This window comes from Scophthalmus maximus, chromosome 10 (genome assembly GCF_022379125.1).
Source record: "Scophthalmus maximus strain ysfricsl-2021 chromosome 10, ASM2237912v1, whole genome shotgun sequence".
NCBI classification, from domain to species: Eukaryota; Metazoa; Chordata; class Actinopteri; order Pleuronectiformes; family Scophthalmidae; genus Scophthalmus; species Scophthalmus maximus.
In genome coordinates this window covers 9707548-9770919 of record NC_061524.1, presented here as the reverse complement: position 1 = coordinate 9770919, position 63372 = coordinate 9707548, and the positions used below count along the sequence as shown (strand labels likewise).

Genomic DNA, 63372 nt, shown 5'->3' with positions numbered 1-63372 from the left:
GAAAGCTACCAACTCAAAAGTGAAATAGTGCATAACTAATTCTAATAACTAACTAAAAGTTTCAGTCGACGGCACAAACTTGTACTCTTCTGTTGAGAAAGAGACAAAAAGAACGTTTCACTGTTACTCAACTTTAATTTCTGAGCAATTAGCCTTCCTTTGTTCGATCACTCAACACATAGTGGTTCTCTGGAAGAGAAGAAAGTGAATTCCAAGAAAACACACACACACAGAGAGAGAGAGAGAAAGAGAGGGATTGCTCAGCTGTGAAAAGAAGCCAAACTACACTTAACTAATCTGCTTGATCTGGCAATTTATTGACGATTTAAAACTTCAAAAGCATCGAAACTTGAGCCGCATGCGTCTCTTAAACCATGGCCAATGCAATTTCCACTGGCAGGCAGGGGTGGGGGTGGGGTGGGCGTGGGGGGTTGTTGGTGGAAAGGACCGGACCAATGGACGGAGCTTTATTGGTTGCATTCGCCGCGGCATAAAACTAATTCAGCCTTGATGACAACCCACGGGGAAGGGGCGAAAGACGAGAAGCATCCCCCCCCCCAACTACCTACTTTATTAGCTGGCCTCTCTGTGACAGAGCTATTCATTCTCTGCCCTGCTCTTGCCTCTCTCTCTCTCTCTGACACACACGTTGCACATGCCCTCTTTCCTGCTCAGACTCACACACACACTCACACACACGCAACATCCAACCCAAACATGTTATATTACTGACTGGGAATTTATATCGCCATCAGAGTGAAAAAGCAACTAGGCCTCAGTGTGAGTGCAGGGCTCCATCGCTCATGTGCACAGGCTGCCCTTTATGGCTGCACAGTAGTGAGGCCCCTCATACACACCAGGCTCAGAATACTCTCAAAGATGTGACACACACGGGGGGATTACAGCAGGGCAATCCTGAGTTATCTGTACTCATGTTTAAAAAGGAAAAGAAAAGAAGAAGTCTTCTTTATCCAGCTTTCCTGTATATTAATGGTTGGACAGACCAGGCAACAGGACATTTGTCTCGGTTAAGTAAATAATTCATCCTGTCTGGAGCAAGAACAAAGTTCAAACAGCCTGTCGTCAGTTATCTGTACCTGTCCTTGTCGTCACCCGATCAGACCCCAGCTCTTTATGAATGTCTGAAAAATAAAAAATAAAGACATGGCCACTGCAAGACTTTCATCCGCTGTCTTACCACTGTAGCTCCATCTTTCCCAGGGTCACTCTGAAGGCCAGGAATGTGACCTGCCGCAGATCTCCCAGGGCTCCAATGAGATCCACATTGTGCTGAGGTTAGGTACCCACAGGTCCAGCTGGGCTTTACTAGCAGTCCTGCCTCCAGCAGCTCTGCAGGCCGATCGTGTTACCCTGATTTTGGGTCAGCGGAGGCCTCCTGGTTCCACTTAGAGCCCTGTTTCATTATTTCAGATTTATCACTGCCATGCTTTCCTTCCATGCGTCCCAAATTGTAATTCATAGTATCTAATAGTGCACAACCCAAAACATTTTAAGGGACTATACAAGTTGGGGTTGTTCCCAGGCTGGAGGGATTAGGGGCTCTGGGGGTAAAGGAGAGAGGGGCCAGTCCCACCGGAGAAAACATTAGTGCACACAGGTACCGAGTCAATGCATGGCCTAAGGGTCCGGCCTGACAGGCACCCACACCCTCCTCCCGACATCGCACTGGGCATGACAGACCAAGTCCAGCAGAAGGGTCATGGATGATTTCTAAATCTCTCCTTCTATTTCCCCCTTATTGTCTATGTTACAGAGGCAGAACGTCATTATTGTATCATAAGCTGTTGATTTACAAATAATGACCAACTGAGAGATAAACTCGCAAGACTTTGCATCTAATCTTTCAGAGGCCTCCCGGGGCCATTTAACTGTTGTGTTCTTCTGCCGGAAGCTCTGTGGTGAGGGTGTGGGGGGACAGGAGGCTTGGAACTGGGATGGAGCAAGACGGCGAAGAAAGCCGGGATTCCTCCTCCATTACCATAATGGAATTACTGTGGTGAACAAAGCAGGCATTAGTGCACCCACGGTGGCATTTGGAGAAGATCCATCTCTCTTTCCTCTGCGGGCTGCGCCTTGTTGCTTGAAGAAAAAGAAAAACTACCCTTTGTTCCCCCTTTCACGAGCCTCGCCAGATTGCAACAAGGGGCTCAACTGACACACACACGCACACAGACCTGCACAAACACACACACAAGCAGGCCTGTGTGGTGAAGGTGCACACTCGCGGCTGGCCAGTGCCTCTGCGTTCAGCAGGCAGCTTGACCTGCCCATCAGAAGGGATTACATCTACATAACTCCGACAAAACACTGTCAGCGCCCAGCCCCTCCCTCACCAACCCCCTTTCCTTCCACTTCTCCCGTCGTACTGCTTTTCTAACCCTCTGTGTCTCCTCATCACTTTAACCTTTCAGTCCTTCTTTCTCCTCTCTCTTTCTTCTCCCTGTCTGGTGTTTTTATGAGTTGTTTGATTGTGCTTTTCAAGTGCCAGTAACCCCCCCCCCCCAGCTTTGTTGCATCAAATATGACTCAAATCCCGCAGAGAGATCAGATCAAGCAGGGGTGTCTCAGTGAGCAGTGACCTTCAAATACTTATCACAAGTGTTAACTTGGCTAACCCAAGAGGAGGTTCCCCTAAACACACACACACACACACACACACACACACACACACAGTGTGAGCAGTTGCTATAAGGAATAGGTGTTGCGCCGATTCCCAGATTAGGCCGCATGCAGTAGTGCTGCTGGTGTCAGATTGTCTCGGTGATAGAGGGAACATGGCGCCATCGTGCACAAACACAGTGAGCTGTTATGAAATGGACCTGCAAATTCTGGATGTCTCTCTCTCTCTGCATGACCCACTGACACACACCTCAGCAAACGAGAAGCACGCACCAGACACAGCGGAATGTGACTCTCTTCAATAGGATTCTGACAAAGATTCTGCGGCCTAGTTACAGGCCTAGGAAAATAGAGTCATATCAGTCAGTCAAGTCAGCTGACTTGACTGACTGCACAAGTAAGATGGATCAAACAACAGTTTACCGAAACGCATGCAAGACAAGATTTTGAATGATATAGATGATGCTGTTAAATATCAAGAAATAGGTAAATATATAAGAATATGTTTGAATTGTCTTATATATTGAATACTGTTATCTTAATTTGTTGTGTCTGCAATACTACCTGTTCAAATTCATTCAATATACATGACAGGAAACTGCTCTGGGGAATCATAATGCTGCAAACTTCTACATGAGGAGTTGCAGAGAGGCTGCAGCAGGATGCTTCACCGCCAGACACTTTTTCGGAATTCCCAGACCTCTGCTGCCCCCCGGTGGAATCACAGTAAAGCTATGAACTCTACACTACATATACTATACTACATACAAAGTACAGTGAATGCCACTGTAATGATGTGACTTAAAGACATATGTTGTGCACTTCAAAAAATAGTAAATTATTAGAAGATGTGATTTTCTAATGATTTACTGATATACATGATATACATCCCTCTGTTTCCATGGTATCTTGCATTTTGGAACTCCTTCTGTCATTTCTGAATGTAGCCCACTATATACTCAAGACAAGGTTAGAATTTGTAGCGGGATCCAGTGCTTGTCTCAAATGAACACAGTCAGGAGCCATAAAACAAAGCTTTGCGCCCCATACTGTAAATATGACTATTCTATGATGAATTACTGTCTCAACTTAACAGTGCAGCGGATGTTTTCCTTTTAAAACCACTGGAGAAAAACTGAGCCTGGGCCTGGTTCGCTTTTGGCAGCGTAGCACGTGCTTATCCCCAGGAGTGTAGGCTTGCACGGGCCACAGCATAACAGCCCACCGCTCCTGATCCTCCAGTGTCCCCCCCCCCCCCCCCCCCCCCCCCCCCCACAGAGACACACACACACACACACACAGACCCACTCTCACACACAGGCTCAGTGTGTCCGGTCGGGACTACACGGAGAGGAAGCACACACACTCTGCTTGACTAGAAATGAAAACACGCAGCAACGCAAGAGACCCACACAGCGGGACAGTCTCTGTGCTCTCACAGGAAAGAGGCCGGGGCAGTTGAACTGGGATCACTCTGTACATTTATGCACCGAGCACATATTAATGGATACACAGGCGCATATACAGCTCCAGATAAACACAAACGCACGCACGCACGCACGCACGCACGTACGCACGCACACACACACACACACACACGGACATGTACACAACCAACAATACAGGAAATGGGTCAGCTGCAGAACAGGTATCCTTTACATCCTCTCCTGGCTCCCACTGTCCTCCGATGAAAGGGAACACCGTCTCTGCAGCCCTGGGCCCGGCCGGCCGAGTGTACAGCGGCTTATAAGAGGCCATTTCCTTCATAATCATCCTTGCCTTCCCCTGTTCTAATCTCCCAAAGGACAGTGGCAATTAGCCCAGGGAGGGCCTCACTGTAGCAGGGGCATCTATGGCATCTCTATTACCTCATGGCCACTCATTGAAACACAAAAAACCCCACACATTTGGGAGTCATAGTTGAGATTTCTGGGTTCCTATGGGTCTCTCTCTTGTGTCTGCATTGAACAGCTCTGGCATGTATTTTTCTCATCCCTACTATGTCTTATATTCCATGAGGTATTTGTACACTGGGCGTCTCCTGTCTTCATTTCATGCCATGTTATTGTGTAATTGCTATTAATTCTCTTCACAGCCGTGAATGGGATCTCTCCGCTGTATCTATTTGTTGTTTACACATAAAAACACACGCACACACACAAGAGGATCTGGATGTGGTTTAAGCTCTGTCAACAACAGTTTGGGAAGAGATCTTTCAACCACTTCTTTGTGGCTTGTTGACATAGCAGTGAGGATTTCCTATTAATAATAACATGAGATAAACCTCCTACTCCCAGTTTGGAAATTTCTCCCCCCGGTGCCCCCCACTGTCTGTGCGAGTCAAAACCTTGTTCGCAAATCATTTGTCTCTCTCTCATGCACATTCTCTGGGGATTAGCAGTGTAGAACCGAATAAAAACATAAAAAAAGGTGTGACAGAGGCAGCTCCAAGCTCCTGACACAATGCGCCCCCTGATTCCTCTTTGCTTTTGTAAATAACCTTGCCCGAAACGTGAACATGTGGAAGCTACAAAAGAGCTGTTTGAGAGATAGCAGGAGCTTTTTAAAAAGATGATCCTGTCCACAAGTCATTACCGGGACACGATAAGAGTTTGTCATCACGTGGTAATGTTGGAGAGATCCTGTTGTTCCCCTATGCTGCACCAGATTCGCCCCTGGTTCCCCGCTTTACTCCCTCTCGCTCATGTCATTCTTAAATGGAGTGTGATGTTGTGGTGAGGTGAGGCCACGGTCTGCTGAACACTGTGGCATTCTTCTAAATCGAATCTGATAAAGGTGGGGGTCCGAATACCTTTAACACAAACATCACCTGGAGCCGGGGGGCCCTGCTCGGCAGCCAACCAGACTCTGAAGACGTGAGGGCGAATAGCGTGTTCGACCAATAGCAGGGGCTGAAAGGAGGGAGGGAACTCGCTTCTGACCAACCGGAGGAGTTACTGGCAGCAGATATCAGATGGTATCGGGCCTGTGGGTTCCTTCCACGCCAGGCGATACCCCGACATGTGGGCGACGGGAGGTGATGTAGGGGTGATTGTGTGAGAGAAACGGATATGACCTTTACACGTGTAGATCAGGTTCCCGTGGAGGGCCCTGGGAGTAAGGAACTGTTGATAACAGGGAAGAAGGTGAGGAGAAATGTGAACCGCAATTGCACTGATGTAGAGAAAAAAGACTGCTTTAAGGACGAGAAGCATCGGACTGGATGCAGGTCAAGACAAAGAAGAGCATGTTAATTTAAGATCGACACAGGTCAAAAGGGCAAGAGTGAAACAGCAATCAGCATACCTCCACAATAATTATCCTCATAAGTGCAGCATCCACTTTGCCCAAAATAATTCCACTACCTGGGGTGTGAGCCGCCTGAAGAATGCTCAACCTTTTCTTGTGCAGGTGTTGAGAAAACAATGGGAGACGGGATGATTACAGAGAAAACGGGGGACGAACTACACGGTAACCTTCTGCAAGGAGGGGGAAAACAAACTGGGAAACAGAAAACAGTGGGTTTTCAGTTGAGTTGTGCGAGCAGGCTTGGACCTGCCCATCCTGGATAAGGCCGTCTGTCAGCAGCACCGCAGAACGTGCTCATGGGAACTGGACGACCTGCTGTGCTTGACTGTCTTTACCACACACTGTGCAGTGGCGGCTCTGCCTCTGCTTGCAACACACAGCGGCCGGGTTTGATGGCTGCTTATAGTTTTGATTGAGAATGCGTGACAGAAACTACAGACTATGATTAATCCGGGGGGCCGGCTGTTAACTCCCGCCATATGTAGCGTGAAGCGGTGAAGGCCAGTGATTTCCATCTGTTTAGTGAACACAAGCGCCCCTCATTGGTCTGGATCCAAACACACTTAATCTTGTGTTTCTGACTCTGCTATTGAGTCTTATTTCAGGAAGGGCTACCGCGAGGCGAAAGCCAAGTAGCAGATGGAAACGAAACTTCCAGGAAATTAGTGGAGGTTGGGGTGCAGCAAGAACACAGGTTGGCACGGTGTCGGCCTGTTTTCTTTAAGTGGAAGAAAGGCAAGAAGGAATAGAAAAGGGAGGGATAAAGCACATATAAGGTGGAAAAGGGAAGTGAGTAGTGAGGGTGTCTGGATGGGTGTTGTTATCAGAGCCATTTGGCGAGCTGGGTGGCAGCCTGTATATGCACTAGGACAGAAGAGAAATCTTGCAGTGACGCCCTGCATACTGATGACCCGGCTGTAACGGCTCTCCGGCAGTTATTCATTAAGCCATTAAAGGAACACAACCGAGGCCTTCTGTTTCAGACGGTTTTTCTTCTCTCTGTGCTCTCCGCTTTTCGCCAGAGAGAGCGGAGGAACAGAATACAGGTCGATGAATAAATCTCAGGCGAAGAAAAGGGTGAAAATGGTTGGACCTGGGCAGCGAGCTGCAGCCAGCTGCTGGCCCTCCCTCTGAGCAGAAAAGAAGTAATTAATTGCGGAAGCAGCTCATGCAGGAACTAATTCACTTTTAGGACAGTTTGATAAATGAATGAACATTCAAATTCAATCTACCTGCATTGAAATTAAAAGAGGATAATTGCAAAGGACTCTTGATATAACAGGTCTTTTCCTCTGTGATTGCCATTAAACAGCCAAGAGCCGCTGCCAACTCGCCTGCTACTCAGGGCTCCGAGCGCCCCCTTGTGTCAGCATCTTCAGACAGCACACTGAGAACATCCACTTAATTATATTGGTTTTATTGCCATCCATATATACATATATCTTTTTCTTCTCTCGTAATATTTATATAGATTAAAGCATCACAGTAGGATCACTGTGTAAACAATGGACAGAGAACAATGAGAAAAGGCTAATCTTCGACACCATCACAAGGATCTGTTGTCTTCTTACAAAACACCAGAGTTTAAGGAATGTCTTCTCACCTGACAGCATTACTTTGTAAAGTTCTTCTGAGTACAAAGAAAAGCAGCAAGTGTCAATAATGATAATAATAATAATAATAACAACAGTACATGTCGCTTTCACAATACTGCATCACATGGTTGGAGGAGGATACACAGCAGCAGGTTAACTTCAGACGAGGCTCTGCTGGTTGGCTCTCTTTGCGATCCAACAGTATGTTCGAGGGGCTATGTGGAATGGATCTACAGTAATAACATGTAGTCCCCCAACTATATGCCGGGGTTGCCATAGTGACATTGCCTGGGGTAAAACAGAAGAGACACAACACTGACGTGTTTATGAAACACAATAACACACTAAAAGTCCCGTGGATGGAGTAAGTGTCTCATTTGAGGACGACTTAACACGTTAAAGGGCAATTGAAAAACGAAATCATACAGATGATTTTAAAGGTCAGTAGATATAAAAATGAGGAAAAAGCGAGAGCAGAGGAGTCGTGGGGGCAAGTCCAAACTAACTCTTAAACTGTGCGTCAGGTTTAGTGATTGTGAAGTGCAACGGTGGGAGCAGCGTACGTTATTGTTTCGTGTATAAATGATCCATCAGAGGTCAAATGAGTTACAACACAATTTGACAGCTCTTCATGTAGCACACACTAAAACTCCCATTTGGATTAATGGACAACCAGCATCTATTTAACTGAGCTGAACTCAACACAAGCTAATTAAATGGAGTCACTCAGGTGGAGGCGGTCCGATTCTTCTCCCCTCTGTGTGCGGGAAGATAATATACTAATAAATGTGTAATGAGTGCATGGTGGCCCGGCTAACTCATTTTACAATCTGCAGAGGGGTGTGCGGTGGCAGGCTTTGGACATTTATACAGCACCACCTGCTGTAGAGAAAACATCCAGACTGCTGTGTGTCAACACCATGCCTCATTTAACTATAATTCAATTATGTGGTGTTTTTGGTTAAATGAAAGGTACAAAAAATATAATTTTGGAATTCAGTCATAGAATAGGCATGGAGCAGTTATGGGGCCCTATATTTATATATATATAATGGCAGGGCATTTTCAAAATGAAATAGTAAACGGATTAATTTGATTTAATTTTAATCTGCCACATTTAATCTCAGCGCAGAGGTGCAACAGTACTTTGATATTATTATTACAGGCACACAAAATAACGTTTAACAAGCAACCATTAAAAAAAATAACTAGTTGAATTCATGAACCAACTAAATTACGCACCACAATCAAGGTGAATAACAACAATGTGTATTATTTCACTTGTTGGGGGGGAAATCAGGACTCAAGTATCTTTTGGGGCTGTTGCATGCATACACATATGCACACCTACACACACTGTTCATAACAAACATTAAGAAACTCAGTACAGTCACAGACACAGACCGACTGACAACTTCACATGGAGGAAACTTATATCTTCTTCTCTTGTTCTGGAGATGATGACCATGACTCCCCTGGATGCTGACACAAAGTTAATTCACAAACGTTCTGTTAGACTGAAACCACCCGTACTTGAGGTCACTCAGCACTCTCCTTGCCCAGCTCAACATCTTCTTCGGCCAGAAGGGCATCTGGAACGCCTCCTTCTCCCTGGAACAGCTCCTCCATCAGCTGCTCCCCGGCACTGCCGGCCCGCGATGCCCACAAGGCAGCACCCTCCCGCAGGCCCAGCGAGCGTAGCAGCCGCGCATACTCCAAGAACGCAGCCTCGATAAGTTTATGTGCAAAAATGCAGGTCAAGGAGAACTTTTAACATTTAATGGGACATACAAACCATGGTGGTTAAGAAGACCGATCTCAGATCAAAAGAGTTAAATTAGTGAGGGTAGGCTAAATACTAAAAACAGTATTTTGCAGTAATATCATACAAAGTGTATTAAGTGTATTTAGCTTCTGTTTCACACTTTTCTTTAAAGTATAGGGTAAATATATTTTCGACTGAGACAGTAAACAGACACAGCCTCGGACCAGACAACACAGACTGAGCGACAGATACTGTGCCTACTAGTTTCATATAGTTTTATATCAGTGGTCAGGTGTGACACGTCGTGTGTGTAGGTTGTTAAAGGCTTGTATGAGTCTGTGGCATAACTAAGCTCATTGAGAAGAATTTTATATCAGGTGATGGCGAACATGTGAAAAGTGTCTCAATGTACTCCGTGGAGCATCTGAATTGACCTTCATTGTGATAAAAGCTCTCTCCTATTGAATTCACATCTGTAGCAGAGACAGTGGAAACAGCAGAGCCAATGCTGGTCATAAATTGCTATCAGAGTACAGTCGTACGTTTTTAAAAAGGATATTGGAAGAGTCATTGGCCTCCATGACCCCGTACTTCAGACAGGCTTCGATAAAGAGGGCAGCGCGATCAAAATGCCTCATACTGCCCAGGAGATGGAAGAGAAAGACAGGCAGGAGGAGGAGGTGAGAACTATTGTCAGAAACCAGCATCATCTCTGCCATGATGTCTATGATCCTAAGGCACACGGCAACGATCGTGATGCCTCCTTAATTCTCTTTGAGAGCTTTTTTTATTTTTGCTGCTAGAGGCAACTCAGAAACAAGCCGTCAAGGAGGGCGGCAGGCACACCAACAGCAGATCAATGCCGAGGTAAAAGATAAAGGGTGAGACTCTAGCGTACACTGTTAGGTGTCCTTCAGTGTACTCAGGAAGAAAAGAGGAGGGACAAACTGAAGTGTTCATGATTGTGCGTGAAAGACGAAGGAAGAGGAAGGTGAAGCAGATAAAGTTACGGACTAAATTCATTCCATGAAAATGGATTTTGAAAGAAAAATAGGAGATCATCTCAAAATAAGATAATAAATTGTCAATGCGTGTCTGTCTCCGAGGAGAATTAAAACAAGACAGTAAAGGACAAGGTATGTGTTTCTCATTTCCAAGACCTTAGTCACAGTCAATGCAAAACTCTGAATGCAATAGACGCATTACAGCATCAGTCCTAGTTCTTACCTGTGGAGCATCTCTCCCACTTTGTAGAAGCAGCCCAGTGAAAGTAGCACCAGGATGGCTTTGGACTTCTGGTTGACCTGCGGGGAGCAGAGATGCTCTGCCCAGCGCTTCAGCACGTCTGAGCCCTCTGCTGCACTGAGACGCACCTGGAAACAAACGCAACAAGCAGGGCACTCAAAACTCCAGCTGCTTCACTGATGCTTCTCAGTAGCAACTTTTTTATGTGTAAGTACATTGAAATGTCTGGACAGCTTTGCATGTCCGTAAATTGGCTGTGGTTCCCAGATGTATTTTTAATGCATAAATTCAATTAATCTGTGAAATTCCATTTTTAAAATCTTCTTACATTTACTAATAGAAAATAGAAAAACCCTAACATACACATACAATGTATGTGCACCATTAGCACCCACCACGTCCCCGCTCACACACCCACTAACTGTCCGGACATTACACAGTAAGTGAGGTTTCCTGCTGATGGAAGCCGTCATGCCGAGTTACCTTAGCCAGCCAGGCGGCTCGGTTCCACTCCCCGTAGGTCTGCAAGTAGCGGCAAGCGTCGGCTGCCTTGTCAATCAAACACAGCAGCTGTACTCCCTCTGACAGACAGCAGAAGGGGAGAAGATGAGACGTGGAGAAATGATGCCCTATCACAATTTGTGGTGGCTCACTCTTCCCAAGTTGTGAGAATTTCTCTATACACTATAAATTGCAGGTTGGTAATTTCCAGGTGAAAAAATTGCTGACACATTTTTAACGCGGCAGATGCCTAAGTAGCATTCATTTTGCTACTTGTCCGAAAATAAGAGCACAGAATGCCAACCGTGAACAGATGTATAGTAATAATACCTGCTAGCTTGCCGTTGGCGATCATGTTGGTGGCCACTAGTTTGATTGTGGACTGTGAGGGGCCCGAGGAGGTGATGGTGGTCACTAGGCAGGCCTTGAGCGAATCGCAGTAGTAGTTTTGGTTGTCTGCGCTCGTCTCCAGCAGTAACTGCACCGCCCTGTCCGTCTGAGAGCAACAACAAATGGTTTAGAAAGGTAATGACTGAGGAGACAAGGCATTAGCAGCGCAGGCAGGTAACCGCTGTGTCAGCTAAACAGGACAAAATTGCGAGGACAAATTATGTTTATTATCCTTCTTTTCATCTGGTGGGGATGAAGGCTTGAGCTCACGGTAGGGTCAGCACAGGCCGGACTCTGCCTGTCAGCCTAATGGAGGATTGCACCACCAACACAGAGGCTCCTGATTGCAGACTGTGATTACAGGGAGAGTGGTGACACTGAGAGGGGAGAGAGGGGAATCCAGTCCACACAGACACCAGGGAGGACGGAGGCAGCACTTACTGTCCATCTCTCGACATTAGGCTCCACAGCACTGATAGGACCTATTTACAAATGTGCACAGCTGAGGAGTGTGATGTGTATGTGTGATACATAGCCTGAAAGTTGAAAGTTAGAAAAGTTGGAGAAAATTGTCACATTATTAATATTTTTTTTAAATGATAAAAAATGTGACAGCTAAAAAGAAAAACTAAGAAAACATCCGTTCATGTGTGGGGGAATGATATGTTACAGTATGATGACCACTGTGTTTTCAGCCAGAAAATTAACTCATATCAACCGTCTTTGCTGCATTGCACGATGCATCTGTAGCATCGTTACAAACGTGTATGTGGACAGCACTGGCTAACAGTACAACACTAAATTCAACTCTGAAAAGAGTGTGGCCGTGATTTTTATACCAAGGAGAATCGGAAGCAACATTTGCCCTCCACATAATGATTTATGTGATGATGACGATGATGTGCAGCGCCAGTGCTATAAACGTGTGTACGGGCCAACATGCTGGTAAGCAAATCCCATTTGTATAGAGATGATGAGCCCTCCAAAGGGTGTCAGTTGTCATATAATATGATCCATTTAGAATCTTGCCCAGGCCTCAAAGATGACAAGTGCAAGCCACGTGTTTATGACCAGTAATGTTCCCACCTCTCACGCTGTGTTAAGGAACATTACGTATTAATGTACGTGTTGAATAACTGACTCAAACATCATAAGGGCGTAGACTGAGACCACACATGGGGACATAAGGTACTCATCTGGCTTTTGGAAACATCGGGGAGTGTTTAAATCACTGTGGATTAGTAAAGTATCTACTGATATGGACCTATAAGTCTGAAATGAAGCTTAAGGGAATGTGGAGGCACAGTGTAGTACATACCTGACCCAGCAGGAGGAGCTGGTCAGCACATTTCTTGGTGTGATCATAACTGGTGCGCTTCACCTCCTGCAGGTGAACCCGATCCAACTGGAACTTCTGTTGAGCAGATTTAAAGGTGGTGTTAGCTTACTTTGTTTGTTTTCACACTGTTCTGCTTAGAGCATAGTCAGTATGTGTTGTTGAGGGGGAGAGAGTGCGATGAACATAGTTTGTACACAGTGTTTACACACAGATTCTACATAGATTATACAGGACATTGCATAGCCCATATGAGTAATGATGAGCAAAAAAAAACGAATGGAGTACAATTAGAGAAATACCCACAGATGGAGAATATAATAATAAAGACTAAGAATATTCAGGAGTTTTCACAGTGTCTCTGGTGCCAGAGCCTCCCATACTGTCTTTCATTAGTGTCAGATTGTACCCATTATTTCACTACAAAGTCCCTGATTAGAGATCAGGCACTTTTTTCAGTGAACATAAAACATTACATCAGAAATAGATCCTTTAAAATATAAGAGCTTATCAGTTTTATAAGGAGACTAGAGAGGGAAACTGATATAATGAGGGCAAAGATAACAGCACAGTGGAGAATTAGTTGCATTCACTATATGTGTGATTGCATGTGTGAACACTTATGTATATATATCAACCACAGAAGCTTTCCTTATTTTTGTACTTTTTATAATGATGAATTTTTCTGTGTGTAACAGCCGTGGGCATAAATCCTTGGAGAGATACCAAATTAGTTTAGTAAGTTCAGAGACGCATGCTCTGTATTGGAATCTTGGATATTAGTAATTACAGTCATGCTCCTGCCACTGAAGCTGTTTTATGACAACAGGAGACAAATGCAGTTGCGTACTGTTTGAGTTAGAGTAACTCTCTGAAACTCCCAACTTTGCGATCACTGTGTGGTCCCTCATTAACAGGGAGAAGAATTTACACAAAAACAGAATGGTGCATAATTAAAAAATCCTGAAAAGCAATCAAAGAAGAAAAACAAAACACAGATGAGCTTATTAGAAACTATTTAAACCTGACCACAACTGACTAAAATTAGACAATCCACTTACATTTGGCAGTTTCAAATGTAAACAAGAGCTAAAAACGACTTGGTACTTTTTTTTCTTAACTGGCTAATTGTGTTTCACCGAAAAACAAACATGCTACAGTACACTGCTATAGCCTTGTGGTCAAAACCCTAAACCTACCATAAACCATGGGGTTTCCATTTTTTCACTTGCACAGTGTGCCATCTTTTTAATTACTGTCCATGTTTTATTTATTTATTTTTCCAAACTACTACAAAGTATTCTGTAGCCTGGATTCAAAAACATGGTGGGAAACATTAAGGTGGGTGTGTTTGTTCAATGTCGTCCAGCAGAGTGATGCGGGCAGACACAGCAGAGGAGGACCAATCAATAGGCATCTTCTGAAGAAACTTTTCGAACACTCTTCAGAGTAAGAGAGTTTGATAATTAAAGTTGGAAGAAGAAAAAAAAGAAGAGGATTGAAGGAATTGTTGACAAGGTCCTTGGGTGCTGGTACAGCTGTGTCATCAGCGAGACGCATTGATCCGAGGAAACAGCACAGCACAAACAATCTAGGGATTCTTATTTAATTGAGTATATCCTGGTGTGGGCTGAAGTCACTGACGGAAAATGTCAGGGGGATTAAATATAGTGAGGGAGGAAGTGAAAGATGGGTTTGACCTGTAAGGCTTAAAAGTGTGAGCTGCTTCGCTTAATGAAGGTAGCTTAGTGAGACAACAGAGGAGGATGCACAATGTCATAACGATGACATGTACTGTGTGAGCAGGTCCAGATTGTCGACACAGTGGATAACAAGGGACAGGTTGGTGGTTGGAATTTTTTAATTTTTTTAAAAATGTTGACTGCTGCGATCATGTATTTGTCTCTATTGTCTTTGTGTTTACCACCGATATTAAAAGCAACAAAACAGACAAACACTTCCTCCTCCTTTCTTGTATTACCAACCTGGAAGTAAGAGCTCTCACACAGGATGTCATGGCAGATGTCCAGGTGGTTCTGTGGCGATGGCTGGGCTCCTTCATTTGGGGCCTGACCCTCTGCAGTGGACACACTTAGCTGACGAGCCTGGGCAAATGACTGAAGGTAGTAGGAGGCCACTGTCCAGAAGTGAAGGTCTGACTCATCCCCAAACAGCCTGCGGTTTACCACAACAACACATCAGCTGGGCTAATAGTAGATACTGCTCTCTCTGGAGTAGTTAGTCAAATTTTGCAGCCTGAATCAACATGCCACTTGGTTTCCCAAGTCATCTACACACAAATTACTGTAGTTCCTGTATTTTCCAGCCTATGACCGGCTCTTTCAGTATGCTCCTCTCCATCCCTTCTCCCCATCCCTATTTTTCCCTCTGTCGCTTAACTCCCTCCATCTTCTTTTAACATAACTGCACAGGCACACAGCTGTTGCTAGGTTACCCTTACACATTAACAACAGCATGAAAACTTGGACGGCCAGATGCAGAGACATAATCATTAGCTCAGTCACAGTAGTCACGGTAGGAAAAGGGTCACTGGGACTCTCCAGGTAATTCTTGGCTTTGATAACAGGATGCAAATGGAGGAAGGGGTGTATTGCTGTTCTGCTCTGACTGGCTAACCTGGATTTGGCACATTCTTTATCCCGTCGTGCTTTTTGTGGACATAAAGAAATCATGGCTGTACAGTTAGAGCACATTGGGGCAGATAAACCTGACAGTTTTAAAATTAAATTATTCAGCAGCACATTGGCTCATAATCTTGCATCAGCATGCTCGTCTCTCCCTGATACATTACAGCTGTGAAAACTTAAATGATGATACAAAAGCACAGTTAGCACAGTTTTCAGTGGAGAAAACATTCATTATTCTTGCTATGTTGAATTATATTGTGCTTGATCATCTAGCCTCACTGTAAATCCAGTTCAGCTTTAGATCGTTGTAATAAAAATAGTTAATCTACTGGCTGAGTGAATCAATGTGCATTTCTACTGTGATATAACATTTTACTCATTTGCTAATAGTAAAAAACAAAAAAACAAATAGAAAATCAATATGAGTTGGTCAATGTTTATACAGTGGCGGCCAAAATAAATCTATGTATTAGAAACACTGAGTGTAAACAATGTTTGAGGTTTGAAAGAGTTTGGCCATATGTGGCACATATCACCTCTGGAATGTGATCTCGGTGCATTCACAACCTGTGTTCAGATCATCCAAGTCAGGTGTGACTATCAGGTATGATCAGGGCCATGGATAACCGCTGTTTGTTTGTTTGTTATGCATAACTTTACAGTTTACAAAAACTATACATTTGTTAGGACTCAGTAACTGTCACTTTACTGTCAAGTTTTCAAGTCTTTGACATTGGTGCCCTGTTTAGATGTTGACAAAAAAATTGCGCTGGGTTCCCGGAAACCTTTAATGAACACAGTACAGTGTTTGCAGACAGCAGACTGTGGTAAGTCCCTGCTGAGTTGCAACTCACCGTGAGACCAGGAGGCACCGCTGCAACAGACTGAACTCCGGGTCCAGCAGCACACTCTTCATGTCACTGGGGAGCCGATCAGACTTACAATCAGAACACTTCTCAAACACAGTGGGCACACTGTGGCCGTTACAGGAGATTCATATTATCTGTGAACCCACAGACTCTTTGGGCCTGCTGTCTAAATATGGAGAACCATGGGACTTTGACAGCAATTCAAAATTACATCAACAAAAACTCACAGATATTGGCAAACATGCACCGACATCTGATTTTCTCATAATGACAATATCAAATGTTCCAGTTTGAGCTACTGTGTGTAATAACTTTACAAGACAAAGTAATCACTCACTTCGACAAGGAGTTGAGCTGCTCCTGGATGAGGCCTTTTATCTCGTCTTTCTCATTGTAGTCTCTGAAACAGAGGGATCAAACTCGGTGAAATGGCTCCTCTCATGTCTTCCTAAAATAAAAACCTGACCTAATATTAAATGGGAGGCTGAGAACCAGCTTGTTAAGAGAAGTCGATTTGTGGTGTCAGGCAGTAATAGATAGCTCTATTCTAATATTTATGCTGATGTCAGGTAGCACCTTGTGCGCTGCTAATACAGCTGCCTGACTCATGATAAGCAGCCGTGTGTGGTTAATGAAAGAAAGCGATGTAACACTGAGGGCTCAGTTAAATGGGGCATACTGACATCAGGCTATAGTTAAACGCAGATGTACTGTAGCTGAGTGAAAAAAAACAAAATACTTTGTGTCTCCCAGGACAGACTTTATTGGCTCCCATGTTGACTTGTTTTCAAAGGTGTTTTTTTAATGAAGGCTAATAAACTGGAATGCTTGTGTGGTTGGCATATGTTATGGTTGCGATGGAAAATCTAGTGAGCTGCTGGAAGAAGGATTGGGAGACACAGATGTCTAAAGCATACGCAGTTTATTGGCACTCGATGCACCGAGGGGAAGAGAGATGAGCAATACCTCTGTAAAGTCATTCAACTCAACAACAGGGCATATTTAAACCCAATTGGGACCTACCATGTGATCCCAATTACAAAACCTTTTGTCCCACTAAGTGACCACCAGACACAGAAAGACACAGTCAATACTTCTTCTGTCGACTGACAACATACAACATGTCTCATGTATTCTAGAAACACACTTGAACTATTGCTTTAATGCAATGTCATTTGAGTGTGACCTATGTGCAGAAGCATGGCCTAATACTGCATTGAAACATAAAATACCTAATAATAAAGGATAACAAAGGCCAAATAATTATAGAAAAATAACTTAAACATTGACAATGGTGGTATAAGAAAAGACACTAAGACAAGTCCTTTGTTGATATACAAATATGTTCCTATTTCATGTATAATAAGACGCAAACCGCATCAAACCTTTAGACAATTCCTGCTCGCAAGTACTTTTAGTTTGTAATCAGGTCTACATTGAAATAAATGTTGATGTTTGACATACTGTTTGTGGTGAGAGGAAGACAATTTTACATAAGGCTGACCGACTGTCTACATCCCCACTCCCCAGGCTGAGCAATGTATAGTATGTAAGTTTAAGCCACAGCAGCTTTGCTGTGTGGATATCAATAATTTAAACTACTGGGCTCCATTAATGTGTTGCTCTGCCAACTCGATTTAGCTTTAGGGAGAGGGGCCAATGTTCGTTTTTTATTTTACAACTGGTGTACACAACTAAGGATTGGACATGATCAGTCTCTACATCGCCAAGACAATTAATTAAAAACATGCACTAATCATCCCTGATACTGATCTTGCAGACTGGCAAAGGGCCGCTCTAGCACTAAATCATATGTTCACACTTTAATGTTTTACATTCCTTAGAGAGTGTGCCCATTTGGGTCAGAAAAGTGTCAGTGTCAACAACATCTTAACAACATACACTGCCGTTGTATGATAGTAATAAAAAGGTAGGGGGCTATAGGAGGATATCCTATATGTTTGACATTGTTTATCCCCAATGAGCAGCAAAGGGTGGATGCCTGTCCTCATCCTTTGTACAGATGATCTTGTAGCTGCTCAATCTGACAGGCACAGAGCGAGTAACTGCGTACGGTGATGAAAGAGCAACACGCACCAGCAACATCCAGTGACAGCCAGATAGTTCGGTTGATCGAGTGGATCCATTTATGGCAGCTTACTCAAAAGGTGAGACTTACACTTGAGTGATGTCCATGGTGAAGGTTCCTGACCAGGGCTGCAGCAGAAGGAACGCCTTCAGGGTGAGAGCAGCTCGGGGCACCAGGAGGTAAGGACACCACACTGGATCTGAACATGTTCACCGACAGACAGAGCGTTTGAGCTGTAGATAGCTGCAAATATAACTTCTCTAACTTAACATAATTTCTCTTTCCTAAGCTCCATATGTAGTTGTTTATTTCACAGTTGTCCCTCCATCCCTGGCTCACCAGTCAGGTCTTGTTCGTCCATACGGTAGCTGGCAGACTTCATGGCCATCTCCAGCACTCGGATACAGCCATCGTCAGAGGCCAGCACCACCTTGTCTGATGTGCACCAGTCGATGTCTAGAATGCGGTAGTTCACGTTGCGACCGATACGTGTGCTGCTGACCATTTGGACCTGTGAGAGAGAAGGGGCCCAGGCAGTTCAACTCAAACTTTCATCTGCAAAGAGTCTTGGCAGGTAGTGAGAAATTAACCATTATTCAGCACAACACACTATGGGATGATTTTTGGATTCAATAAAAGCCTGTTGGATTAACAACAAAGGATCGCCAACATGCAGTGCTACTGTAAACTAACTTATGTTACGTATAGCAGGAAACAGAATGGAAGACTCAGTGGACAAACTTCCTTTCCACAAGGTGTTCTCCAATGCCTCTCTCTCTGGCATTTTATGTGGTTGTATGGCAACCCAGCTGTCAGCAGAGCACTGAAGCATTTCGGAAAATCTCTCCTGCCCTTCCTCTCCTGCTCCTCCCCCTCTCTCCCGCTCTATAGCTGCTGCTCGTTTCCCTCTGCAGCTAGATCCATCTGTTGTCTGGCTTTTACGACTGGGTACTGAAAACTGTGTCCTATCTTGGCTCCCCTCAAGAAAGCACATCCCTCCATCTAGACAATAGTGCTCCAGTGGGACAATACCCCTACAACCCACACTGCTTCTTACAGCAGAGCATCTTTCTGTGTCCACATTCATCTGTTCCTCAGGTTTTAGCACCCATTGTTGCTGGCCAAGCTAAGAAATATTGTGGTGTGGATACAAAAGAAAAAAAGACAAAGTGATGAATTGGAGTGCAAACTAGCCAGTGGGATTCTGAGATGAGGTGTAAAGAAGACTGTGCAGAGAGAGGACTTTCTGGATGACATCCAGTAAACAAAGGTAAAGAGAGCGAGGGCAAACGACAGTGCTTCAAGAAATCAGGATCATCCATCCTGACAAGTTTCAGCTTGTATATATCAGCAGACTGTTTTGAAGACAACTATGCTTCTACAACGTAACCTAAGGATTCTTTAGCACAACGGGACAATTAATGCTATTGCTTTGGTAGTTTGAGAGAGGACATAAGTTAGTGATAAACACTAACATATTGCAGTGCTTCAGTGATTACAGCACCATGAAAACACGTTAATTCTGCCACAGTCAATCTGTAAAACTGTAAAACACTATGAACCTGTAGACCTCTGCAGCTTCTTTCCTTTTATTTGAGTCGTGCAGTGCGGTGAGGTGATATATGCTTTACGGTGCATTCGGGAAAGTATTCCGACCCCTTTGCTTTTTTCCCCACATTATGTTGCATCCTTTTGCTAAAATAAAAACACACAGAAATTGGGGAAGAGCCAGTGTGTGGAGCCTCACCTCTTTGGTGTCCCAGACCTCTGCTCCATCCGCGTACATAACCAGCAGCTTTTGGTTGCCCTTCCCTGGTGCAAAGCGAATCTTCTTCACCCAGCCACGATGTGTCGGTATTCCCCTGAAAACATCAGTAGCAATGGGCATTTTGGAATTTATTTATTAATTAAAATTTACATAACTTCCTACACACTACACACGTTTCATACCAAAGCCACAATTTGATGTATATGGTGCGATATTTTTTGAGATCACAGATTTTCGCAACCTATTTTATTTTCTTCCTCCAGTTATTTGCACATCCAGTTATTTGTGTCTATTCATTTACAGAAGTTAAACTTTCACACGGTTAGATTGATTTTCAACCCATTGACATGCTGGTCAGGTAAATTTTTTGTCACCTGGACAAACGAGCTTTGAGGTCCCAGAAATTAAGATTGCCGTCCACATCTCCGAGAACCAGGGTGTCACCTTTCCAGGCAATGCAGGCGATACTGCCCATACTACCCTGCAATACAGGAAGAGGAAGATCGTTACTGAGAGATGTTGTTCAAGGCCAAAAAAGGAAGGAAAACTGTAAAGATTTCTGATCAAGTCATGTTTCTGAAAATTGATAATCATAACTGTGTTTCTTCATCTCGCTCTCTCATTGTGTAACACACTAATTTACATGAAATCGATTAATAGTATCATTATTACAATTTTTCAAACTTTCTATAGATAGATAGATAGATAGATAAATACTTTATTCATCCCAAGCTGGGAAATTCTTCAGCAGCAGCACATTTCACACAGCACACATCACACATTAAAAAATATATACAATATTTACATAATAAATTAAAAAATATACGAATTACCAAAAAAATATAGAAATTAAGAATAATAAATTCCCAGAATTTACATGAAGTATTGACAGTGGAACAAGGTCTATCTGTCAGCCAGAGGTGAGGTGACAATATCAATATTGTGTATTGGTGCTGATGTAGAGACATTATGTGTCAGATCACCTTCAGTGTGTGCACATTGCTGATAGGACCAAACTTTTGAGGCGAGTTTCCGTCACTTTCCTGACAGAGATATGAAAATCATGTATCATCCTGAAAGGATTGTAAAATCTTTGGGGTATGCAAATCTTTGAGCAATAAATCTGCAGCCATCATGGAGATAAGGCTTTAGAATCCCCAGGTAAACCTCCAGTATCTGCCTGTGAGGGGTAAATACACATGCAGGTAGAGAGTCGAATAAAAACAACCCTGACTGTGTTACAGTCTTACCCACTTCTCAGAAATACACTTAAAAACAGAATAAACTATAGCGGCTTTCCTTTAGAAATACAGTATGGAGCAACAGTAATTTTGCCATCTAAATTTAAAAAAGCTATGGGGTATGTAATGTGAAGATGTGGGCAATCAACAACAAATAACAGAAGGTGCCTCCTACTCTGTAGCTTGAATCATCACAACACAATTACAAGTCACACAAGATAATGAGTCTGATAAAGTTCCTAAAGCCAAAGTCTTCTGAAAGACTAAGCAAACAATAGTAGTTATGCTTGGGCAACTCATCCTTTTTCTTTAACTAGTAATCAAATCGTCCGTTGTTTATAGCAATACAATGATTTCCTATTGTAATATAATGAAAATATGATGTAATGTATTGAAAACATCCTGGTGGCATTTTTCTGTCAAAGCAAATTAAAAGCTGGGTTAGCACTGGAAGCTTTACAGGTAGATACAGTAAAAGTTTAGCTTTCCCTGAGCCTGAGTCACAATCTGAACGAGCACAGAAAACACGTGCAGAACAGTATCTGGGACAAACTGATGACAAACTGATGAAACACTCAAAATAACACACCTTCAGTTGGCTGTTTGCTCTCTTGAAAAAAGAAAAAAAAAAAGTTTGATGTGCCAAAAAATATAAAGACTTGGACTTAAGCTGAACCTTCACCTTGGTTTCATGCAGTTTATTACTGCAGAAGAAGTTGGCTCCTTTTTGTTGTGAAGCCAAAATCTATATCATCTCCCACACAAGCCCCACAAAAAAAACTGAAGGACACAGGATACAGAGGGGGGAGTGATGGCTTTTACTTTATAGAGGAGGAAATTGTGCAGATGTTGGCTAAAAACCAGGAAGAAGTTTTTCTTTTTGAGCTCCAAAAAGGAAGAAACAATCTGATATCATGCAGATGTTTGATCACAAAAACAGCAAAGTCTCTTTGAGAAAGAGAAGAATAGTACAAACTACAAAAAGATAATGACAATGCCTGAGGGATGCAAAAGCAAAACCGGATCAAAATATGACAGATAAAGGATGAAAAAAGGGATTTATCAGATTTTCTTAAAAAGTGATGGATGAAAGTGTGGTGTGTACAGGTGAAATTCAATATAAAGGACAGTTTATGTCACAATACTGAGAAACAGTATTGATTCATAGATTTGACAGATAACACACTGATACAGAGAGAGGAGAAGGAAAACAAAATCAGAGCTCAAAGTATTGACAGGATACATACTGATGTCTGCAGAAAGTAAACAGGGAAAAGAAAAAACAGATTTAGATCATGTGTACAGAAAGAATTAAAACAGAAGTGAATGTGAACAGAGTGATATGAAGCAGGTAGGAATGGCTTTCTGCAAGGTAAGTGACAGAAAAGAGAGACACAATGTGTGGACTTACATCAGGGGGAATTCGGGCACCGTCTTTGACTGTGTTGCCCTCTACGGTGATGTGGTAGACCTGCCCGTCTGTGTCAGTGAACACAAAATGCTCCCTGGCTGAGATGGCTTGGCTCGTCTCTGACTTGCTCTCTGCATCCTGCAGGAGGCTGGCAGAGAAAATAACGTAAACAGACAATTTTCTGAGATAAGCACAGCGTGTCAGAATTGCACTCTCCAGGGTGAAACATTTTAGATGGACATTTTGAATTTCTACTCTAGGCCAGGGATTCAGAGGTAGTGTTACCTCATGGGGGAGGTTCTGCGCTTGCCGTGGCACAGTTGCAGATGTTAAGATTATGAAGAAGCTACAGTTAACTTGAAAATTATAAAACTTGGTTTTACCAAAACAATAGCCAGTAGTCACAACTCTCTGTGTTGGGATTAAATGTGATTGAGCACTAGGTAGCAAGCAACCAGAAAGGTTGAAATGAGCTAACTGAAAGTGATGGACAAATGGCTGACAATAACGGATAAATGGTCAGAACATCCAGAAGATTAAAAATCAATCAATCAATCAATATTGCTGAATATAATCTAGACTAAATTAAAATAATAGTAATAATAATAAACTCGAAGGAGTAACTGAGATAATTTAACAGGAGTGTGGCGGTATGTCTGAGCTAAAAAAATGGTACCCTTCATTTCGTAAGCATGACAAAACAATTTCAGTCTGGTGTTGAAGATTTGAACTATTGGATGTCAGTCTGAAAAGCATGTCCCTCCATGAATTATGGCTTTCTATCATGGCCAAAGGCTTGCAAGAATAAAGCCATTAACAAAATTGTTAAGCTTTATGATGCTGACCTGATGACTGATGATTCAACACTGCTCTGCTCGGCGTCTGACACCGTCTGCCGAGCCATGGCCTCCCTTGCCGCCATTTGCTTCTTCTTTAGACTCTTCAGGTTGTGGGACGGGGACCACTCCTGTTGTCACACACACACACACACACACACACACACACACACACACACACACACACACACACACACACACACACACACACACACACACACACACACACACACACACACACACACACACACACACACACACACACACACACACACACACACACACACACACACACACACACACACAGTGTCTTTTTAACTTGAGGTTGTAATTAATATGGAAATGAGACAGCAATATGGGACTGGGGGAGGCCTGCATGTATTATTAAGGCACTTTTATTCGCACTGTTGAGGATTTTACTGCCCCACTGTTAAGTTTCCCTAGCATAACTCTTTTTTTATGAGTATTTCTCTGGCCCTAATGAAGCCTCTGTTCTTTGCTGAGCTTAGGGAAATTTCCCAGACTAATCTTTCAAATGGCCCACACAAACACAAGATGGGGAAGGGGTCAAAAATATAAGAGACTATTAAGGAAAAGAGACAACACTCTCATTGTGTTTTATTAAAGTGATAATGTAAACTGGAGATGTGCAGCAATGCAGTTGTGAATTTAATCAAACATACCTGAACACCTTCAGGAAAACGTCATTTCTGTTATATCTCAATTCCTACGGTGTACAGCACTTTTGAATAAAGTGCTGGTAAAGGACAAGGTTTTTATAAGTATGTAGATGTATCAGTACCAGAGCAGTAACAGTGGGGAAGTTCTTAGCCATCTCCCGGAGAAGTGTCCCCGTCCTGGTGCCCCAAAGCTCCAGGGGTTTGTCTCTGAACACCACCACCAGGTACTGTCTGAGGGTGGACAACACAAACATGAGTTTCACAACATGTCTAAACGCTGGATGCTGAGCTGCTACCTACAGTAGTCAGCAAAGTTTCAGATTACCTGCACCAAAAGTGACAGGATTGATTCATGTTTATCTGCTAGTGTGTCGCTTTTTTTTTCCCCAATACGATTTTAATTTGATGAATGATTTTTTCTTCGCACAAGAAACTAAACTAAATGCAACAAGGATGAGTCTTTGTTACTATCCCTGCTTTGTGTTAGACTATCTCTTTTCATATTGCACTGCTGTTTACACAAATAAAAGAAAGTATATAGCACTTTTGAATCATGACATACATTAAGTGCCTAAGAGCAAATGTCTAACTGTCTAACGTTCAGCTGCTGTAGAGGAACAACACTGTACTTAACAGTGCAACAGCTCTGCAGCACGTGGCAGCTCCTTGATGAGCTCAGGTGTATAAAAAGCATGTTACCCTCTTGCTCCCTGTTACTATAACCCCCAGGCCTTTGTCATTAAGACTGGGATCTTTGGCAACTTGCCTGGTTGAAATAAAAAGTTACCTCATTATGTGGTGCACATCATACATTTTACTGTTTTATATAACTTTTACAAAGCTCTACTTACCTAAGCAGTACATCATTCATTTGTTATGCTTAAGCAGCGTGTTTGTGATATATAAATCATTTGCATGGCTATGACCTGTTTGTTGACACTTTTTTATTCAATGCTTCCTGAGCAGCTTGCCCTATTCACCCTGGGCGAGGGAGCGAAAATGCCAGTTGTCATCTTATGTAGGCAGAATAATCAGAAGTGTCACTCTCCAGTATAATACATTGACCAAATCGTTGAATACATTGCAAGCCTAAGCATATTGTCAATCTTTATAAAAGGCAAAGATCAGGATAGTATGGGTTGGTCAAAATATGATGCCCTTGGAAAGCTGAATCACATTAAGAGAAACTGAGTACTAAAGACACCTGCTATGTATCTAACAACCTCTAGTTTTGTTTCATTCCTCAAAAAATGTGCGATGACTCTAAATGCAGACATGCTCTTTTACTTTTTTGAATATCACAGTGCGATCAAAAGATGCAGTAATGATGAACACTTGAATAGAGAATTCAACGAACAGGGACATTGCACAGCCTGAAAATATGAAGGTTGTTGGGGACAATCATAAATAAACAACCCAATTAATATTGATCTTTGCTTTTCTTTTAGCAGATTACCGTTTCAGTATGGGTATGGTAAGAAAAAATTTAATAAATAAAAGAGAGCTCTCCAACCTTAAAAAATAACTAATTACATGTTCAGAGATGGATGAAGATAAGAGAGAGACAAAGGTGAGATGGCCCCGGGCAGGCATGGTGAAAGACTCTGTGGGTGTAAATATTTCATACCATATGTGAAAGTAGAGTTGCTGTTAACGTGTTTGTTTCTCAGATTAAAGCAAAGAGATTGTGCAATGTTGTTGGTATTTGGTTTTGTTGGTGGTGAAAAGGGGGGGCAGGCAACTCACTTGAGATGGGACACTTTAATCATCTCAATGGGTGGCTCATCATTTCCTCGCTCACCTCTGAATGCAAAGCATCTGCCTGGAAAACACAACAGACATGGAGAGAGAGTGAGAAAGTGACAGAGAGGAGGTGATGATGGAATGCAGACAACAGTATCTTTCTTTACACCTGTGAAATGACTGATTCATCTCATTTCCCTTTAGTTCTGGATGTGTCCTGATTTCATCTCGTCCCCGAAGCAGGGGGCAGCAAACTGCAGACAACTTATTCTCACCGCCTGCTCCGATCCCTGCTTTTCATTTGATACTTGCACCCACCCAAAGCAGACAATATGCACATGTCAAGGTGCCCCTTTAAACAAAACAAGAATGCCCTTCAGGTATATCGCGTCGTGCTTGCTTGAGAAATGCTGATCGGATTTTGCTAAGGACACTTAGATAGGAGACCTGTTTAAAATGTCCAAGTAACAGCAGCCTGTGGTGATTTGGGAAAGGGGGGGTGACCTCCAAAAGTTGGGACAGCAGTTGGTGAGTACCAGTGAGGCATAAAATAGCCAAGCATATGGTGTAGTGAAAACTGTAGAGACCTGTGGCTCACTAGAGACTAATGCAGCCCTCTTCTCCATTTCATTTTGTTTCCACAGTCATACGCAGTGGGAGGGGTTGTATAACCTAATTACAAAGTGTCAATTATGGTATCGACACACACACACTCTTCTCTGGGTCTTGAATACGGTTCATGGTGCAGCCAAAAACAGCAATAAAGAAAAGGGGTAAAAATGGCTTCAGTTGCTTTATGTGAAAGGGTGAAGGTTTCTTTTCTCATTAGCATGGTAATGTTTGCACTGGATGATTATCAGAAAAGACAACTAACTGTGTTGTGCTGATGACACCAGCTATGAATTTGCATGTATAGAACACATTTAGACCCACATGTAGGAGAGGCTTTGAAAACCTAGTTCAAGCTCCCATGTCTCAACACCAACTTCCACCTGTCAATGCACGCACAAAAATAATTTCTTACATAAAGAGTATGTCCATTCTGAAGAGTTGCTACAATTGCTACATAGACCAGACATCACCATCACCGAGTAAGGTAAGTGAGGAAGATGCTCTAGTTAAAAATGGACATGGTGGAGGTGTCTACCTAAGTGATTAGTCTTACAGCTGAAGCACAAAACCGTTTAGTGCAGAACCGACCTTTGTGATAGTTTATTTAACTTAAATATGCAAAAATGTGTTCTATTTGTCTGAATAAATGAGACAAATGAGAACGAGAACCAAGTAACAAGAAACAAAACTGTGAAAAATGCCTGCAGTTTTACTGAATCTGATCCTCGACGTGAAGGTGTGACAGCAATTTACATTTTAGATGATATAATTGTCATTTAACCATATAATATTAAAGCAGTGCATGAAATATGCAACACTGTAAGAAAAGAATGACACTTACAAAAGTAGGCAGAAAAACTATACCTGAGTACTGATTTGTTCTGTAAAAAGCCTCGGAATTCCAGTTCATGCTTATTAAATCAACAGAATGTCTATTTTTTTATTTCTTTATGTAGTATAAACTGTCACCTGCATGTAAATAAGACATCTTGGGAGTTGTTGACACATTTTTTGAATAACTGAGCAAGCCGTTTCCCTCTGCTTTACTTGTCATCTTGTTTCTTTATCAGACGAAATCCTTTCCAGACCGACTGCGTCTTTGTACTGAACCCAGACGGATTAAACAAATATTGATATTTCATGTGAGCCATGACACTTAAATCCCTACAGCCTATTTTCACAACCTGCAGTCAGATTCTAAGTCAAGGGCACCTTGGAGCAGTGGTTCTTAACCTTCTCCAGTCACGACCCTCCAGAATAATCAGGCTGGTGTTCGCAAACCCCCTATAGTACACACCCATGTAAACAAATTGATCATTCTTCAACTGTCTGCACCTCTTTTGTGAAATATATAATAATAATAATAATAATAATAATAATAATAACAACTAAATGCGCTGTATGCTGGCAAGTGGTTTAATGATTTTTGGTGTCTAAACATTTTTGCATGTGATTAAGCTGAGCTCCACAGCTTAGCAAATGGGCGTTTGTGCTGTGAAATGGTGAAATGAGTATGGATAAATTAGGGGGCGTGAGTTTAAGCACAGCGCTGTCCATGGTTCTGAAATGGAGCAGAGTAAATCGATAGACAGACACAACATGTCACTTAGTTTGGTTTATTAGCCTGCTTGTTTTTCTTCATTGTAAATAGAACACTCAGCCCTAATTTCATCTTCCTCCGTTGTAGCAATCAATCTACCGACAAAAGGGAAATGACAGGGAAGGGTAGAGAAAACGGCAAACCATGAAAGAGAGGTTTGTACGCGACTCCCCCGGCTGATTCTGAGTGATTGTTCTGAATGCTCTGATTAATAAATGTAAAGAAATTATAAATAATGTTTTATTTGTGATGACAGTTTAGTTTTGTTTAGTTTTAACAGCTGGCACCTGGGTGTTGTCCAATGTGATCCAGGCACTGTAGAGTTGTGATGCGTTTCATTACTTTTAATTTCTCTCCCTGATCAACCGGAACGGCACACTGTGTTCTGGGACCTCATGATTTACAAATCAAAGACTGAATATACTGTGATTCCATGTGATAGGGTAGCAAGACTGGCTATATATGCTTGGTTAAGCTTACTGTGGCACAAATTCTCAAAAACGTGTCTGGCGACCCTCTGTCTTAGAGGATCTCAGGTCACTTGAACTTATTTGAGCTTGCAAAGAAAAACAATTAAGTGTATGTCTATTGGAAAGTGTCTGGTCCTGTAACCAAAGCTATTGCTATGGACTGTTGACTTTGACGACTTACGAGAGACTCATTAAAGAGGTGACTTTCCCTCGCCATTGTCCTGAATGAAATGGGGATATAGGCTCAGTGACTGAGACCATTATTTTTTTATACTGCTGATGCAAAAATTCTCAAACCGCACATGAAATTTGTGAAAAAGGATAAAACGTACTCATCAATTATTCATCTCCAATTGATCACATTGAAGTTACTTTCCAACTCTACTCTCTCTTTGGCAGAGAGAATGCAGCACTGTATACGCCAATCCCTTGAGGAGGGAGAAACACTCTACTGCTGGTGCAGTAATTCTATAGACCCATCAAGGGTCTCGTGCAAGGTATAGGTTGCTTTGCAGGAACTCATGATAGGATGTCATTTTCAGAGCTTGGCATTCCTTGGTTTTGCCCTAACTATTTAGTTTGATCCTAAATTTTGAGAAGTGTGTAAGAACCTCCTAGGGGAGAATAAAAAAGAGTCTTTGAAGACACTTTTTTCCAGCGATATCATTTTATTGCCGTTAAGAGGAGACCTCAATATGCAGCCTTTGCTCGTTTACACTGCACCAATTAAGCCAGCATATCACCGCCCCAGTGTGTGATTTCAGATAGCGTGCCAGCGTTTCGGAATCAGAAGCGTGATGCTTAGCACAACGGTGTCTGTCTCACTTTGCCGACTCACCCCTTTACACAGACATCAATCCTGCTCAGTGACTGCTTCTGCTGCTGGCATAAAAAGTGGCACAACAATGATCCCAGTGCTTAAGTGAACCACATAGACACAGAAAGATAAAAAGAGGATGTCAGCGAGTGAGGGGGACTGAAGTGTTTATTTGTTTATTATTGTTTTATTTATCTTTTTTGTTGCTACAAAACCCTTAGGAAAACTGATATATCAAGAAGCATGGCCATTATGAAAGTGCTGGTTTAATTGATATTGTGTGTGTGAATGTGTATGTGTGTGTGTGTGTGTGTGTGTGTGTGTGTGTGTGTGTATACCTTACCAGTAGAAAGGTCGACATGCTGCAGTTCATTTCGCACCAGGCCCATGTTGTTGGGGGCAGATGTGGCAAAAGACAGAAAACTGGTGAGACTCACCCATTCAATCCCCCTGAGGAATAAGCACACAGACAGGTTTTATTGACATAAAAATATTGCTACCCGATACTTGCGAGGATTTGCCACTTATTCTTTCACTACATCCAAGTGAGGTAAATCTACTTCTCAATAAGGAGGACGTAAAACAAAAAAAAAACACAGCAAAGCAAATCAAGCAAGGGTGAGATATGAATATTTTTTGAGAAATGTACATAGCTCAGGGAGCACACACTCCACTGTAATGAGATGGTAAATGGCCACATGATTAATTAGTCAATTTCCCCACGAAATGTAAATGAGATGTTAAGTAGCCAGGCCTCCTTTGGCATGGCTGTGCTCGGGCAAGGACTGCTGGGCTCATTTCCATGAGCACCTCTGCTCTTCCCACCACACAAAACACACAGGTTTGAACTTAATGCTGTGAGTCACAGCACTGGACATAACAGCAGAGCCCTGATCTGGTGACACTACTTTGATTTTAACTACTTTGACTGGTGAAGTGGGTTCATGTATGACTGTACTATTCCGTTATTTTCATTTTTTGTGCTGCACAATACTTTTTCAAATATGAGGGGTTCAAAGTGGTGTGCAACACCAAGCAACTAAACAATGTGTAGATGCTTGCATGTATTAATTATTATGTCAGGATTGAGAAAGTACAATAGCATTGAGTGGGAGATGACAAGCAGACGAGGAGACAGCTGTGGAGCATCATGACTGTAGAGCAAATCCACAGTGACACAAGAAACCAGGCAGAGATCCGTAGCCTAATCACTCCCTTGAATCCGCACATAAACACATATGCACAGACAGAGACAGCTACAGACATTTCTCAAGTAACTTATGCGTGTGTTGCATAGTTCATTAAAGTTTGTTTGAGTTTCACATTTGTGGGGATAGAAAACTTCTCTCATTAAAGAGAGCCCGGCTCTGCTGGAACAAATGGTGTTTGCTCCAAATCAATCTCTTAACAACATTAATTGATCCAATTTCGTCCTTAATTATTCCTGGTGAAATAGTTTTGCTACTAATTAGGAGATACTAAGTAATGAAGCGCAGCCTGCTCTTTGTGGATACTTGGCTGTTGCATTGTGGGGCATAGTGTTCTGATTGTATCCCCTTTCAGTGTGGCCCTGCCTCACGCACCATAATAATTAAACGAGGTTCTATTTAAGTCAAGCACACCACTGCAATCCATCTTGAGGAATCTGTCCTTGCCCTATATAGGAATTTGATATTAATTTTATATACTAGACCAAAAAATGTTTTTTTTAATTTATACAAAACTGAATGTGATTTAGCTTCGACCAATGGGTTATGAGTAATGTGCAACCAATCCTTAAATTTTGGAAATCAAATTAAGCGAGTGTAATTGAGTTCTTAAAAATACCAAAGCCCAATTAAATTAACTGAAAGCTTTTTAATATCTTTTTCTGAACACACAAAGATGTTGGGGACTACAGAAAGTGTGTTGTTCCGTCCCGTCTGGATTTCCCAGTTGATCTGTTCAGAATAAAGATATTCTTTCCACAGTCACAGTTGCCAGCTGACATCAAGGACAGCAACAGAAACAAATACTAAAAAAAATTTATAGGCAAAAGAGCATGTGGCGTTTTTGCAGAAGGCCATTGCATCGAAGTATTCATGATCCATTAATATGTAATATTGAGCAGAATCTCTACAATTTATCTTTTAAATAGGTTCGATCCTATTCGTTCCTAACTAAATAGCTCTTAATTGTGTTGGTGGTTTTGTCATCGATTCCTTGAAATGTCATCAACAACTCTTCAAGATTACCGCTGTTGTTTTTATTTTCCCGATTCAAATGCTTAGCTATGAACAGAATTAGGAGTCTGTCTTATATAGAATATTGCTCTTCTCTGAAGGCACCTTTTGATGTGTGATTGAAAGGTTCATTAATTAACTACTTAGACTTGAGAGAATAGTGCAGTGTTCGGATGTTCACAAGAAAATGACAGGAGACGCTTGAATATTTGGCTCAATTTCCAATTTGAAAAAAATCTAGTGATTTATTTCAAGTGAGAAAAGAAAAAGAAAATTATATGCAGCATGCATTTCACAGAGATATAAATCAGACCATCCTCCTAGATGATATTTTGACTTGTCATAGCAGGAGAAACAACAAGTGAAACTAATAACATTAATGATGACCGGGTTCTGCTTTGGTCGCCCGGCATGTGCAATACCAGAGCATGACATTAATATGACTAGTAACACCTGAGTTAGATGAGTCAAAACGTGTACTGTGAGAAGGGTGGAAACAGTGTAAATTGGATTTGGTAAACAAGATGTTTTTTTCCTTGTGTGGATGTCACTAAACGGTGATTTCTCTCATACATACAAACACATGCACACACAAACACAGGCAGACACACACATACACAGTAAAGTATGGGCCTTGTGATGCAATTCATTGGGTCGTTGTGATGAATTGATTTGAACTGTGCGCAAAAGCTGCTCCCATTTTTCAAAAGCATCTCAGCTCCTTCTTTGTTCGCTCTCACTTCAGAAAACAAATTCACTGTACGAGTTACTCGTTGGGATTAATGTACTGAGGCAGCTGTGCAGGATTTTCATCATCTCATTGACACAGTGTAGTTTTCTATGAATATACTCTAACTTGATCAGATAGTATATGGTCCCAGGATTATTCTGAGGCTGTCACCATGACACATTTGTATTCATGGCCTTCATGATTTTATTTGCACATAAAATCAACGTTGCATTATCTTTGGGTTTCACATTTTGATAATTTAGACTATTATATATTTAACCACAATATCCATATTTATTTGTTGTTGTTTTTTTCATTTTTCTTGTGTGGTTCTTGTATCAGTATTATTCAAATCAAGAGTAGCATACTCAGCTGAAGCACTCTCACATATTCAGGTAGAACCATTATAAAGTAAACCAGGGAATTATTTAGCTTTAACAAACAACAGTTATCATGATGGCACTCTAATTATGTGAGTGGCAATTGCCTCCACGAATTCTAATGAGTCTGAAAACACTGAAATCTTACCTGACTTCACAAGAGTGGACACTTAGTTCTTTGTGGAGAAGACCACTGGTCAGGTTATAGACCAGTACAGACCCATTACTCGTGCCTGGGGTAAAGAGAGAGAGAGAGGGAGAGATAGGGAGAGGGAGAGAGCAGGGCATGAGGAATATGACACAAAAACAAGAGAGGTCACCCGGCATACATTTACTTATCTTAGCAGCATCTCGCCTACAGCGGGTTCAGAACAATGTCATGTCAGTGTGACAACCCTGTGTGTTCCCTGTCACCGCAGTAGGTGTGGATAGAGGCTTCACATCAAACCCTAAGTCACCCAGCTCCCAGCCCAAGAACATAGCACCATTTCATCTGCTGCTGGGGAAATAGCACAAAAGCCGTTCCTCCAGCACCAACTGATTAAAAACTGCAGGTGACATGATATTTTTCAGCAATGGCCTGGTTTAAATTCAGACTAAAATTCATACTCGGTTCAGGAGCATGGTGCAAAAAACACTGCAGCAGATGTGAAAGCAAATCAAAAGTCCATTTCCATGATGTATGGAAAGTGTTTAACTAGGTCTGGGGGATTTCTTTTTTATGTCTGCAATAATCAGGGGCAGGTGCAGCAGCCCACTCAGTTCTATGATAATCCCTCTGATAAGGACTTCTCAGTCTGCACGGGGCTACAGCATGACGACCACATGCTGACACAACATCGTGGGGTAGTGATAGGCAGTGCCCAGTGCCACATGGGCATGGGCATGGGTGCGTGTGTGCGTGTGTGTGTGTGTGTGTGTGTGCGTGTGTGCGTGTGTGCGTGTGTGTGTGTGTGTGTGTGTGTGTGTGTGTGTGTGGGTGGGTGTGGGTGTAGCTGATAAATGTCATGCAGTGTGGGACTGTAGGCAGTTTCAGCAGTTAATTTGGGCAAACAGAAAGTGGGTCGTTTATGAAACACGTATTCCCTAAGTTGTCTCAGAACGTTTGTTGTGAAGATGATCCAGAAGATCCTCCTTATGGCCTCAAAGCTGAGGTGAACCTATATTTAAGTGGACTTCACAATATCAGATTTTCAGGAAAACGATTATTGCAGCCAAAAGAATTGACAATAAAGATATTATCACATTATCTATAGAAAGTTTTGAAAGACAGTAATAATAATTATCCTATCAATTTCATCTTTAACATTATTTATTGTACTTTTTGTAAAAAAAATATGCTCACATTATTACTTAATACAAATCTACCCAACCTACTAGGATTGTGCAGGTAGATGAGCTCATTGATAGAGTGATCATAGATAGAACAATTTTCCCATGAATGAATTAATGTATTTAATTATCATGAATTATTTGGCACTGGTATGATTTACAATGTTATAATATACGTAATATTTACATTGTATCAATCATTCATTCTTTTCAATCCATTCATGGTTTCAGGAGCATGGTAGCATTCTAAAAACCTTTCTTTCTCATTCTTCGCCAAAGGTTTGATTAGAAGTCATGTGATGTTAGCGGAGCTTAGAATAAAAACAAAAAAAGCTAACCTAGTCCAAGAGTACTAAAATCTGCCTAACTATAAAGCACTCTAATTAACTAATCTGAACTAAAATTGATGAAAATGTCATGTTTCTCATTTTAAGGGGTCATGAACTATTTTTTTTGACATTCTTGTACAGACATGAGGGATAAAAATTGTCTCCTCCAACTCTTGGAAAGTTGGAACGTGTATGTTAAACTACTCCTTTAAATTATACTTAAGCAAAGATTTGAGGTTAGCAAATATACTTAATAGTGAGTAGAAATCATTTTTTCAAATGATGGGAAAGTTTTCGTTGCACCACCAAACACTAAAATGTTTTAACACCAAGCACATCTGATGACAGAGCTTGCCTATCCTCAGTTGAGCTCAATTCTACAAGTGTGAGGTGGTAGAGGGAAATGTGTAACTTAAATTATAGGCTTCCAATAGATTATTTTGTGGACTGTAAATGTAATCGATATTGACAGACCATTGGAGCTGATAATGAGAATCAGTACATCTGATAATTGTTTTTTCTTTTTGAGGTACATGCTCCAGTAGCTGCTTTCATGTCAGGACATAGAGGTTTATTTCCCATACCTTGCAACTGACAAATTTATGTTTCTGCTCTGTTGATACTTTATTGTACTCTTTATGCTGTTTCATTCCCAGCAGATCCAAACAAAGCAGAAAAGAATAGCTGTTGGGTAAGCAAAAAATAAATAAATTAGGCATGCCACCATCAGATGATTAGGAATGGATGTTGGTTTGTCAGTGTTTGTGTACAGGTCACAGAGATGGAAGGCGCTGGGTCTTGTGCCTATCCGTAATGGAGCTGTCACGTCTCATACAGATTGCAGGTTTTTAGACAGGAAACCCGACAGCAGTGCTTCTGGGTAGATAGGCAGGCTGCAAAGTTTTATGTAACCTCCCTGTTGGTGGCAAGGCGCAAGAAAGACTGACAAAAGGGAAAAGTGGAAAACAGAAATAGAGAAAACGGAGAAAGGTCTCCCTTCCCTCTCTAACTGTAATGAAACTGTATATGGCAATTTCAACCCCCAGTGCTTTCACACCTTCAGAGGTGAGCTCATCTCTTGCTTTATTTGCACCTAGTGGAAGGTGTAAAAACTTGGTTTCCCTTGGTTGTTCCTCTGACTGGTGTTGCATCACTGAGACTCAATAGTCCCCGTTTTAACTACCTCTGCACTAGGTAGAAACCTCAGCAGATTCCTAACCTAACCTAAGTAGAAAAGTAATGCAGACTGTTTCAGCGGCAAAGACAGAGCTGTAACTGTCAAGGACTCCTCCATGGATCGCTCTGGATTGACTTATTAGGTGTGTTATATGGCTTGTGGTATACAGGAGAGGTGACAGATGCCAACTCATGGCAGAACACTTGTCACAGTACCAACTCAGGCATCATTACTGGGGAGGAAATGACATCCACTGCAATTCTAACTCAGAAATGTATTAGATTCATAAAGCATGACCGCAAGGCAAAGTTCCAGATTTCAAGACTCCGAAACTGAAAGCTTTCGAATGTAATTGTAAGTCTACCTACTATTGTCATAGTACAGGTAATATTTCTAACATTGTTAGAGTAAGAAATGGAATATAAATAAATTAGCCTCAGGGTGCCATTATATTTATACATACTTTACCTTTTGAATTGTCCGGACATACCCTTCACTTTACAGCAGAGATTGCATCCTACATTTAAATCTCCTCTGTAATTATCCAGTCCTCTGTACTAATAATTCACAGGCCAGCGTACAGGAAGTTCAACAAAAGGCACGTTTCAATAATGCTGCTTGACACTGTTTAACTACTTGACTCTGTAAGATGACAATGGGGACGCCACGTTCTACTTTTAGATTCAGAGGGCCACTGAGAACCAGCTATACGCCAAGTCAACCCCACACAATCTGCTGTATGATGTGCTCCTAACTGTCACTGCTCCACAGTAACACAGTGATCGCAAAAAAATGACATGTCCCTGACTGGAAAGTGTTTTTGAGATGGCTGCTTTAGAGAGAGGTGTTTCTGAACATACAAAGAATTGAGCTCATGTGGCAAGAATGAAGCTCGTTCATTAGTGCACAGTTTGAAGGCTTTCTGCCAAAAAGGCTTCAGGCAGTAAGTTGAGGTGGTGTAAAGAGGGACAAAGTACACATATGGCGGATGTTGTGGTGGATGGATGGGTCAAACGCTGGTCTTTTACCCAGGAGACTGGAGTTCAAGTTCTGTTTTATTTCTTGACTACTTTATTTCCTTTGTTTCTTGATTGTTATTTTCAGTTTCCACTTGCTTTGGTGAGGTTAAGACAACAGATCTACTTTGTGAGGTTACTGAAAGCCCTCAGGCGCTATCCCAACATTGTCAGAGCAAATGGAAATATGCATCTACAAACCACTACTAATAGGTTGATTTAAAGTGTTCTACCCTTGGAAAAACTTTTGAGAGTGGTGTTTTTCTCTTTTTTAGGTAGAGATGCCCTTAAATATTTTACAGAACACATGAGACAAACCTGTGAATAACAAGCTGAGAACAGCAATGGTCGTCCCTTAAGGCCTTTTATAAATATTGCAGTTATTATTTAATAACGTGTAGTGAATTGAAGAGATCTCTGCGTTCCTCCCCTGTGGTGCTGTTGCATATATCAGAAAGACATAGACACCCAGAGAAAATGCTTGTAAGATGTGTAGGTATAGGGTGTAACTTTTAATTTGCTTCATCAGCTTGTGTGTGGGTCTAAAGGAGGCAATGTATCTTTGAGGTATGATTCATTTATGAGGTCTACATCAGGGGACTGAGAGTAGCCTATTTTTCAGCTTGACAACTAAAGTGAAGGCTTGATGCGCTGGGGAGAGAACAGCACTCCACCTGGGCCTTAAATGAAATTTGTTACACGGCAGGAGTGTGTGCACACCTAGCAGTCACACACACACTCACAAGAGGTAGACAGAAAGACAGACAAAAACAGAGACAAATTACAAATGAAATGATGCTTTTAATTGTCCATTTAAATTGAGGCTTTCATAATTGTATGCATCATTACAGTGGGGAAGATAAAGAAACAGCTTCTGATGAAAATTGCTATGCTGATCTAAAACAAATGAATACAAACTTTTACTGACTCTCTCTCTCTCTCTCTCTCTCTCTCTCTCTCTCTCTCTCTCTCTCTCTCTCTCTCTCTCTCTCTCTCTCTCTCTCTCTCTCTCTCTCTCTCTCTCTCTCTCTCTCTCTCTCTCTCTCTCTCTCTCTCTCTCTCTCTCTCTCTCTCGAAGGAGGGAGAGCTCATCTTTCACTCTGTGTTTATGACCTGATTTATTCTGTTTTTCTGTTATTTTGTTGTTGTGTGTGTTTTTTTTCATTTCATTTGTAGAGGACCGCGATGTTCTCTGGTAAATCTTAATAAACATTGTATTTTCAAAATCAAAATCTCTCTCTCTCTGGTAAATCTTAATAAACATTGTGTTTTCGTTGTGCATGCGTTTCAGTGGTGTTATCACCTACCGACAGCCAGCAGGGGTTGGTAGTGGTTGATGTTTTTGGTGGTAAGTGGTGGGCACATGCGGATGGCAAACGGTGGCAGCGGCAGACCAGAGAGCAGGCCTGTCAGCAGGAACTTCAACTGGACCTCTTGGGGGTTGGATGATGGAGGAAGAGCCTCACCAGCCATCATGGTCTGGCCTAGAAATGGAACCACAGCATGAAAAATGTTTAGGGTGGGAATCATTACCTTAAACCTTTATTAATGGGACAATAACATTTAACATTATTAACACATTTAACACAGTACATATAGCATGCATATTATTGTTGAAAGAAAAAAACACATTATTTTTCTTTTGTTAGAGCAGCTTTCCTGCATCATAGCCCAGCTCATACAATCTGCAATAAATCAATATAACTTAAAACATGTGATTGAGATGATAAATACTGATCTTTTTTTCTTTTTAACCTTTCTTTTCATTGGCATTTTCAGAACAAGAAAAAAAAGGTTCAATAATGTTGAATGCATGAGTTGATATTAATGTGTCCAATATATAATTTAAGCAAACATTAAAGTTAGTCAAGCTGATCCAGTTTAGATGATATATCTGGCAACTAAGTCAGCATTAAAAAATAAATGGTTGCATCAGAGTCCATCTGGACACTTCATTAGTACAGGAAATAAGTTACAATATTGCACTACAGAACTAGCATGACAACGACCATACTTGTGTTACAATAAACAAAGACTTAAACAAGCAAATAAAAAAAGACAAACTGACCAACAACCATCTGAAGCTAAAAGACCAACATCAACAACAACATCAACTATTAAACATCATCATCAATGCTCCTGCTTCTACTCCATATGAGGCTGCATTTACATGGTGTCATAGGTGTGTGACTCATCCAACAGAGTACTGCAGCAGTGCCATTCGTACCCTGATGCAGATAGAAGTCGGATTATGTTGGAATGAATCTAACTTTGCAGTTAATATGCAGTTATCTCCAGAATGGTACCCAGTAGAGCCCAACAATCCTGTTAAATTCAATCAAGCTGCAACAAATTGCACACTCAAAGATATCAGTCTCCTGAACATGCCATGTTTCTATCTCGCAATGTTTAAGAAAGTGAAAAAAAAAACCTGGATCTTTCCCTTTGTCCGGATCCACACTAAGTTTTAAAAGGGTTCCGTCTAGGCCCAATGTCCTGTCCTTGAGAAAAGTTTTGTGGAAATCTGTTCAGAATTTTTTGCGTAATTTTGCTGACAAATGACCAAACACAACAACCAACAAACAAACAAACAGACATAGGCAAAAACATAACCTCCTTGCCGGAGATAATAATTGTGACAGCTCATTAGCACTCCTTGCATATAAACTTTCAATTTAGCGATCTAATTTAAAGCTGGCTTGTTTCATTAAGCTGTGGCCTGTTACCAAGTTCCCCATCTTTAATGATCTCATGGATGTGAACCATGTTTTACACAGGAGTATCAATAGGTTTCATCCTGTTAAATCTACGTTCATTGGATAGTCACAAAACTTAACAGCAGTGTTCACCATAAATATAAGCCCCCAGGTCCTTTGATATTTGAAAGACCTGAGCCCACACAATTTGTTTACAGAGGCTTGGATTTTGATGACCATGCCCTTACAATTAGACTGTTAATGGCTGCATTTTAAAGGTTCTAAATGGACAGTCATCTCCTTTTGTATATTTGATGACGGTGCAACAACATTGACGTTATTATTGGCACTAGTTGAGTAATCCATTTTTTTTTTCATTTCATGCACCATAATAGCCTTTTTTACATTGGAAAATCATTGTCTATCTAAATGAGAGTCATTTCAGCTTGAAGATATAATTAAATGAGATGAGGAAATAATTCCAAACAAGGTAATACATCAATACAAAACTAACATATATACAATAGATCTCCATGTGTAGCAAATGAAAACATGAAATTAAGGCAAATGTACAACCATTTTCCAGCGGATCACTTTATGGCAATGATCAGTTTGCAATTGCCAGTCTGATTCTGTTCTTATGTCAGCCAATCAGCATCAAATCATAACAACAACCTAGCTTTTCACAGAATTGGAGCACCCTGCAGGTCAGTGACATTGCCTCATAACAAGAGCTATAGTCAGCAACCATCACATAGAGCTATAGGCAGTGGCTTGCTGCAATGGGTGCGTGCGTGTGCGTGCGTGCATGTGTGCAAAATCAACCCCTCTTATACCAACATAATTACAAGTGCTCCACCTCCCCAAGGCCTCTCACACACTGGCAGTAAGACTCTCGCTGAATACAACTGAAGAACGAAAAATAGGAAAAGAAAAAAACAAAAGATCCTGAATGTCATTACTATTGTAAACCCACATTCATCTTTTGATCAGAAGCTCTGCTCTTAATCAACAGGGAGGAGAGAAAGAGGATGAGTGATGAGTGAAGAAGACTCGAGTGATGGAGAGAAACAAATCCTGAGCAAAAAAGAGGAGATGGTAAAGAGATAAAAGAGTGAGAAACCGGAGTGGCCAAGCACCCATGAGATTCTTAATACAGAGCCATTCAGCTTGGGGAATGGTGCTGGCCTGCGCACAGAGGAGAAACCAGTAGTCACAAATCAAAGCAGAAAGCCAAGGAGATCCAGAGGCCCATTCAAACTCACATTACAATGAAAGATATACTGAGGCCTGATGAAATAAACACTTGCATAAATGCAGCATTTGTGTTGTTCAGGCTCTGAGCTTAAACATATTCAACTTCAAATTATATACCGTAACATACACTAAACAAAAGTGACTCATGTCGGAGCTTTAATTTGAGTAGGTTTACATCAGTACAGAAGGAACTGTGAGGGAGATATAGCAATTTTAACACACAGTGGTCGAAACCAAACAAAGTCCTCATATGTAGTACTTTGTGAAAATTACTTTCTGGTCGATGACTGCCTGAAATTTTGGACCAAACATCAGCAGACACTTTATATCATCTGATTGAGGCAGATGGCTGGCAAATACTCAGGGTTTGTGCCTTGCCACGATATTGATATAAATCTACCCAAGTTAAAGTTTAGATCCAGTTTAAAGGGAGTATCACTTATTCTATTTCAAATGAATGTGCTGAAGCAGAATCTGAAAAATAAAAAATGTGTATTTGTCCAAAATCTCTTTCAAAATTGAAAGTGATCTTTCTTTGGAGAGGGAGAAAGCTTCTGCTTCAACAAGTAGTGACTTGTGTGATATATGTGTATTTTGTGGCACTGTAGACATCAACGTGTCTGATGTTTGCAAGATGGTATTGATGGTGATGTGTAGTCATACCGATCATGCTGTTAAGACAGAGATCCTGGATCCTTTTTTGTTTTGGACCCAGTGGAGCTCCACAAAATGACACGGGGGAGTAGAGCGGCGACAGACCCGAACTGACAGACAAAGGGAGAGAGTACATCAATTAAAAACATTTTTTTTATTATATATTTCATTATTAAAAGTTAATGGGAGATAAAAATGAATGTTGCTTCATAAAATTATGACTGTGATCTGCTTTTAATAAATGACTGACCCAAAGGGACTCAGCAGCATTCACAGAGGATAACTTGTGTACTGATTCCTTGTATTGATTACATGCTGCTCAGTAAGGAGCTTTATACACTGGTGGCTTGACCTAAAATTGAACAGGTACAGCTGAGTAGTGCTTTAAATAGGAAATGCACCTGTCTGAGACTTCAAGCAAATAGATTCAAACAAAACTTTAATAAGACAATTCATCACAGAGTTGGCAAAAGGATAGAATGTGCCAAATATTCCTAAATTCACTGCTATAGATTTGTCTTGTTTAGACTGGTTTGCTCACAGGCAGACAAACCTCTCTTGGCCTCAAACGGAAGCCAACTTAGAGAGAAATAGAAAACTATCTCCTCGGGAGCAGCAAGGGAATGTTCCATCAAAGGAAAGCACGGCTCATCAATGATATAAACTCTCTACACCCCCTTCCTACACCAGTCGCTGAGAAGACTACATTTAGGTCAGAGGATTATGTAGTTTAAAGTCAGTTTAAGTCACCTTACAAAGTAGTCAAATCTTTAACCATTACTTGTTCCTGCTATTTCAGCTTCCACCTGCAAAACTGTAATGAAGCATTATAGATAATTATTTGCATATCTGTGTGTGTGTGTGTGTGTGTGTGTTTGTGTGCGTGCGTACCTAGGATTGGCTGCCGATTTGCCAGTATGAGCTTTCAGCTCCCACAGCATGACTCTGCCGTCGCTGACCATCAGCCCAGCATTGTTTTCATTGACAGGGCAGATAACCATGCGATACGGCCGGACTGTCTTGGTGACACGGATTGCATCGCACTGAGAGCGAAGGTCGTACACGAGCTCCTGGACACTTTGTTCTGGATCTGAGAGGGAAATGAGGAAAGAACCAGGGAAGCATTAAGGAGATAAAAGTGGTAGAAAGGTTGGGGGAAAACAAGCGTGACAGTGAGGGAGAGTGAAAAAGAAGAATGGTGGGAGATAAAAATGAACGAGATGGAATCAGAGCAAATAGGTGAAGACATGAATGGAAATGGGGAAAAAAGAAGCACAAGAGTTGGAGCATTGAGAGACAGGTGGAAACAATTTTTGAGTAATTCTTAAAAGTGAAGAGTCAAGAAAGTATTCAAGGTAAGTAGAAGAAGGGGAATAAAAGAATAAGTGAGTGCATGAGAGACTCACTGAAGGACATGGCAGGAAAAAATAAAGAACAGTCGCCAGCAGGAGAGATTGCAAGGAGAGTAAGTGAGGGAGAGAGAGAGATGCAGCGAGACAATGGACTTCTATTGGTCTATAACACTGAGCCAAAGATAAATGAGACAGTAAGAGGCTACATGCCTAGTGGAGCATAGAGAAAGGCTACGGGCTCTGACTGCAGTGCAGTTTGGCTGAATAGATGCTGACAGGAGTGACAGTGGTTTGTGTGTGAGCAAAGTACAACTAGATTGTGCTGTATGCGTGTGTGTGTTTGTGTGGGTGCACATCTCCGTGAAGACCTTTCATACCTGCTGCTTCCTCAGTAGTGTAAGTGGAGCGACACACTCGAAGGGTGATACAACCATTCTCGTGGAGACAGTAGAGGGCGTCCCGCTGTGCACAGGGAATAACCTAAACACAAGGAGAGTCGGCGAAACAGGTGTGTGTTGATGATCAGGTTTGACAACTGTCTGTTTATAGGCCTTATTTTACATTCAACTTAGGCGGGGCCGAGCACAAACCAAACGATAAGCCTGTGTCAGCCTGAAGATGTTTTTTTGTCATTTTAATAAGTAATACATAAGAGTAGATAAGTTTTATTTTATACCTGTCTTAGATAGAAGGGATTAGCACTGCAGCTAATAATTATTTATGTAACCATTTTCCAGTATTTGATTAATCCTTTAGTCGATACCAAATGTCAGAAAATACTGAAAAATGATCGTCACTGGTGCCCTAATCCCCAAGGTTGTCAGATCAATTAACAATGATGAAAGCACCAAATACTCAAACTGGAGAAGATGAAACATGGGAAAAGTGCTTGAAAAGTGACTTATTAATCAATTGTTTGAAATAGTCGCCCATTAATCTTTGGACTAATTGATTGCTTCAGCTCTAGACAGAATAAAAAACAGTATTAGTCATTGTGTTAACAACTGAGCACCTGTAGTAATGACCTGAAATCACCCGATTCAGTGCACTCCCAATGAGTCACACATGCAGAAGGCAAACATTTCGAGATGAAAACATTACACACTTTCAATAATGCAACACAAATAAATCACACCACAATGTTTACTCTTTTAAGCTGCTCATCGAGGCGCATCAAGTCCTTGTTGAAACTGAGAGTTATACTGTTGATTAGGTGTAAAGAAGCTACAAACTGGCTACTATCATGTCTATATTTTCAATGGCAACCTTGTGTAGCATAGATGTGCATGTGTCTTTACTTCCCTGTCTTCCCTTGGCTTTTGGAGCCTCTACACTGCAGCCTGGATTTCTGTTAAACCTCTGTCATCAGTCATGCAAATTGGCTGTGTGACAAGCACTTCATAACACTTAGAGAAGGGAGACGTTGGTCGGACAGAGCCTGCAAGGCTGAGTAATACTCCTCTACTCCTGGCTTTAGGACTAACTCCTTGACTACAAAAGAGTGTTCTTCAGATTTTGTTCTATTTAACCGCAGATACATTCATTAAAACAAGATCACCGACAACCCAAGAAAAGTATGATTTATGGAGGTGCGATAAAATATAAAACAGATTGCAATTAAACACAAAGACAAAATGTCAATGGATCATTTTGACAAACTGGGAAACAGTAAACTGGCCAATGCAAGTGCAGACAGGCATGAACTCCAAGGCAATATATTAAGAAAGGAACATAATGACTCAAATAGAGAGCGACCAATGTGAAAACCAGAGGATCTACTCATTGTAATGACAAAGCCCCTACAACAGTCCTTCACTGACACAGAGAGTTAGGAGTGGAAGCAGAATCTACAGAGGAACAATAAGAGACTGTTTCCATTTTGTTACTGGCTCTGGAGCTGTGACAAATCCTCAATCTAATACCTCCACATCATTCATCAATTTCCGAGAAGGGAATTGGCCCCTTATTTATCAGCAGTGCTTCTGAACGTGACTATAGACGAGAGGAGAAGTCAGACGATATGTAGGGTGGTGAGATTTTCTTTCCCTGTAGCTAAGGACTGTGCAATTTGAAGTTGTCAGACCTTGATGAGGTGATCACCGTGAGGGGGGAGGAAAAGTAGAGGACAGTGTAATCTAGGACAGGGGGAAATGGCTTCCTGCAAGAATCCTCTAAAAAAGCAGAATTTGGTAAATCCCTTGAAGTAATACAATAAATGTAGAAACTGTGCATGGCACTCATTCAAGGGGCAGGGAAGACGGTCATATAGATAGCATGTCAGTGTGAGACTGCAGTCATCTTACTGTATAATTCATCTAAACAATTGAGGAACAACTAACATGTTGGTGCACTTCTTTAAGGTTTTGATTTTAAGATCAAGCAAACCAAATATGCTGTAACACGCAAACAGTGCCTCACCTGAATGAAGGGCACCCCGGAGCGCTCGATGGCCACTACACCGACCGTCTGGCTGAGCTCCAGGTCCAGGATGAGGATCTCTCTGGGATAAAGCAGCAGCATGTGGTTCCTCTTGGATGGCAGGTAGGACAGCTGCAGACAGTCGTTCAAAGTCACGGCCTCCGCACTACAGTGCCACAAGGAAGAATAAGGACAGGAATACACACAAAGTCAAAAAAGGAAATGACTCCTTAAGTGTCTGGTTATTCCCTTAACTGAAAACATTTGGCAAGTCAAATGGAAAGGGTAAGGGTAAGCCAAACCAAATTCATAAACATTTTGATAAATAAAATTTGAACTTTATATTGTTTTTGAAAATCTTCAATCCGTTCAAATTTCCTAGGATTTAGCATTTCCTACATTTGACCCCTTTGTTGGTTTTGTACACTTGCTTTAAACAGAATATACTAAACACAAGACAGGTTTAGAGAGGCAAAACTTAAATTGTAATAACTAGAAAGTTCTAGTCAATAGAATCCTAGTATTTAATATTCATACATTTAATTATGTAGTAAAATCTCCCAAAATCTATCCAAAAATATAATGCAAACTCTGTTGTAAGATCAACTCAATCTGTATTCATCTCTTCCCAACCAGAAGGCTGAATGAATGAGTTATTCTGTTGTGGTCCCTGTGAGTCACCATCAAATGAGGGAGAACCTAAAAGTGAATTTGGTCAAAGGAAGGGAGGCTGATGATTTAAGCAGTTATTGGCAGCATGAGACACATATCATCATTTTGAGAGTCCCAAAAAAGAGTTAAATTAAGTCTGTTTCGCTGTAACTTCTTTGATCTGTGTTTAAATTAATTACAAATATTTCTATCAACGGCAGCAGCCCGGTTTGATCTCTGTTACAACAAAGCAGTCACAAATACTTAGCAGGTACGTCAAGGAGGAAAAGAGAGCTGAGTATGATCGAAGAGCGGGTCTGTGGCCATGACTCATTCCTACAGATCCATTCCTCTAGGTCATAGTGAAATCAAATAACAGAGAGGCAAACTTTATAACACAATGGGGATCATTATTAACTTGTGGAAAAGAGTAACAGATAAAATGGACTCAACGGAGGAACCTTTCAGAGTTGCAGAGCTAAATCACAGTTACCAGCTCAGTGAAGTCAGGCGAGGCAGAGATAGTGGACTGAGCCAGCAAAGGCAAAACATCATGAAAGCAACAGATCTTCACAGAGAAAGAAGAAACACAATCCTAAAACCCCAAACCCTTCCAAAGCACTCAGCTGTCCAATGTCCAAAAACATTACACACTTCTCATCTCTCTGTTTCTTTGCTGTGAATAAGGCATAAAGGCAACAACAGTCCAGGGATCATACATAGTAATAGATACATGCAGTACACATACACACAGTGAGTCATATGAGGTGTGTCTGATATATCACAAGAGGAAAACATCAGAGGAGTGGAGTTTCAAAGAACCATCCAGTTTCTCCCGTTTAATCATGTTAAATAAATGAAACAGAAATTACAATAAAATCTAATATAATGTTTATACATTATGTAAGCACTTCAGCTTCTGATGTATAGACAATATAGATTAAACTCAGTGAAGTATAAATCATAACTTTGGCTTGGATGTGCACATGGGCACCAGATCCAGATGTGTGCATATCGGGGTTGAAATTATTCTGAAACTGTGAAACCACGATTCAAGCAACAGCAGTCACATATCGCGATACAGGACAATGCCAGAGCAATTTCGCAACAAATCCTGCCTGTTAATCTCTCATTGCTTGAATCCTGACAACGTTTGATTGATTCATGTCAATCACAAAATTATAATTCAATTTAAAATTAGGACAAGCTGTACATTTTTTCAGTGTTTTACAACTGCATGCGTCACGTGACGATTTTGGTCCAATCATGATTGAGTGTGATCAGGTCTATGATAAAAAAAAATCTCAGATCATTTCTAAGAAAGTCGCTGCTCAAGCTGCTTCTGCTGCCTCCAGAATTCTTGAAGTATTGAACCTCAAGTATCCGACATCTACGAAATTACAACTTTAATGTCTGACCTAATAATTCATTGTTCTTCTAATTTTTATTGTGATATACTCTTTCTAACAATGTGTGTGTTAGTGTGTGTGAGTGAGTGAACAGGCATACTGGAGTGTTAAAAAATAAGATTTCTGTCTTCTTGATAAAGGGACCAAATCTATGCTGGCTAACAACCAGATTAATGTTTGCCTGATTAGACACTGACGTACATGATATAGTGGTGTATTCAATGAGTTTCTGATAACAGTCTGGGAGAGCAGATCTATCAAGCAGAGGCAGACGGAGCAGGAGAGAGGAGAGATACTGTAACACTGAGCATGATAAACACCCAAACCCGACACAAAGACAAAGCAGCCCGGAGGAATACAGCATTTTCAGCAAGATCAATTACCACCGTGTGAAAGGTGAGGGAAGGCGGTGTCACATACCAAACACTGGAGGACACAGAGACATGAAATGGACATGACAAGAGAGACGAGAGAGAAAATAAAGACAAGTTAAGATTAATGGGGTGTTTGTTATTGGAGCAAACTGGGTGGGTGGACAGAGGGGCCGGAGTGCTGCTGCTATAAATAAGCCTGTTTGACAGTCACAACCGCTCAGGCAGGAAGCTGCCAGCACATCAAACAAGGCTTTGGTTCCCAGTCCCTTACAACTTTTTGTAACATAAGGCCTCATACAGATTCACAAGTTTCTCACTTAATGTTATAAATAATTATTTAAGCTATAGGTTAATCTGGCAGGCGATAAATCGTTCCCTTCATTTCTTGACACTTGCCTTCACCAGATTTAAGTGCAACTGCAAGTGCAAAATAGCCCACTAATTTGAAAGATCTAGTCAGTTCAACTACATTGAATTTAAGAAACAAACAAGCTCTTCGTTGCAATGCATCACAAAATTGGAAAAAGAGATTCAAAATCCATCATGAGCTTACACACCGCAGCCTGTTATTTCCTTCTGTTATAGAGACCTCACTTCGGAGAAGTCTCTCGGGTGTGATAAATAGATATGTGTCATGTCACTCCACAAACAGACTCGCTGTCATGATTCACTGTCAACACATCGGTTCATTTGATGAAGAAGGGGGTGGGCTCGTTCCAAAAAATGTCAAATGTCTGATCTCATCAGATAAGACAAGATTTTAAAATAAGAAAATTAATTGCATACAAGGCCCAACCCAGTTGAATTGCTGCAACGCCTAGGTTAATGATTTAAAAAATGAATACACAAATAATTGATGAAAAAGCTTGGGGATTCAAGCCATACATTTATCCCAAGAGGCAACTTTTTGTACCTTCACACAGCAAACTATTGACTATAAATGATATGATGCTGCACAAATAAAAACTTTACTTAAATATCAGGTCAGCTTTACCCATGTTATTAGTGTCAGGGGGAAAAAAACCTGGAGAGATGCTCAACAATTACCACCGTATGTGAAGTATATGTGAAGAACGTTTCAGTTTGCCCCCGAAAAAAAAGTTATAAACATTTTGAAATACAGTCAGGGAAATCGAGTCGGATTTAGCTGCTCTTACGTGGGTTTTTCGTTGGTGATGAGCACTTTGACCTTGTTGAGGGCCTTCTTGGCACCAGTGGGGGCTGGGGCAGCAGCAGGGGCAGGTTTGGTGTGGGCAGGGCTCGCATGGGGGCTGGCAATGTAGACCTTTTTGCCAGCGCTGCCTGGGGGTTTGGAGTGGGTAAAGTCTGTGATAAAGACTATTCCTTCGCTGGTCAGCACTGCCGAGGAAGAGGAAAAAAATATTATGAGAGATTACAAAGATCACAGGTGGACACGCTGTCCATATTCCATGAGCACATATCTGTTTTGCTTTTTTAAGTATGGAAAAGGAGATCTTTCCAACTATTCAACAGTTAGCTGAAATGCATCTCTCTATATGCAGAACAGTGTGTCTGAGAGGAGATACTCAGGCAGAATAATGAATTTCATCGCACACCAAGCTTGAGGAATCGTAAATCACAGAGACAAGAGTCGTGACATCTACGTGGGAGCCAAAGTGAAACTGAATAAATTAAGGCCGAATCAAATTTTTGGCCACTATGTCGTTCACTTACATGCCATGTTGGATGGGTCAAAGGGATCAAAAGAAAAGGAGAGGATGTTTTCTGCATAGCTCTTCTTCCACAGCTTCGTGCCCGTGTCTCCGTTCCACAAGACAATGTAGTTGGGAGGGTGGACAGCTAACAGCAGATCACGAGACGCATCCTGATTCCACAACCACTCCAAGTCTGACAAGGAAAGAGAGGTACAGAGACACAGACGAGAAGTTGGGGTTGAAGAGGATGGAGACGTATTGTGCAGTGGAGCAGGAGGAAAGACAGGAAGTGATGGTAAGAGTATCGTAATGAAATCAACAACAGGGCAACAGCTCAAAGATTCCTCTTGTCAGTAATGCGCTGAGGGATGGAAACAAAAAATCAATTCAAGTTTGCATGATGGGTGTTTACCTTGGATAGGTTTGGAGTGCTCCTGGATTTCACAATGGGCAGTGCCGCTGACCACATCCCACACGATGATCTTCCCTGAGGCATCTCCGGAAGCCAGCCGCAGACAGTAGGGTGAGCTCAAGTTGTGGTAGTAGTTTTCTCTGGACCATTTCACCTAACAAACATAAAACACATGCTATGCTGAGTATCTAGTACATTTGTGTTTTATAGATTCCAACAACTACACTCCATGCCGATGTGGGCTTAGGGGAGAAAGATACAAAACCCCAAACACACAACACTGAAATAGAGCCAATGCAATTTCTACACTAAAAAACTAAATAACTCAAGAATAAGCTTTGGTTTAAGTAATTAATTATATATATATATATATATATATATATATATATATATATATATTTATTTGTTACTAGATAGACATGCCCTTTACTGTGGCTACATCTTCTTCATTTTTTCCGCAAGCTTTCTGGTGTCAGGCTGGGTGGTGAGGAATGGCCTGCTGCTGTAGCGGTGGTGCTTTACAAGATTAAAGTGTGCTTTAGAGTGAGGAATGGGAGTCTTGGATTTAGCCCAGGGGCTGATAATCACAGCAGAATTTATTGCCCATTATTTACCCTTCAACAAAACACACAAGCATGTGTGTACACACACATACACAAAAACAATATGATTCTCCATCAAAGCAGCAACCGTAATCAGTGTTGCTGGATTTGGCTTGACAGTGAGGCAGAGCTGAATTTGTCTCCCAGAGAGGGACGGAAATAACTTATCTCAAGGTCACACAATGCTAACATTAATACTGGGTTGTATAACAATATTCAATCAGCAGGTGTGTTTGCATTTCACCTGGAAAGCCAACAGAAGCAACAAAAAACTCACATGCATGTAAAGGACAAAAAGCATAAGAGCACTGAAGATATTTAAAGTTTACAAACCACACTTCACAACCGTATAAACTGATGTAACAGTGCAACACGTAAGATTTGTTCCAAGATTCAGATTTTCTGTAAAACACTTATTTTTGATTGAGAAAAATTAAATAGGAAAAAAGAAGTGAAAGCAATGTCCTTAAAGAGACTTCCTCTATCCAACGTATTTGTTCCACATAATTCATGTCAACCTGTCATATAAATTTCTTAACCTACAACTATATCAGTTCTTTTATATGAGGTTTTTTTTCTTCTCCAAACTCTTAACTTTCTGACAGTTTTCAGATTAGATTTTGTAGTCAATGGACCAGAGCCGCAACTGCTAATATAATTAGTTGATATAATTAATTCTTATGACAGATTTGTTTTTCAATTATTTTCCCAAGGAAAAATATCAAAAAATTGTTGGGTCCTGATTCTCAAATTGGATGATTTGCTGATTAATTTACTTGCTTCTTTCAAACTCCATGAAATGACTTTGGGGTTTAGGTAGGTAGGACATCACTAAAGGAAATTGGGATGGACATGTTTTGCATTTTATAGAATAAATCAATGATAAACGAATCCAGACAATAATTGAAAGTGATCACAAATAACAAAAAAAAAAGTGAATTACTACATAGTAACCAACTAAATCACAAATGTAAAAAAAGTGATGTCAGACACCTCACCTTGACCACATTGGCTTTGTGCCTTTCTAGAACCTGGATGGTCTGGGCTGTCTTTGGATCGATGATGAGAATACTGGAGTGACATCCCTGAGCTATCAGCCCCTGCACGCCCCTACGGAGGATGAGAGTCACAGGCAAGGATAGCAAGAGGAGCATTGCAGGCATGAAAACACTGAGTGAAGAGGCATGTGGGAGGAAGCCTTAAGTTCTTTACACTGCAGAGTAATAGATGTGGTTTTGACATGAGAGATCAAGCCAAATGACCACATATATCAATTAGAAACGATCAAAGAATGCACCAATTTCACCGTACACTGGTTTGTATACCTTCTCCTATTAATATGGTACTACTGAATAGCTGTGTCTGTATTACAATTTCCTGCTCTCGACGTCTATATTGATCTTCATCGTTCAGTCTGCATTCCTGCCTCCACACGCATCACAAGTCAAATGCACATTAAATTCTTCATCTCCACTTTAAGCTAAAGATAATAATATTACACACGCTTTTAATTAATGAGTCCCGGGGCCACAGACTGATTCGACTGCCGTTGGACTGTAAACCACAATAGGGGAATAATAACAGAAAGAGATTAAGAGTAACGGCAGGTAAAGACTACACCACCTAAACCACCTCGTTACACACACTCTGTTATTGTCAAACATGATTCATGCAACGTGACAAGTCTCAGCTGTTGATAGTGCAACATTGATCAATGTTGCACTATCGTCAAAAATAATAACATGTCTGTTAATATTGAGAGAGTTTTACACTTTACAGTCACAGTCCCTTCCGTATTACTGTTGGAAAATAAGGCTTTGGGGGATTCATCCGGCCCAGCGACATGTCACATGACATGACATGACATGACATGACATGACATGACATGACATGACATGACATGACATGACATGACACACGATATCCTGCATTGTTTCAGTGTCTTTTGAAAAAAAATCTACATTATCAGTCAGTTAATAATGTCACCTCCCTAAGCATCGACAAAACGAAACACTACAGTGCAGCGGGAACAGTTCCATTAGTAGCACGTACATCTGTCAGCCTGCACATATTGACTGAGTTGTTTAGCTGCGCTATGCTAGCGGCAGAGGCGCTGTACTCACCAATCTACCGCGGTTTTATTCTGCAAATTGAGAGTGCCAGTCAACGTCCGAGCCGCGAGTTTGATGTTGACCGTGTAAGGAATCATTGCGGTGTGTCAGTGTGTATGCTACATTCACGTGTGTTGACTATGAGTTGCTAAAATCAATTAGCTTGTCTGCTTCGGCTCTGTTGTGGATTCTAACAGGAAGTGAAACGGTGTCGCCAAACGGAACGCCGTGCGGGAACAAATCCCAGCGTAACAAGGTTCCAAAACGAACATTTCAACCGTCCCATCTCATTTCATAAGTTTATGTTGAAAAGACGGGGAAAACATAGATTATTTACCAAAGGAAATAAAGGAAAATTCGGACTATAAATCAATTATTCATGAATCATATAGTGGCATGACATTTTAAATGTTCTTGTTTTAAAAATATTTTTATCTTAGGTATGACGAAAAATGTGATAAATATAAAAGCTCTTTATTGCACCCAATAATATAAAAGATGAAAATGGCAAATGTGAGCTGAAGAGAGTCAAGAGCTTATTAAATCTTAATCAGTCAATAAAATACAGTGATAAATACTTGTCTCACCAACTCAGTGTGTGCCAGTCACTGATGATCTTATGCACCCTGGGATGCAGGAGAATCGGAGATGCAGAGTGGGTGTGTGGCATGGAGCGACGTCCCTCAGTCATATTGTCCTCTGACTGGCTTGGAAACATCACATAATGGAGTGCAGTGGATGGCTTTTGGCCACCACAGCTGTGCAACGTAAAAACCAGTAGACCTCATATATCTGTAGGCAATTTAGACTCTCAGAGTCTTTCGGCTTTTAATTTGGCAGTACTTTCCTCCCTGCAGTCCCCACACAGGCTGGCATACTGGTTGATAGTGCAGAACACACAGCCATTACACCATGGAAAGAAAGGTACCCTGGATTTGAGTTACATGGGGGATAAAACCTATACTAACAGGTTTGCTAAGTGTTTTAACAGCTTCTGTAATCCCTGGCATGTTCTCCTGATTAACTCTGGAACCTCTGAATTTTATTTTGTTAAACATCCAGCTCTTATACTGACAACCACACACAACTTCTTTCACCATCTACAGATCCTGCATTAAACATATTCATCCTTTCTATGGATGTCAGAGGGTTTTTTTTTCTGTATGTGACATCCTCAGGTCAAGTATATTTAACAGGGAAACAAATTGAAATGTGAAAACTTTTAAAAGACCCTTTGTTCCTGTACAATGACAGACTGTGACATTCTGACAGAATTTAGCCTTCAAGTTTGAGATTCTCTCCTCTGGAGAAGGTGAACTGATGCAAACTTGCAGAGAAACACAAAGAAAGTGTAGACATGCCACTATTAAGAGGGAAAAAACTAAATAAAGTTGGACACAGACACACATTTTATCTTTTAAAGTAGGGGCGAGGAACCTCCGGTGAGACAATTTGATCTGGCCCAGAAGACAAAGCAGCTCAGATAATCAAAACGATGCACGGTCATGTCAGGGTGAAGGGAACACACGTAGCTGTTATGTGTCATCATTGACAAGCGTCGAGGCAACTGTCAAGAAAAGAAAAGTAGATGTGGAATGTAAAAATTTCGAGTCATTATAGCTGGAAACATGCTGGGTCTATGTGAATAAACTTGAGATTTCAGCAGAGGTAAAAAGTCAAGTAGATGTTACTGGGTAAATGAAGGTGGAACACAACATAAATGAAAGATATCTGAAAAAAAAATAACAACGTCAGAGTGAATATCTCCTATGAAATAATGTAGATGAAGCCCATTCCTCTTGAAATCCAACTTGGCACAGCTGTTCCATGTGAGGTTTCTCACTAGAAAACTAATTTATTTTCACTTATATGTCTTTTTAAGTGTGTATTACAGCTTATACAACTTTTTTAACGAAGACGAGTAATCATCTGTCTATCTATAGACGATCTTTGTAGCGCGGCGTAGTGTCGTAAAATTCAAAGACCTGTAACTCAGCAGCCCATTGGTCAATCTGGATGATTGACACGTCTATAGGGCCGTCAGAGCCGGGACAGCCCCCAAATCCCTGTAACTCCCATACCATTGGCTAACTTTGAGGAACTGATCACACTGCGTCAAACTTGTTATTTTCGAGGCCATTTCACATGCAAATCCTTCCGCTGGAGACAGGCGAACAACGGAACCGGTGGATTAACATCTCAAAATGATGAGTGGTCTTTGTGCTCGCTCACGGAAGCGGATTTATGGATCAAAACACAACTTTTCGTGACAACACTTCGAAGGTAAAACATAATTTATGTATGTTTGATATTTTTTTTTAAAGCTGCTGCTGTTTCAAAGAACCCTGGTGTGAGAGTAAGAAATCTGCGGAGGCTGGGCGGTTAATGATATGTAGCTTGTGTTGTTAGCATGTTGTTAGCGGCAGCCATCAATTCTGTCACCATGAACATACTGGGCATGTCAACTTGTTGTGTTTATGCAATATGCCGAGGTAGTTGCTCGGTGTTTTACTTGTGTTTCGTGCCGTTGAAGAGGGTTTGACACTGGCGTGTAGCCGAGCTTCTCTCCGTTCTGTGCAGATGCCGCGTGGCTTCACAGCTTCATGTTTAGCATGTAGCACATGTGATTCAAGTCATAGTTTTATACATCACTTTTTGATATGATCATTTTTTTTGTTCGCTCTTCTTCAGCTGCTTATTCGATGACAGTTGTTCGTCCAGTGATTAAAAAGACATCGCTTTCTAGTGACATGTAGCTGGTGTCGTTAGATTGGAGTATCACGGCTGTCATGTGTGCACAGTCGTTTTGAATGGGTCCGTGATTTACTGGTTCTGAACATCCACGGCATTTAATGCATGACATTGTATTAATACATGACACAAGTTTGAACCAAGTCTGCAGGGCAGCAGGTGGCTGCTCATCTCGCTTTGTGTTCCAAATTTTGGGGAACTTTAGGCGAAAAAAAGCATTTGATCGGAATTATGAAATGTGTTATCATAATGGTATTTATAACTAAGGACTTATTTCTATAAGCATTGTATAACACAATCTGGTGGAACCGTTCCACTAAAGCCTGTAAAATTGTTGGCGCAGACCTGATGAAAATGGATATTAAAAGTGGAGGAATGATGTCAGTGCTTTGATATGAGAAGGTTCTCTTTCATTGTGAAGGGTTTGGTTTTTCTGGTTGCTTCCTGACTGACTCGCAATTGCCCCAAATTTTGCCGATGCTGTGGCATATTTCCAGACTTAATTGTTAAACTCCATTGGATGAAATTTTACGTGAACGTAACATGCCCTTTCTTGGTCTCGACTAAAACTAGACTCAAATGTTTCTTTAATTCAAAAGAACACATTTGTTATTTCAAGCTATTTCCTACAGGGAGATGTCATAAAACCCTCTATATTTTAATTGTATCACGTACTGATACCATCAGCACAGAGAGAATAAATGATAATTCTGACACACCAAACCTTTGGAAATGTTTTTGATTCTCTAAATACTGCATGCTGTGTGAACTAAGTCCAGTATACAGATCCAGATATAGGGAGGGATAATCCTCTAATATTTCCTTCGTGGCAGGCAGACCAGATGAAGATGTTCCACAGCCGCCTGTGTCACTCGGTTATTAGATTTTGTGAACAATCCCCTGTAGCTCCGTCAGTTTGGAGCCTCCGTAGTGATTTGCATGTTAACCGAGATTACATCTCACTTTACATCCTCTACGTTTGACTCTGTCAGAATTGTCTTGTGGTCATGTTTTTTTTTTTTTGCACACGCTCAATTTACACTTCCAGAATCTTCATCTTCATTCATCATAGTGACTTCGGGCCTGCGGTCTTTAGGGACAGCGCTGAGCTGTTATAGAAATATTTCTCACTGTCTCCCGTGGTTCGCATTTTTTAATGTCAGTCAGACTTACGCTGGTTTCTATATCATATCCATTCCAAAGTTGTGAATATAATTTTGATGAGAGAAATATATTATAGATCAATGAGCTATTTTGACAAAGTGATAATAGATTCAGCTGCAGCAGCCACTGAATGTATGACCACAACCTACTGTAAGCGGCACAGTGTGTCAGTCTCTGTCTGCAGTGACCCACAGAATCAGGTCGTCTTCTCTGGACACTTTGTGGGAAAGCTGCTGTCAACCGCTGCTGTAGCCGTGATGTACATTTTGACCTCAGAAGTTAGAGGTGCATGGTAAAAATCTACTTCTGATGAGCAGATATTTCATCGCCTTTAGGTTGGAGAGTGTCAGATCTTACGTTGCTTGGAAAACTTGGGCGAACCCATGTCTAATATATATTATTTAAGGTTTCACATTCAGGTTGGGTTCCCCCTGGCTTGGAGAGAGATTATGTTTTGGGGTACTTGACTAAAAGAGAAGTTCAACACGCTCGTTCACTTTGATGGGGAGATCTGATTTGACTGTGGCTTTCATTTCTCTTCAGAAACCAGTGGCTTCTGGCCACACAAAAGACCACTATTCCCTTTTATTTAAACTCTGGTTTGGTTTTAACCCCTGACACAAACATCATGGTTTCTGGCTCGCGAGATGCACAATCCTCTCTTCTTCTTCTCCAGTCCTACAGCTCTCCCTTGTTTCGAGCTGGAAAGGCCACATTTAATGAGGTTACCCTCCCAGGACAGGCATTATATGACAGAGTGAAGGGCTTCTATCTCTTGTTCTACTTCCTGCAGCCTTTAGGAGAAAGTGGAGAGCAGGGATCATCAAACTTTGGGACCCCTTGAAAAAAACAATTAGCGCTTTGAGCGCGCTTGACTGCCGGCTGCCAGCTGTGTGAAATATCTTCATCATTTCCACCTCCCATCTGTATATCCAGCCATAATGTCCACTCTTATTTTATGTGTTCATGAGCATGCTGACATATTTTATGGACGTACCGCCTGCATGGTGTATTTATTCACATAGGCTCCAGTGATTCCCACCTCCTGCCTCTGTGTTGTGCTTTACAGGGAAATAATCTATCTTACATTTTTGGAGTGCTTCCAGTACTGGGGATCCCTTTGCTTTTATTTCAGTTATTTCAGGCTTGGTACCGCCGCTTTCAACTGACACACAACAAAATCAAAAATCTCACAAAACGTACAACTATTGAATCATTCACCCACCATGTGCTCTACAGTCATTTGTGCCGCCCCCTTGATTCCCCTCTGCAACAACAGTGGGCACAGGGTCGAGGAGAGATGAATTGGAGATAATGAAAAGCATCAGGCGGGAGATGAATATTTATGACGCAATATTCTGACTTCATTGTGACTTCTGTCATCACATAGAGTATGAAATCACATTTTCTTATTAATACAAGTGTTAGATTGTCTCTCTAGCCCTATTTTTTTGCGTATATATCTTCAACAATATTTTTGTTGACTTTGACTTTGACCTTGACCTTTGACCGATGAGCTCCAAAATCGAATCGTCTGGAGATTATTATTCCCACTAAGTTTGGTAAAAAAAAATCAGTTGATGCTTTGTTGAGTAATTCTGCACACACACACACACACACACACAGACACACACAGACACACACACACACACAGACACACACACACACACACACACACACACACACACACACACACACACACGCTCTCGAAGCTAAGCCAGGCGTGCAGGGTAACAAGGCTATAAAATTCTCATTGACTTCTCTAAAGCTATAACAGTCCATATGGGAGGTTCGCGTTGTTTTATTTATTTATTTATTTATCACCAGATTAAACCCTCCGCTGCTCGTGAGGCATGTCAGATCCACACGAACGGACCAGCCCTTTGAATCATGCCTCCATGCCTTCTAACAGCTCTCTTCCATATTTCCGACCGTCTCGCGTGGCGGTTACAGCGCTGCATGCCGGAATGAGTTACAATGTCACACTATGAGACGAGAGATCCCCACAAGAGATTCCTGATTTACTTTTATCATCTCGACAATCGAACATCTGCCATATGAATATTAATGAAAGTCGGAATGAGATGCGCAATAAAGGCGTTGTCATCTGCGTAATAGGCAGCACTGTTTCGATCACTTCTGCTGCTACGCAATTGACTCTAAACTGTTGGTTTGTGACTGCGAAATGAGACATAATGTTCCGCTCAGGCTGCATAATGTCTTCATTCTAGGAAAATTATGCATCATGGATAGGGTTAATTTTTTATGAATACAGTATAATGAAGACTCACAGCCAAGGCATAAATCACATAATGACCTAAAGGTTACGTGACCTTTTACTTTGTAACCTCGGGCAATTGCAATGAGTCAACATGCACTTCTCTCTCGCTGTAGAGAAACTGGCCCCAGCGCCGTGGCTGTGCCAGAAAATACACTGTCCATGTATGCATGCGTTGTTGAGTCCTATCACTTCGTAAGAGCCTAAGAGAGGTCACTGCCCTTGTATTGTGCATCCGTATATATTTTTTCATCCACTCAGTGAAAATGAAGGCCACAGTATTTGTTTCTTTGTGGAGCAGTAAAAGTAGGAGGTGAACAGGAGTGTTTTTGTAGGATAATGCCAACATTATTAGATAGAAATATGCATTTTGGAAAACACATTTAAATGTTGACTGCTAAAGTTCACCTCTTCTTTTTATCATGTCCTATGATGATTTCATGATCTTCTTCAGCAAATGTAAAGTTGTGATAAGAAAATGACATGACAACTGAGTAGACTCCGTGGCCTTCCAAGTTTTTCTGTATGCACTAACATTCTCCGTCCTAATAGTTTAAGTATGAGTGTGATGGAGCTAAGTTAAACTATGCATAATAATTGTCATCACGCTCTTTCTGAACCATTATCTACAGACTCAAACGGCGTAAATATTACAAGGAATGAGTCAATAAACCGCTAAGCACTCAGCAAAGACGGTGTCTGCGAAACTGAATGATGACAATGCATTCACATAACTTAACCAAGGCATTACGAAAAACAGAAACCTTTACCTTACATCAATATTTTCCAGCATCATCTTCCAGCAGAATATTTAATGCAGTGGTAACACAGTGTCACATCACCCTGATGCTGAAAGAACCATAAGTGGTGCCTTTGGCTTCACTTAATGCCTCATCAACACAAACCACATATGCCGATATGGCTGTCAGCATTCACTTATTACTATTCTCGCTGTGGCCTCCCTCTCGATGTTTATTAATGGCTAATAAATGACAAGGTGACGGACGGTCAGACACAAAATGCTGTTAAAGAAAATGAGCCTCTCCCGAGAGGCGTATAAACAAAATGAATTAAATCCCCAAGTGTGTGATGTTTTTAGTAAAGCAGAGAGACTATATTCAGCATGCAGGGCAGACAAATCCTATTAGTTACAGTACACCGATAGAAGAGTAACTGGGGAATGCTGTGGAGGCCAGGAGAGCAGTTCTGGAACTATTTGACCAGCTTACTGATGAAGCATAGAGTTCTCCAGCAACACGATAAGCTTAAGATCTCCTACATTCATGCAAATTATTTGTGTCTGTAATCTATACGTTTTATACTTGTGCAGCGTACAGCTGTGATGCATTGATTTACGGGGCACATTCTTGACCAATAGACGACGTGAGTTCATCTGACCTACCGACAATGTGATTTGGCTCTGTGGTCTGAACTCAGTACAAGGTGACGTGATAGTGAGTTACTTTCTCTCATACCCAAGAAGAGAAAGTGGATAAGTTCTTCCTCGGCTACCATGCAGGTGTTCTGGCAACAACAGAGACCCTGTTGCCAGGGATACACTTGATCATGGCCACATACTGAACAGTGGCATAGAAAAACAAATGGCATAAAGAGAAAGATTTATCTTTATCTCAGGGACAATCTAGTTGCATTCTGATGCTTTGGAAGTATTGAGCACGTTAGCGTTATAATAATAAAGAATATAGATTTGACACAAAGTTGAATATAATGGATGGAGTGAAAGTGAGAAGGGAGGGAGCGACTCAACGACGAGTCGCAAGACACATCTAAACTCCGCACTTAGTTCTCTTCTTCTTATCACGTAAAGAATTACAACTACGTTCACAAGGGCACCTCTGAAATGTGTCCATGCACGTCGGCTCCACAGGTTTGGTGCACCCCTGTGTTCACTGCTTCGTGGCAAAGGCAGCAAAAGAGATAGACAGAGAAAGAAGCAGTAAGTTTAGTTTGTTTTTTCAGTCTCAAGTAGATCGTCACCTAATGCTATTTATCTTGTGTGGAGTCAATCCGAGGTCTTTGGCAGGTCAGGTCCAGAGGAAAAGACCCGGGGGCCTTATTGAGGGCATGACAGTATGGACGTGGTCCCTGACCAGATGAGCCCTTGGCTCTCCAGCAGTCCAGCAAAATCTGTATGCTGACTCAAATGTAGATCTTTACCTATACATTCCTTAAAATATGTATGACTATCCAAATCACAATCCCTATTGTTTTAGATACACTTTTTGCTAAATTGTATGATTACTATTACATTTGTATTTACCCTGAATGTAATTTAATATGTAATTCTTGTCATTGCAGAGAACGAAACATAGATGCTTTTTCTAATGCGACACCCTTATCGGCCCAATGATATCATTTGTATGATTTTGAAACAATTGAAGGTCACTATTGAATAATACATTTTTTTTACTATGTAAGTGCTATGGTTAAGGTTTGGTAGTACTTCATTTAAGTCAAGAGACATTTATCATCATTGTTACAATATGAATCCCAACGCTGACTGAAGACGAGGATTAAAATCACTTCATTTTACTGCATCCCTAATCGTACCGTAGCTGATATGTAGCCAACTTTGTCGTTGAACATATGACAGGCTTTTGCAAAGTCGCCAGACACTCCTTCTACAACCTCCTTTCCACTTTCTCCCCCTCAGTCTACTAGTTGAATCACTGAGACTGGTCATCTGTTAAGACACCAACAAGGAAACAAGGAAATCTGCTCCAATTTTTGTTGTGCAGCATAAACAATCACAATGTAAGAAAAAAACAACTTGATTGAAGAGGGAGTCATTTTTAAAGAGAGCCAAAAGAGTCAGTATAGAGTTGGAATTTCAGTGGCATTACTTTATGCATTCATGACCAAAAGATGACTCAACTGCTTGTTGGGAAGCTCATTCGATTCTTTGGGATCCAAAACGAGTTTGAATAGCAACTAAAGCTGTTTCCACAGACGTGAACTCATTAAAATGTCCAGAAAAATTGGACGTGAACATTTTCCCGGTGTTTGCCTTTCAAATATGACGGATACAGAGTTGGATAGTCAGAGTCAGACGTGTTCACACCAGGAAAATTTCAGGAAAAACAGAAACATTTCTGGTAGATTATTGGCGGAAATGTGAATTTTCCGGTATATATTTCTATGGTATTCTCACATGGGCTCACATTTTCTGGAAACTTCACTGTGGGGGCTAGAAGGAAAAGTTCCAGAAAATGTCCGGAGCAACATTTACAGACATTTGCGTTTTTCACGTACAGCCCCTCCAGGAGATTTCAGGAAAATGTCCTACAGCCCTTGTTTTTTTAGGTCCGGAGACCTGGTTTTTCCTTAACAGAGCAGCGGCAGTGCAGCAGGGAGAGTACAAGTTGATGAGTGTGGGTGCAGATGGGTAATAAATCTTCCTCACTGCCGAGATGAGAGCAGGTTCCAGCACAGTGATCTTGTGGCGGTGACAGGGAGGTAGGAGAGGAGAGGGGGAGGTCAGCGAGATGAAGTGCATCAGAGTGGAAAAGACCATGGCAAAGTTTGATCACGTCCCTTCCACAGGCACAGGGCTGAGTCCTGACCCACGTAGTCTGGGAGCAGCGAGGGGACGAGGAGCTTAGTAGTGCAGAAGATCTTGGTTTGATCTCCAACCTCAAACTTTAAACCTCCAGACTGTCCCAAATATTCACATTAAATCTACATCCCACCTCACACAAAGTTTCAGATTCATAACCTAAAAAAGTATTGCTGGAACAGAGCAAGTATTGAAACACCGGACCATTTTGGAAGACAGTGTTTTCAAATTCACAGAGCTGCGTTTTCACCAGACGTGAAGGAAATTGGATTGTGGGTTGTTTCTCTGGAAAGGTGATGGATCTATTTTGCTTTGCAAACAGGTTGATTACAGCTTATGTCAGTCGCAGTCATTCAGGAATCAGTTGGTGCCCTGCACTTAATGATCACCTGTCAGAATCAGGGGGCTGGATGATTTTGCAATCGGGTGGGAGTTAAAATGAAAAATAATATGGGGTATGTATTTACTGTAAGTGTCCTTTCATTGTATAGTTGACAATGTTTTGTTTTGTGACCAAACAAAGTTGACAAAGCACAATAAATCTATGGCTAACCTTTACTGTATGGTCCTTTTATAAATCTGCATTAAGGCAACTTGATAGTCTCTGATTTATAATATATAAAAAATGGAATGTGTCCACAATATCAAACAGAAAACTCTGACGTGAAAGAGGTTTTGAGAAAAAAAAAAGTGAAGTAAGTCAAAAATGTTGGAAAAAGGGAATAAACTATAAATCGAACCCACATTTTCTCAGCTTGAGCTCCGTGAAAAAAAATTCAGCTGACTCTTTGTCCTCTAGGCTTTCTGTCTCTCACGCAACTGAAATGTTTTACTCCAAGGTCTTTTCTCCTCAAGTGAGTGATGAATAAAACATGACATTCAACACGCACGTGGCTGTCTATGTACTCTATACAGTACGTTGTACATTGGTGCTGAAGCACATTCAAATCTGGTCTCCAGTGCACTTCGAGAGGTCAACACCTTTCGAGGAGAAAATATTACTGGAATCTAAAAGGAGTTTTTAAAAGAAAGACTTCCTTTAGACTTCCAATAAATCAGAACATATAGGAACCGTTAAAGGTCAAGTGTGCAGGACTTAGAGGGATCTATTGAGAGAAATTGAATAAAATATTAATGTATAGTCACTTGAAATTAATAATTATTTTCGTTATCTCAGAATGAGCCCTTTTTATCCAATTTGGGAGCCTGACACTGGGTCCAGATAGGCCTTTACATACT

At 41.3% G+C, this 63372-nt stretch overlaps 1 protein-coding gene across 1 annotated transcript; it reads right to left on the bottom strand.

The window, feature by feature from the left end:
- Window positions 1-7350: 7350 nt before the first annotated feature.
- On the bottom strand, window positions 7351-52576 carry wdr11 (WD repeat domain 11). Its single transcript, XM_035606214.2, has 29 exons — window positions 52376-52576; window positions 51251-51362; window positions 49651-49804; window positions 49258-49431; window positions 48720-48921; window positions 45129-45294; window positions 43088-43190; window positions 42250-42448; window positions 41368-41468; window positions 38059-38235; window positions 33046-33130; window positions 29909-30015; window positions 26070-26145; window positions 24446-24554; window positions 23653-23774; window positions 22808-22955; window positions 20530-20636; window positions 20135-20249; window positions 18727-18898; window positions 18478-18586; window positions 16636-16698; window positions 16284-16349; window positions 14767-14956; window positions 12764-12859; window positions 11386-11551; window positions 11038-11135; window positions 10537-10682; window positions 9869-9948; window positions 7351-9286 (listed from the first exon to the last, which is right to left on the bottom strand). The coding sequence occupies exons 1-29, from the start codon at window positions 52459-52461 to the stop codon at window positions 9084-9086; spliced, it is 3732 nt and encodes a 1243-aa protein (XP_035462107.1). The 5' UTR covers window positions 52462-52576; the 3' UTR covers window positions 7351-9083.
- Window positions 52577-63372: the final 10796 nt, after the last annotated feature.

Bases quoted from the DNA above. Each gene is read 5' to 3' on its own strand.
- wdr11 (XM_035606214.2), bottom strand. From the start codon at position 52,461: ATGATTCCTTACACGGTCAACATCAAACTCGCGGCTCGGACGTTGACT. The intron at 42,449-43,087 runs GTATGAAAGGTC...TTTCCCTCTCAG, and splicing joins CACTACTGAGGAAGCAGCAG to ATCCAGAACAAAGTGTCCAG. The intron at 11,136-11,385 runs GTATTATTACTA...GCTGTCTGTCAG, and splicing joins CGCCAACGGCAAGCTAGCAG to AGGGAGTACAGCTGCTGTGT.